Genomic DNA, 72,089 nt, shown 5'->3' with positions numbered 1-72,089 from the left:
TCTATAATGCTCTTTAGAATAACTTGCTTCATATTACCAACTTAAGTTTAAGGAAAGAAGTACAGAGAAATAAAGTAACTTGTTCAAGGTCACACAGCCAGGAAGTTGTGGAAGTTGTAATGATTTAAATCTAGACTTTCTGAAGCCGGAGACCATGATTTTCATTCATTCATTCATTCATTCATTCATTCATTCAGCCATCCATACATTCACTTATGTATTTATGCATGTATATAGGTCTTTACATTGCATTATAATTTATATGCAGTGAAACACATGAATATTAAGTATACAGTTGAGTATTAAAAACTGTGTACACCGGCAACCACCTGCTCAATCAAGATAAGGAATATTTCCATCATGCCAGAAAGTTCCTTTGTATCCATTTTTAATAATTTCCATACCACCACCTTACCGGCAAAGGCAATTACTATTCTAACTTCAAACACCTCAGATTAGTCTTGCATGTCTGTCATCTTCATGTAAACAGAATATTATAGTATGTACTATTTGTTTCTGGCTTCTGTCATTCAACATAAAGTCTGTCAGATCCATCCAGTAATAGTTCCTTATTCTTTGTATTGCTGAGTAGTATTCCATTGTATGGTTATATTTCAATTCATTTACCCATTTGCTTGTTTCTTCTTATTGTGAAGCAGCAGGCTATTGTATAGTCACACCTCAGTTTGCTTGGTGATGGAGATTTGAGTTGCTTTCAGGTACTGGATGTTATAAATGAAGTGGCTATTAACATTCTTGCACAATTCTTTTCTTAGACATATTTTCTTGTGTATTGAATAAATTCTTGTATGTGAAGTTGAATTGCTGGGTAGTATATGTTTAACTTTGTAAGAAACTATCAAGCTGTTGTCCAAAGTAGCAGTATCATTTTATACTCCCTGTAGCAGTGTTCATGAGTTCCAGTTGCTTCATATCCTCATAACATTTGGTACACCAGAGACTGTGCTCTTGCAGAATGAGTCTTCTGAAAACATGGAATGAGACTATACATGAACATAAAAAATTATGTCGAGAAATAATTAGCTAGTGAAAATAGCTGTGGCCACCTAAAGCTTTCCTAAAAACTCATTCCCAATCTTTGTTTGACATCTATTAGTCATCCATAAATTAGTATCTTATCCCAATCTATCAAACATTTCTAGACTGGGGCGCCTGAATGGCTCAGTCCTTTAAGCATCCAACTCTTGATTTGGGCCTATCTCATGATCTCAGGGTCATGAGACAGAGCCCCAAGTCAGGCTCCATATTGGGTGTGGAGTCTGCCTGAGATATGCTCTCTCCATCTCCCTCTGTCCCTCCCCCTGCTCATGTGCATGCTTACTCTCTCTCTCTCAAGAAACAAAAAACAAATTAAAAAAGTTCTAGACAAAGAATAGAAAAAGAAGAAAAAATTTGATTAAGTTATGGAGCACAATTTAGGAGTTATTTCAAAACTACTGACTTGAAGCAGCATTTCAAAGGCAGCATTTCTACCTCAACACTTTCTGCATAATGATAAAATAAAGCTCAAATCAACTGAAGATTAGAAAATTCATTCTATTAGGTATGAGCAGAGATAATCAACCAATACAGCATAAAGATATAGGGGGTAAAATACACATTTGAAAACTTTTGCCTCAGTGGGAGACCTGGTATGAACACTGATTATAACAAGCAGTTTGGCTAATCACGCGTTTGACATAAGACAAAACGGTGGGTGTTCAGATGTCTCTAAGGCTGTTGGCCATAGGTAATAAATGTAATCATCTTAAACTAGTGTTTGCTTTGAATATACCTAAATAAATGTGGCTAAAACATACACTTTTAGAATTCTATAAAGGAAATGACTAATAAGTGAATTTTTTCCTAAGGTCAACCAATTTTACCCTGTAAGAATGACACATAGATTGATATAAATGGTTTTTTAATTACATCAAAAAACCTTTAGAAAACCACTATGATTTTTCTTTCCAAGTCTCAAAAGAACATAATTCAATCTGGCAGCTAAAATTTTGAAATCAATTTGCAAAAGGCATTTAACTAGCAGTTAATAATCAGTGACAGGCTCTTTGAATTTTTCTAATAACAGTAATAAAAGTTTTTTCTCTTAATTGACCATATTATAACATCTTCCTTTTTATAGAAAATAGTTAACACTTTAGTGATCTTGTTAAAAATGTTTCTATGTTGCACACACCAAAACCTCCATAAGAGATTAATGTTTTAATGTATTATATATACTTTTCCTGTCATTTACTGAAAATTCTCAAGAGCACCAAGGGAATAAATATCATAGACAGTTTTCTATAACTTCTGATTTTCTAGCATATGCAATTCATATGGGTTATGCAAATAACTTTAAGTATTTACTAATGGTGTTTTAAGAATCGACAGTTTAATTAGCAAAATGGTTTTCTGACCAACCAAAGAAGTAAGCTTATTTTAAATATCTGACTTGCCTTTTAAATTAGAAAACCTTATTATATTTTCAGTATCCTGGGGCATTCACTGCACCAGCCTCGCCCTATGGACCTTGCTAATTAGCCCCCAAAGGTTACAACGATTGAATCTACAACTGCTTACTCAGATGGAACTCCCATTCATCATCTTTCTCATTTTTCTCTCAACTGTTTATGTTCTCCTGTGGCCTCATTGACATTTATGGTTTCTATGCAGCCCATAGTTAGCATATATCATGGCAGATGAATTCAGGAAACTTCTTTTCAGAATAATCACTATCTCTATCCCATATATGTTTGTGTGAATTAAATACTATGAAGAAATGATGGCACAGACATTAACCTACTTTCGTATTACCTTTCAGTTAGGTTAGCCATCCTTATAGAGAGAAGTGTTTCAGTGTTGTAGTATATTTTTATTTAACTGATGAAAGGTCCTCCAGGATAGCCCATGCTGAGCAATAATGGAGAATTTAAAAAATACAAGACCTCCACAATTTTTATCCATCTTTCCCATAATAAAAATTCTATTTTCTTTTTTTTAAATACACTGAAATAGGTGGGAATTTCATTGTTTGCTTGCTTGCTTTCCTAGAGACAAAGAAATAAGGCTTGCAGGGACTGAATGAGCCTAGTGCCCTGTTTATACAGGATGTAACTAGTTCATTCTTCAAATTAACCACATGGGTGTCTTCTCTAAAAACATGCTTTTTGCAGTCCATCCTTAATGATTCTGGTTCTGAATAACTGAAGTAAGACTCAAAAATCTGCATTCTTAGAAGTCCCCCAGATGATCTTCACCAGGATGGATCACAACCATATTTGAAAACCCTGGTTTTGGGTGCCTGGGTGGCTCAGTGGGTTAAGGCCTCTGTCTTCGGCTCAGGTCATGATCCGAGGGTCCTGGGATCGAGGCCCGCATCGGGCTCTCTGCTCAGCGGGGAGCCTGCTTCCTCCTCTCTCTCTGCCTGTCTCTCTGCCTCCTTGTGATCTCTGTCTGTCAAATAAATAAATAATTAATTATTTAAAAAAAAAAAAAGAAAACCCCGGTTTTATCTGGGGTACTGTCCTCTTTAACAACATGGAGTATCCACATGAGGTAACCGGATATAGATAGACAGATGTGCTTGGCTTTGAGAGGTTACTATGATGCCCAGGACATCATTCTGGATTCTTCCAAACCTCTCTCTATTTCTGACTCACTTTCCTTTTACCATGCCAAAAATTCATCCTCATTTGTACCTTAAAGAGGGAGAGTTAAGTGGGAAATTTTTCAGGGTGTGTGCTAAGTGATGATGGGTAGGAAACAAAAAGAAGCACCCATTTTGTAATAAAGGAGTGGTTATGACAACTGGTGGATACAAAGATATACAGCATGCTTGGGGTAGAGGCAATGAAGATGAAAGAAAGCAGCAAACACCCCCACCGGGACTGGTCTGAATAGAACAGACAGGGGGTATGGCCAAGGGAAGTCCAGTCGTGGGGAGTCCTCAAACTGTGTTGCTGCTCTGCACAGGTAGAAAAATACCATACAAAAGGAGTGAGCTTATTATTACGCTTAGCGTTTGACCACAATTTGCTTTCTCCCAGACCTCACTTGATTTTCAGATCTCATGACTGCAAAACCATATAAATACCGTACCTCATAAAAAATAGAGTGGTAAATTCTTAAAATGACCCTTTGGCCTCCTAGCTGAGTCTGTCACCACCATTCCCTCGATTTTCTTACTCCCAAGTTAATGCACCTGCCATCCAATTAACACCTCATTTAACTATACACCTGAGGCCTTTGCCTCAGCACTCTATTTTGAAACAATTAGCTGAATAGGGTAGTGTGATTATAATTAGGTGAGAGACACAAAGAACAGTGTGATTAAGACTTTGCGAAAACCCTTAGTGGAAGAGGGGTCACAGTAAGAGAAACAAATGAAGTTAGGATAAAGACAACTTTCTTTTAAACTGTGAGATGTTTTGGTACATAGTATTTCTTACATTACTTATGTCACATACACAAATAGTTGTAACTCTGAATTTCAATTCTATCTAGAGACAATTGGGATTATTTCTAATGAAAATACTGTGATATTTTATAAATCTGAATGGTTTTTATATACAAATATGAATTTAATTTTCCTTGTAAATTTGTAAAATCTCCTAATAAAAAACACGTATTTATATTTTCACACCTACGTGGATTTTTTTTAATTCTAGATTTTTATCATATTAAGACTTTCTAGAGCAGTGCTTATCAAACTTGAATGTGCATGAAAATTGCCTGGGGCATGTCTGTAAGAAGCAGAATCTGATTAACTAGACAAGGAATGAAGACTTTAATTTTGAATTCTAGCAAGCTTCTAAGCAATGCTCATGTTGTTGTTTCAAGGGCCGACTCTGTAGCAAGGTTCTGTCTAGAATATATCTCCCAAGTAGCCAAAATGGGTTTTCACTGAAGAGGAATATTCTTTCTATTTCAAATGTTATGTTTATGAATTATCACTGGAACACAACGGAGACTACATTTCATGGCAGAAACCAATACATTTTAGTCCTCTGAAAGTTCCTCACTTTAAGAAAACATATGGTATTTTCAATGGACTTCAATTTTTTCTGGTACTCTATATAAAAAGGCTTAAAACTCTTGCTATTTTAGATGAGAGGTTTAATTAGTATTCATTAAGAAAATACAAATAACCTGACCACTCATCCTCTTACTCCCAATCTGGGATCATCTAAACAATAAAAATCCATAAAATATTTATTTGATCATTGAGGTGTAGAAATGAGTGAGGATAGGTCCTTTTTATGCCCTTAAATCTGCTAATAGTCAGCACACCAATATGTCTTTTCTAGAGAAAAAGCAGCTCAAATTAGCTAATTTGTAAAGGGTAAGACACTTGACTTTGTTAACTGGCCGATATAAAAAATGAATAGCAAGAGAGAGAAAAGAGAAAAACAACCCTCACGGAGTCATAAAAAAGCAGGGAGGGGAAAAGAGGAAGAGTCAACAATAGAAGCCAAAAGTGAAATACAAAGGGTTTCTGACCCCATGGGGGCCCATGTACATGTGCATGTAGGAGGCAGAGGAATGAAAGAATTTATTCCACTTTCTGCATCCTGAGAAATAAAAACCCAAAGGGGAAAAACTGTTTTCTTCAGTGATCAGGAGAGTTTAGGAACAAAGCTTAAATTTGGTTTGGAAGTGAAACAGACAGCATTGAGGAAGACACAGTTCAAAGGAAACCCAAAAAACACAGGCTTCAGTTGGGGAGAGGCAAGGACTTCAGGGAACAGCAGAGGCTTCCCACCTGGAGATAATAAGCAGGAACGACCTGGGCCATGTCCACTCTGGATCATATGCCATCACTTCATTCATTCCTAGAAATGCATATCACCAATAAGGTGCAGACTTTGGGTGCAGAAAGACACATTCGTTATCATCTAATCCTGCTCCTCCAGTTTGTAATGCAGTGGACTAATTCCTCCCAAAGCCTAGGTGACTGGCCCAAGGTCAGATTTTAGGCCAAGCTGATTCTGAAACCCAGTTCTCCAGACTCTTAGTCCCTGCTTGTGTCATAACAACAAAACCCACTGAATGCCCACTAGGGCATAAGATGAACGTAGAGGAAGGATTAAGAAGAGAGAAGGAAATCCCTCAAACTCCGCCCCACCCACACTCATGAGTCTTAGTAAGGGACAAGACAGGATGGCCCGGCACAGCACGTCACCTCAGTGTGGACTTCAGGGCTAACAAAGAAATTGTGATTTAAAAAATGGAAATACAGGGGTGCCTGGGTAGCTCAGTCGGTTAAGCCTCTGCCTTCCGCTCAGGTCATGATCCCAGGGTCCTGGGATCAAGCCCCGCATCAGGCTCTCTGCTCAGCAGGGAGCCTGCTTCCCTCCCTGCCTCTCTGCCTACTTGTGATCTCTGTCAAATAAATAAATAAAATATTTTTAAAAAATGGAAATACAGGGCGCCTGGGTGGCTCAGTGGGTTAAGCCGCTGCCTTCGGCTCAGGTCATGATCTCGGAGTCCTGGGATCGAGTCCCGCATCGGGCTCTCTGCTCAGCGGGGAGCCTGCTTCCTCCTCTCTCTCTGCCTGCCTCTCTGCCTACTTGTGATCTCTCTCTCTCTCTGTCAAATAAATAAATAAATAAATCTTTAAAAAAAAAAAAATGGAAATACAACAATTAATTGTCAATTAATGACAATTCTATTGTCATCTATCAACCTTTTTTTTCCCAGTTCTCAGTCAGACTTTAAACCATTTTACATTCTAGCAAGAGTTAAGATGTGAATTTATATATATAAATGAGCTTTGCAATTATCGAGGGTCAAATTTTCCTTTACAGACAAAGACTTCCTTAAAGTATGATAACATTCTTGATAATAAAGATGTTTCATTTCACAAAACATTGTTACTTTCAGAATGCTGTAAATGCAACTTAATACATGTGCAACTTAAGAGAGTTCTCATCAATAATTCAAAAAGCAAAGCCTTGTTTCAATACGCTGTAGGACATCATGTATTAATGAGGGGCATATTTGTTGGTTCCAATATTTGCTTCCCCAAAACAATAAAAAGCTGTATTTATTTGTAACATAATTATAATAGAAAAGCTAAATTAGATGAGGAAAATTTGAGGCAAAATTTTTCCCCAAAAGACAAAAGTTATTATTCTATCAATACCAATTTATTAAAGGCATATAAATTCAGATATTAAACTCCAAAGTACACCATAGGCAGCATTTTTTATTCAACTTATGAGTTTACTGACAAAGCTTAAGGAAACTGTAAACTTTAGAGCTCCTGTTGTTTAACCTATCAGGGTTGGAGAGTCAAGTTATAGTTAGGCTATCTTTCCATATAGGAATTAAGCATGAGCACTCCTATTTTCATATATTATCATATACTTTTCCCTCTACTAAATCCTCTGAACAACTAGACTCTCTGAGGCAAAAATTTTTAATTGACCTTGAGTCTCAGGGAGTTAAAGGGGCCTTCGGTGACAGAAATATCCTGGACATTTCCTCACTGTACTCATTTGTGAATACTAATAAATACACTGGGATATTCGGTTTATGTACTAGGACCAACTGATTCTCACAAATGCCAAATTTTCTTTCCTGTACTAACCAGCAGAAATTGACCATTTAGGTTTTTCCATGAACTAGGCCAGCTTTGGGGAAAGGTCAAACAAAGACACTAATGTTGACAGCTAGAAGAGCATTTATAAAAACAACAAAAAAATAAACCACAAGTTTAAAATGAGCCAGGCACATTGAGCTTTACCTATAAGCACATAGAAGGGTTATTTATTAATTAGATTAACCATTTTCTGATGGAGAGTTCAACAGAGCAGTGCCATTAAAAAAGAAATACTTATACATTGTATAATCTAGTAAAAATCTAGTAACTGGGAGATGCAGGGCAGTTTAGGGGTTAAAGATGTGATCCTTGGAGTAAAATTTCTGGTTTAAATCCAGTGCTGTCACTAATCTATGTGACCATGAACAAGTTACTAGGTAGAAAATCACAGTACATACCTTATACTATTAATAACCAGACTAATCTTCCCTCAGAAAATGCCCTATCCTAATCACTGACACTTGTGACTATATTACTTTACACAACAAAAGGACTTTACAGGTGGGATTAAATCAAGGATATTGAGATGGGAAGATTATCCTGGATTATGTAATCACAAAACCCTTTAAAAAGGGAAGCAGGAGGGCTGGGAGAAGGAGATGGGAAGCCCATGGCAGCAGTCAGAGTGATGCGGGTTCATAAGCCAAGGAATGTGGCAACTTCTAGAAGGAGAAATAGGCAAGGAAACGGACGCTCCCAGAGCCTCTAGAAAGAGCCCAGCCCTGCTGACACCTTGAATCTAGCCCAGTGAAACTGATTTCTGATCTCCAGATCCATAAAATAATAAACTATGTTGTTTTAAGCCACTAAGTGTATGGTAATTTGTTGCAGCAGCAATATGCTACCTTGTAGGGTAACAGATGTAGTAAATATATGTAAAGCATTTAGAATGGTAGCCCAGAACATGGTAAGTGCTATGCACGTCAGGTATTATTACCATAAATCAGATTATTTCACTTCTGTGCTTAAAAACCTGTTGTCTTCCCTAAATGCTGTGAATGAAATTCATTTGCTGAATTCTATCTTCTAAAGTTTGTGTTCTTCATTTTCTGCTGACTTCTTGAAACCTTTCAAGCCATACCTGTCCAGCCACAGTGACTTCTTTCAGTCCTTTTAAAAATGCCTTTGAACCTCAGGACCTTTGTAATGGTTGTTCTCGTAAAATGGGGATCTTTTCCTTCATGTTTATCCCAGCTATATTCTACCTACATTTCAAATCTGTTAAAATAGTTTGCTTCAAAAAGGCCTTTCCTGAATATAGAAACTCCCTCAGAATATCGTATTCTTAACTGCCAATAAGCACACGAAAGATGTTCAGTATTACTCGCCATCAGGGAAATGCAAACTAAGAACTGCAATGAAACACCACTAGATAACAACTGGGAGGGTTAAAATAGAAAAGACAGATAACAGCAAATGTCATGCAAGGATGGAGAAGAATTGGAACCTTCATATACTGTTGGTGGGATTATAAAATAGTGCAGCCACTTTGGAAAACAGTTGGGCAGTTTTTTAAAGTGCTAAACATAGAGTTACATCTCGTAATGTATATAATTGTCAAATCACTATGTTGTATGCCTCCAAATAATATGCTATTGTTTGTCAACTATCCAATTAAAAAAAGTAGTATGACCAGTGGTCCAGCAATTCCACTCCTAGGTAAATACACAAGAGAAATAAAAACATATGGGCACGCAAAAACCTATCCATGAGTGTTTCACAGCAGCATTATTTGTAACAGAGAAAAAGCATTAACAACGCAAATGTCCATCAACTGATAAATGGAAAAACAAATATTGTCTATTCATACAATGGAATATTACTCAGCAATAAAAATAAGGTACTGATATATACTACAACATAAATGAACCTTGAAAACATGATACTGAGAGAAGCCAGTAACAGAGACAGCAGGTAGTATAGTTCATTTACATGAACTACCCAGAATAGACAAACCCATCGAAGTACAAATTTGCTTAGTAGATGCCAGGAGATGAGGGAGTAGGGAATAAGGAGTGATGGATTATGGGTACTGGAGTTTCTTTTTGGGGTGCCAAAATGTTCTCAAATCTGGTGATGGTTGTAAAACTCTGTGACTACACTAAAAAATATTGCATTGTATATTTTAAAAGGACAAAACTCATCGTATGGGAATTATATCTCCAAAAAGCTGTTTTGGGTTTTGGGGGTTTTTTTTTAGATTTAAAGAATACTGCATTCAGTATCATGGTAGCAATTACCATAATTTGAAATCACTGTAAGTTCTAAAAAGCCAGACACATATCTGTTTTTTTTTCTTCATTGCTGTGTTGTACGCCCTCCACCTCCTATCATGACAAGTATGTGGTAAATGTTCAATATTTGCTAGAGAAGTGAAAAGGATTCTGACTGGTATGTGTAAATGACAACAGTAGTGATGATGACATATGGAAAGCAGCCATCAGTTTGAGCCTAAACAAGGCAACTAAAGCTAACCTTGAAAACCAGCTCTGCTTCTACTTTTTTTTTAAATTAAATTCACTTGCTGTTGTTACCTGACTCCTTTAGCAACCAAGCTTATCCACAATGTTCATTTCTAAACTAGCTTCAGAGAAGCACAAAATGTCATTTTTAGTCAGAGAACAATTTGGGGCATCAACATCCTCATGACACCATTGTTGAGCGCATTAGAGCCTCAATCTTCTGGGATGTTTCCTGTCTTCCAGAACACAGACATGGCTCTGTCTTTGCTGTTCATCCAGATATCCTTTGTCTTTTCTCATATTTACTCATTCAACATGTGTTTCATGCACCCTTTCTCCAGGTGATAAAAATATAAAAATTAGGGCTCCTGGGTGGCTCAGTGGGTTAAAGCCTCTGCCTTCAGCTCAGGTCATGATCCCAGGGTCTTGGGATCGAGCCCCACATCAGGCTCTCTGCTCAGCAGGGAGCCTGCTTCCTTTCTCTCTCTCTCTGCCTGCCTCTCTCTGCCTCATTGTGATCTCTGTCAAATAAATAAATAAAATCTCAAATATATATATATATATTAAAACCACCAGATACGCCCTCAAGAAACCAAAAGAATGTCATAGGAGACAGAGGATTGAGATGAGTTTTGTAACAGTATCCTACTGGAATGTGGAGGGAAACACCTTAATGGAAACTGCCTTGGTAGTTTCGCCACATCTGCCATGTAATTCCAGTCAAGCACAGCATCCAGTACCATCCATTTATGATTTAATACATTTTATTGAAGTCCTACCATTTGCCAGGCACTGTTCTGCTGGGGATATGGCAACAAAGAAAAATAACAAAAAGTCCTGCCCCCATTGAGTTTACACCGCAGTAGTGAAAGGTGAGTCAAAAAGTTAAGTAAAATAAATAGTATTTCAGATGATAATAAATGCTGAGGAAGAAACTCAGCAGGAGCAGGAGGTAGAAAGGGTAGGCATACAAGTTTGAATGGATTGTCAGGAAAGACTTCAATGAGAAGGAGATATTCAGTGGGCAAAGACCTGAAGAAAGTGACCTGGGGGAGCACTCCAGGGAGAAAACAAACAAAAAAAAAAAACAACCACCAGACCAAAGTCCTGAGGTGGAAGTGTTCTGAAGTCTTGAAGAAACACCAAAGAGGCCTAGGTGACAAGTGTAAAGTGAGCAAGAGGGATCTAAGTAGGGAACAGGGTGCAAAAGTAAAGGAGGGGATTCAATCCCATAGGACATTCACTCTCCCTTTGAAGAAGATAGGAAGCACTGGAACATTTCAAAGAGTGAGGAGATCTGTTACCTTTCTGTTACTTTGTAACAGATCATATTGTTGTGCTAAAAATAGGTATATGGAGGAGGGAACATAATGAGGGTTGAAGTAGGGAGACAATGTTGGGAGGCTGTTGCAATGACCTGGGTGGGCTATGATCCAGGTGACTTGTACCAGGGTGATAGCAATAGAAGTGATATAAAGTGATGAGGTTTGGGATGTAATGTGGAGATGGATCCAAGGGGCTTTGCTGATTGAGTGGCTGGGGAGGTTACTGGTCATTTTAACAAGACAAATTTCAGGGGCACAGAAGGAACAACTGCCTGTTTATGGCAGGTTTAAGAGAGATGGGGAGGAAAGGAGATGGACACAGATTATAGACAACACTTCTGAATCATTCTGTTTTCAAATGACAGTAGATGGAGAGGAAGTGAGGTCAAAAGAAGGTTATTTGTTTTTTAACAAGGAGAAATAATAGCATCTTTTTTAATTGATAGGAGTGATATAACAGACAGGGAAAACTAATATGAGAAAAGGGGATAGCCAACACAAAGAGTAGATCAGAGAGGATGGGAGATAGTGTACAGCAGAAATTCTTGTTCCATTAGGAGCATCAACAGTGAATCCATAGTCATGAAGACTGAGGGTACAGGCTGTGATGATATAGGTGAGAAGAAAAGGGTCTTATAGTCTTGGAAAGCTGCCCTTTTTTCCCCTGTTAACTCATGAGATAAAAAGCAAGGTTTTCAGTAGAGAGTGAGGGTGGTAGAAACAGACTTGGCGGGGAAAAAGGTGAGGGTAAAAAGAGTCAGTCTCCTGGAGAGAAAGAGAACTTAAATATCCGGGTGTAAGTGTGCAAGTGATGGAAGTGTGTGAAGGACATTACTGATGGACAGGAAGTCCAGGAATAAAAAGCCAGAATATTATAGCTAGCGAGCTCTAGAAATAGTTATATAGATATGCTGAAATCAGTCAACAAGAATCATAATAAGGAAAGTATCACGGGAGAGTAAGCTGAGCTGAAATCTTCAAGTTTTACTAAACTCTTTGACTTAAGTTTGAGCCTCTGTTTTCATTTTTATTGAACACTAAGTCACAGTTTCAAAAATGTTTATCTTTTACCAATTATTTCCTTTCTTTCTTTTACCTTCCTTTAAACAATTAAGAATGGGAATTTACAGGTTAGCCTGTGACTAGTATGTCTACATAAATTTTTAAAATTATAAAGCACACAATGAATATAAGCATATACCTACAATGAATCCAAACCTGAAATAGTCACTCAATGATTTATACTTAGAAAAGAAAATTTTCCATTGGGTAGAAGAGAAAAAAAATACCAGTTTTATTTCTTTGATACATAGTTTTAAAGAAAAGAAAGCTTTAAAAAGATGTTGTTAGTAAATGTGCGCAAATTTAAAATGTTGCAATGATTGAGTTCAATGACTCTAGCTGGTGAATGTCTAGCCAGAATAATGTTAAGCGAAACAGTCAAAAAACAATCATAAGTGAAATCCATCACAGACCCATCACTTCACATTCATCCACTAATCTTCAGCAAGATGCCAACTGTGAATCACATGGATTTCTGGATGTGAAAGGGTATCATCTATAATACCCAGTGTTAATAGAAACCGTCAGATCCATGCTCAGTTGCCTACTGGTGATGGTCATTGATCTGTTCTTACAGAAAGACAAAGACTTATGAATTTTGGACACCATTTTGAAGCAGGTTTCTACATGCTACCCCATCAATCACCTGTAGAATATTAATCAAACTCTAACTACTTTAAGTTTCAGATCGTTCAGTCCTTTCCAGACCGGATACTGGGGAAGTGATGTATAAGATTAATGAGGGACCTAAGTTGATATTGGACGGTTAACAGCTCAACAGCAGAACAGGGATTCAATTAGTTTGGGCTACCTCTCAAGTTTTAAGCCTAATCCCTCACATGAGAAACACAAAACGAATACAGTAATATTTATTAACATTTGAGAGCCCCAGTAATCAAAACTCCAAATGTCTTCTTTGTAAGTGATGTCAAATTAAAGCATGGAAAATTGTACACACCTTGAAATTTTCAGCACTCATTTTTAGTTCATACATAGCAATCACTTTAAATTTGTTTAAAGGTAAGTGCTTTCGTTTGTTATTTTTAGAAAAAGAAATTTAATGTGAAAGAATGTGAGGGCCATTTTAGGATATGGATACGAAAAGAATCAAGTAAAAATTCAACTTAAGGAAAAACAAGAGATTTGAGGAAAAGGAAGACTGATGAACTGAATAGATACATGTGAATGGGTGAGGACAGTCATAAAGCGGTTTACAAAATTTAGGACAACATGACCTACCACCAATCATTTCCATCTACACTACAGAAAAAAACTCCGTAAAGAAAATCACCCGACGTTCCAACAAAATCTCAGTAAAATTGATGCAGTAAATTAAGTGACCATCATGAATAACCCATTTCTCCAGTTATGTGTGAGAAGGCTGAAGCTATCTCATGGGTGCTATATGATGTTATACATTTGTGGTTAAGCAACCTGTCTTTGTCAGTTTGAGCAGCTATAACAAATTACCATAGACTGGGTTGCCTAAACCACATTATTTCTCACGGTTCTGGAGGATGCAAGTCTGATCACGGTGCCAGTGTGATCACGTTATGGTAAGGACTCTCAGTTGGGTTGCGGATGACTGACTTCCCATTGTATCCTAATATGGTGGAAAGATGAGTGAGCTAGCTCTTTGACTTCCTCTTATCAGGGCATTCATCCATTCATGAGGTCTCTTCCTTTATCACTTAATTATCTCTCAGAAGCCCTACTTCCAAACACCATCACAGTGGGGATTAGATTTCAATATATGGACACAAACCTTTAGTCAATAGCACAGTTGTTGATTCATGAGAAAAACAGGGACAAAGCTATATTGGAACCAAAGAGAAAACCAGAATAAAAGTGTGAATTAAAACAAAGCCACTGGAGCAAGAATGCTGATATTATGCATCCATATCATGGATGAAGAGGAACTGAGTGAATCAAGAAGGAACTGCTATAAGACCTGTTTTTGGAATTCGACCCTGGGTTGAAGGATAAGAAAAGAAATGATTATGTTCCTCTTCATGTAGAATCCAGGGTGAGGAGCAACTAGTTCAGTTTTGTTTTGGTTTGGTTTTTATTGAAGCTGAGCTGATAGGTGCAGAGGTAACAGTATTATTTTAAATTAGCTGTTATACTGAAAACCCAGTGGAAGGGGTCTTAATTTTCCATCACACACTGGTAGTTAAGAAAAAAGGACAAGTCGAACAGAGAAAGAAACATATAATAATCAGTAACTCGGAAATCTAGTTGATCTTTGCAACAGTGCTATCAGTCTATATGCTTGCCTGCCTGTATCCACTTTGAATACTAACATTTTTCCCACTGATTCTCTCCTACTCATGAAAGACTAAATATATGACCCTCTCAAGACACTCCTGGGTGGTTGGTGAGAGGAGCTGAGGTGGAGTATGAAAAACTACTATTGAGCCAACCTATTGTCCAAATGCCCTGTGCTGACCCTCAAAATTTCCTAGTATCATCATTCTGGATACATGGCACAATTAATTATAGCTTCTTATCTCCTTGAGGTTAGGAATGGCTATATTACTTTTTTTTTTTTTTTTTTAAATAGAATGCAGGTGGAGGTGATATGTGTCACTTCTGGGCAGGAGCATTTAATTGCCACTGAAAATTTTTCAGAATTCTCTTCCTTGGCTCTTGCAATCATGGAAGCATATGTTGCTACTGAGATGCAAAGCTGAGCTATCATATGGAGGACAGGTGCCTAAAGTACAGTGCCCTCTATCTGAACAAGACTTAAACCTTTGTTTTTAGGCCTCTGATATTTGGGTTTGGTTTTTTTTTTTGGGGGGGGGGGGTGTTTATTACTGAAAAATATCCTAGCCTATCCAGACTAATACAAGCCCAAACTTCCCCCAAAAAGACTCAGAATAAACCAAAGAAACACCTTAACTCTTCGGTATCGAAGCTGGCAGATAATTATGTTGGCAGGTAGCTTTATGTTAGAAGACTCATTTGCATCTCTATCACTGAAGTTTACAGGACTGCCTCTTCATATTCTTTATTAAAACACAACCCTTAGTGCAGCTATATACTGAAAACCATGTACCAAAGAAAGTTATGAAAACAACTCATTTACTGACTGCATTCCATATATCCACTAACCTCTACTTGCTAGACTTCCTCTGAATTGCAAGTCCTTTAAAAGAATGCTGATTTAGCCTAAGACCCTAAGATTTCTTCCACATCTTTTAATTTAGTTGTAAAATAGGACTGTATTTTATTTTCAGCCTTTTATTCATTTCATAGGACTTCTAAGAACTTTTGCTATAAATCTGGGTCAGAAAGATAAATGAGCAAGGTAGTAAACATTTTCAATTTTGTGGGCTCTCTGATCTCTGTTGCAACTTCTCAATTTTGTCATTGCAGCAGGAAAGCTTCCACAGACAAAACAACAAATGAATGTGCCTATTCACAAAAATTCACAACAGGCTGGTTTGGGCCCACAGATAAGATTTTCTCATATCTTGCTTTAGGTGTTATTTCCATTTAAGTCACATCCCTATAATTCTGTATCATCAGCTACCATTATAGCTTATTTTGGGACCATATTAATTAAATTGCCATGCCATCTAACAATTTATCTGATAGTCTACACAGTCATGAAATAAAATACATATCCTATTTATGCTCTAGGCTTAATATCCTTTTTCAAAAAATAATTTTTTATAATACTAGTTCCGAAGGTCTAGATGCAAAAAACAAACTAAATGTTCTATCTTTGTAGAATATTCATAATCCCATTTTTGCCCAATAATATAGTTTAAATGGACCTCTTTTACAGAAACATTTATTTTTTGCTTCAAACAAATACCAAGAGATAAAAATCTTGGTGAGATAAAGGAAAAAAAGAGATGACAGTAGCCACTGCAGAAGAGAATAGATGTGTAAAATTGTTTTCAGAAAATGAAATCATGACTGACATGATCTAACATCTCTCCCTCAGGAAAACACTAGCCCATACCAATTTAGGTCTGTGTTTATTAGTTATAAAACATCTCTAAAACAGCCACATATACAGGAGACTATTGGAAAGAAGAGGAAAGGAAGAGAAAGAAAAAAAAATGCCTATATACATGAATCTCTTAGAAGGAAAACAAAATAGTTTCACTCTTTTCAATTTCAATCTCATGTTAATTTCTTTTAATGCAATATATATATATAAACACATATATGTATGTATGTATATATATATGTGTGTGTGTGTGTGTATATATATATATAAAGTTTTTATTTAAATTCCAGTTAACATACACTGTAATCTTAGTTTCAGGTGTACAATATAGTGATGCAACACTTTCACAATAGGGCTGGGCTCCTCACAGCAAGTGCCCTCCTTAATCCCCATCTGATGTTTCCCCCATCCCCCCACCCATCTCCCTTCTGGTAACTGTCAGTTTGTTTCCTATAGTTAAGTCTGTTTCTTGGTTTGGCTCCCTTTCTCTTTTTTTGCCCCCTTTTAATGCAATGTATCTTTAATTACTGGAGCAAAGAAGCAAACAAGGAAGCCAGCTACAGCAAATGAATTCAGCACAGTTATTTAAAGAGATGAATTATGATAAGACCCAAGGCTATTTTTGTTTCCTGCTTCAAACAGCATGTGTATGGGGGGAAAAGATATATGTATAACACAGTAGTGCAGTGTCTCAATGAGCATACCAGAACACTAATTAAAATCAATTTTATTGGCTTCTAAAAGATATATGAAAGAACTTTGTCTTTTAATGTACTTGGTTCATTTGTTCCTATATAAACCCCTGAATATACCCATCAGTTGATTTCTAAAGAAACTGGGATAAGTTCTCCACTTGACTGCTTCATTGCTCACTTAGGATATAACCAAGGACAAGCCCTTCTTCAAAGGGAGGAAAATAGATTGATGCAGACTGAAATGGTTCAAGCATGAAATGGCTTGTAATGTGCCCCTGTGTCTCAAGCAAAAGTGGAAGCGCTTCTCTGTTCAGGGTGCTTTCCTGCAGTGGAAGTGCCACAGAACTGGAGATGTCACCGAGCCTGAGCAGCACGGAATACTAAAAACAGACCAGCCAAGAGATTTGTACACACACAGACTCTGGATGAAAGCTGGCTCACCTACTACAAACTAGAGGAGGTTGTGCAAAATACTTAATCATTAAATGTTTTGGTTCTCTCAACTATTAGGCTGAGCTATATTAGCTGCCAATTTTTGGCTATTTTTAATCTACAAAATTGGCAATTTCTTGATTCATCATCTGCATCTACATCATTCTATGGCTGTGATTGAATTTTTAGATGTAAGTTTATAAGTCTAGAAACTTATAGGTACAGTATGAATGCATTTATGATTTTTGTACTTCCTCTAAGAAAAATGATTGATTAGCAGGTTATTAACTATATTTAATAACAGCTGCAATTCATTTTACTTAGTTGGTTTATATATGCAAATTAATAATTGATAAGTTCATATTTGTCACTTGTATATACAACTTGTATTCTAGAATAACTGATTTGTGTATATCTCTGTAGTCCTGGGACCCTAAAGTTTACTTCATCATTGGTAGAGCCTTTGCCAACAGTCATGTCATCAAGTTAGACATGTCCCGCGCAATAACATGCTCTCCTGATAGAGTCTTAAGACATCTGGTTGCCACCTTTCTTATTCCAGGTTAGTATGCATTTGTAAAGTTTTTTTATTGATACTGTCAAGCTCTGTCAAGATGTTGCAGCAGTGATTTCACTTGTGACCGCCATCTGCATGAATAAACCTCCAGGTATAGAGCAGAACTCATTATTATTTGAAATGGGATCTGTTCCTTACACATACATTCATTCAGCTCTAGCCACACCCAGGTATACAACACTGAAATGCTTAGATGTTTGCTTTCAAAAAAAAAATACACATTCATAAAGTTATTTAACTCTTTAGCTGAGGGCATATTTGCACAGTACTGTAAAACCTGGGAATTCTGGTCCAATATCCATTTGATATATCTTAAGTTTGAATTAATCCAAGGTAAAGGGTTGAGTATGGGGAGAAGACTGAAGCAGGACAGTAGAATGCGGTCACTAAGTCTCTAGGGTAATTAAGGAATCTCTAATGAGTAGTTTTAGAACTGAAGAAACAAACGACAATGCATAATTAATAATGAGATATGACAAATTTGCTGATAACGTTTATCATTACAATTAAACCATGAAAGGCACTTGACTCCCATTGGAATGTAGCAAGTGTTTTGTGGTTGCAATGCATCTCCTACTCAAATTTCTCAAAATGGTTTTTAGATACTCAATTAGGTTGAAAACCCTCAAGAAAACCATTTACAGTCAGAAGAACACGTCACCCATCTCCTCCTTTATATCTGGAGTTTACTGATGGTGACATCAATGAAAGAGGCTATACACCTCCACAGTTTCAATCATACTCTGGAAACTAGAGAATGCTAAATATTTTATTACTCTTTCATTCTCAGCTATTTCACAGGTTGCAGACTGTTCTGGAAATAACTGGAGATAAAACCTGAACATTGGTGAATTTTCTGAAGAGTCAAGATCCACTGGAAACTAGGCTGAGACCAATAGTCTTGGCCAAATTTTAGAAGGTGGCAAATGTTTGGGTGCCTGGGTAGCTCAGTGGGTTAAGTGTCTGCCTTCAGCGCAGGTCATGATCCCAAGGTCCTAGGATCAAGTTCCGCACTGGGCTGCTTGGCAATGAGTCAATTTCTACCTCTTGCTCTCCCTCTGTGCTCTCTATTTCTTCCTCTCTCAAATAAATAAAACCTTTAAAAAAGTAGTTTATATAGAAGAAGACAATTGAAAAAAAAAGAAGACAATTGTTCACTGACAAAGTTTTCCATCAGAGAGCCTCTTCTTGTGTCCTTGTGAGCTTTGCCCACTTCATACAGTCCCATGGCCCTTCTCATGCCTTAAGCAGCCATGGTCCAGAATACAGAATAGGTTACTTTCATATCCATTTTTAATTTTACAGATTAGTTTACAATTATTTTACAGCTCACAATAATGGTAGCTAATAGAATAACACTCACTATCAGTAATAACTGCATTTTTATCTTCAGGAAAAAGTCCAAAAGAGTAACTAATGATGTAAGTTTTAAGTATCCTAATACCGAGAGAAGATATTTACTGGTAGATATCTTCAGAAATTTTCAAAGCATCCTGGTGACATGGTCCTGTATTCCTACCTTACAAAACATCACTCCTGTTACAAATCAATCAAGAAACACTTATTGTGTGCCCCGTATTACATCATGAGATAAAGTTCTTCTGAAAAAAATCTGATTTTTTTTTTTTAATTTTAGCCTTCTAGATATTGCAGTGTCATTTGAGAATGCCCAGCTGCCAAGCAAAATTGCTCAGAGGTGAAAAACTGCAACTTGCAAAAATCTAACCAGAGTACTATGGGAGCCTTTGGTGCTAACCACTGAATAAAAATCCAGCAGAGATCTTATTCAGATAGCAGAAGCTCCCCCCCAGAATAGCTTTGCATAGTGAAGCACAACAAAAAAAGGAACAAGCAAGTGTCACAGGAGAAAAACCTGAACTTTACAACAATGTGTCTTTTACCAAATATTTTGTGGAGTAAGCGTCTGTGGAGATTCAGGTCGGCGTGGGGGGGATTGTTTTCCTCCTTCTTCCAAGAACCATGTGTGGACGGACACCCTGTTCAGCCTGCATCTCTGAAGGTAGTTTAGCTAGATAGTCTAAGGTCTATCCTTAGACTAAGGACAGCAATGCAAGTCCTTCATTACCTGAGAAAATCTCTCCCAATGCCCCCTTCTCCCTCACACCTCCCATCTATAACTAATTTTGTGCTCAAAGGGCCAGCAACGAATGGCTGCATAGGTGGGAAAATAATGTAGAAACTGAAGCAACCCGTGGAATATGCAACTGTAAGTAAACTGAATTTATTTTCTGGCAATGAGGTCATGGGCTGATGGCCTTTGAAGCACTGATGACAAACAGACCGCCCATGGGACAAATTTAACTGACAAATGGGTTTTAAATGGGTTTATTTTCTCAGACATGTAATTAAAAGCAGACATAGTCTTCTAAGAGAAAATAAAAACTGTATCTTTCCAGACAGCAGATTTAAGGCTTCAATGTCTGCCTTTGCAATCATTACTTTCATAATATTCATTTTTAAACCACCATATCCTTAACTTACTTCTAAAAGGGAAAAACATGAATGTTAAAATATTAAGTGTTAATGACTAGTTTATCTCTAAGCATTACGTGACCTGGATCCTTGAAAACTTAAAATTATATGGAAAGAATACTGTCAATAAAACTTTGGATAACTTTCTTTTCATCTTCCTCAGCTAGCTTGGAAAGAAAGAAAGCGAAACAACATTGTACTATACTGTAAGTAGTAAAAACAGTTTAAAGTTAAGCTTAAAATCATGGTCCACAGAAAGTCACTGGCAGGGGGTGGGTGTTGTTAGAGAAGAAACCATCTGAATGGGGAAACAAAAACTACAGACACTAATGAGGTCTTGTTTTGTTTTGTTTTGCAACATTTTACTAGTATGTCTTCTGAAATACATTGGAGGTAATTATACACTTTTATTACGGAAGATTTTAAAAATACCTGCACTTCTTCTCTTTTCAAAATATGATTATAGTTTGATTTTCTAGCATGATTAAAACAGTTGAAAACCAGTAATCTCTGATGTTAATAATAATCCCTTTTACCCCTATGTTTTCTTCTCATTATTTTCTCACCCTGCCTTGTTAATTATCACTTTTTACAGTTTAAAAGTTCTTCCCTAGGGAAAATAAAACAAGGAGGAGGAAGAATTTAGCTTGAAAGTATAATTCTTTATTTTTCTTCTTCCAAACAATGTTGACCTAATTTTATGACACCCACTTTGCAAATTTGCAAATAACAGAACTTCGTTCCTTAGTTACCTGAAATACCAGATGAAAGTATACTAATGCTATTCAGTCTCTAGTACTACAGTCTTCATATATTATATCCATATCCTCAACTTATTTGATTGCTTTAGTTAAATTGAATTTATTAAAAGTAGCTATATGAAAATAAATTTTTAAAAAATAGCTATATGGAAAGAACTATAATTGCCATTCTTAGAAAACATCTATGTCAGCAGCTTTCATTAGGTGTCCATTCCTTTCTCCTTTGAACTTTAGTGATGTGTTCTCCCTGAGGTGCTTCATATTTTCTCATGCTAGGAGTCTCCTTCCACCTCTGAGGTTGTATAATATGGCAAACACACCCTGTTCTACAGTAAGGCAGAATAGCCTCATTGGACTAGAATTTTTCTGCATCCTGTTGTTAGCAAAACTTTTAAGAGTAGGATGAATAGTAAGCTTGTGCAATACTCTAAGCTCAAGTGACCTGACTTCCATTTATCAGCCTAAAGGGAATATCTGATTGGGTCCAGGTTGCCTTACTCAGTTCTGGGGAGTCCCTCCTGGGAAAGTCCATTCAGTGGTGATATACTTCTGTTATATCAGTACTGTACTATTTTAAGTTTACCTTCATGACAATCTTTAGTTTGTTGCTAGATAGCTAAACTAATTTATTCCTTACAGGTTTTAGAAATCATGGTATAACATACCAAAATTACCATTTGGAATATACATGTGTGTCTGTGTATAATATTATATATGTTAGGATTCTTTAGGTGAAAATAATAAAATATCCACCACCTTGGTCTTAACCCAGTGAGATAAGAATCTTTCAGGCCTACAGACCTGTAACAGAATAAATTCATTGTTAAGCTTATGGTGATGCTACAAGAGACACAGAATACTAATGCACTGAATTAGGACACATGGACTGGACAAATTTATACCCACTGCTCAAAATGGCGCAGTAGCAAGGGAAATGCTATGAGCTGGTTGACTGAGGCAAAAATTAAGTAACCAAACAAATTATTCTGGAGAAAAAGATGGGGTAAGAATCAATGAGCTTACCTTTGAAGCTGGGAAAAGCAACCCACATGATTTGTGTCTATCTCACAATAAAGACTAATGTGGATAGGAAGTCTAAAATATGTTCCTTAGTACACTTACCTCAGAAGGCATGCGAAACTGGCAGGTACCTTTAAGATTTGATGGTCTGTTCAGCCAAAGGTCATTCTCAAAAGTGGTTTCTTCTTTTCTTTCTAAGAGGGGTATGGATTAATTTTTCTTCCATGTCTTACAACTTCTCTTGATCAATGTATTTTTAATGTCTGAGGAGGCTGTAATTTGTCACAGAGTCTGTCTGAAATGAGGTGAATGATGTTTCATGCTTGGAGACGGCTTGCTCGATGCCTAATGGAGGAAAGAATGATTCAGTGGAAGAAAAATGAGGCTAAGATACAAGTATGACCAAGTGTTTATGGGGTACAATGTTTTTATTACTTTGAACAATATAAGATCACAAATGCATAAAAAAATATTACAGCAACCTGTTTAAATTTATTATATAATTCTTGTTCACTGAGGTATTTTGAGAATTCTTTAAATGTGTATTAACAAAGACCTATTCTCTAACTTTTTATGCTTATTTCCATTTCTGGCGTAAAGTAAATGCTCTATAAATATTTGCTGTCATCAATACTATTTTATCTATATAATGAGTATCTACAGTGTATGAGATGACTCATTTCTTCCTGAGTCATCAGGAAGAACTCTGAGCTATGAAGAAGACTATTCCCCTCTGAAGGTAAAATTAATGTCAACCCCAAACAGGAAGCAATAGATCATTTCCTAGACATGTGGGAACAGTAAATTGGGCTAGAAACAGGACTCAATTTAATCAGTGATGTTAACACTGAGGTATACAAGTAAAATCTTGTAACTTTCTACCGCTCTCCAAAGAAGAGGGAATCAAAATTGTGAGGGACATGAGCACTCAATCACGAAAGGATATTTGCTCAGGCATCTTCATGGCCTAGAGGACCTAGCCTTCTGGACCTGTCATTTCCCCTCAATCACCATGTGACCACGTGGTTACTGAAATCCTCAGTTTCATTGATCTTAGGACATAGCATCATAGAGAGAGGATATGAGAATATGCTTATATGGCTCCAAATATAAAATTAATTGATATGCTTATCACATCTGAGCCAGTGAGCTTGTCAAGCTAGTCAAATTGTCCTAGATAAAACTGAAAGAGTTCAAGGCCCAAAAAAATAATTTAAACTTGGGCAAATTCAACTCTATAGGGTCTCTTACCTCAAGGCAACTCCAAATCTCAACAAGCCTTTGGCCTTACTATTCAAAAAACTCTACAGTTCATTAAATAAATTAAAAACATGTAAACCGTTTTTGGAATATTGTAAAAGGCAGGAACTGTCTACATATATTCTATAGTTTTAGGGCTGAATGTTACTTTTTCATATTCTAATTTTTATAAAACATGGTAAACTATGGATAGTGGATATGCCTCTGTATTTTTCAAAATAGTTCACTGATCATACTACCTAACCATGGTTCTCAGTCAGGTACCACTCCACAGTTTCCCAGACACATTTGTAAATATGGGAGTGGGAATGAAAAGAGAGGAAGTTTCTCTTGTCAAAACTATTAGGTGACTGTGGTATCTAGGTCCCAAAGGGTCAGGTATAGTCAACTTGGTACAACACTGGGAAACTCACACATGAGAAAGGAAAAACAAAAAACAGTCTTGTCTCAAATGCCAACTCTATTTCTGTTGAGAAACATCGCTCTTAGTTTCTTAAGACATAAGGATTGATTGTGACTTTCTGAGGTTATGATTTAAAACAGAAAGACACTAAGTACATTTCTTGCTGCTAGATCATGAAATAGTACCACCAGTCTGACTTTTTATTCCCACATCATTGTATAAAGCAGTGGCAGAGGAGGCATTGGTGTCGGTGTGGGTACTGCTGGCTTTGCAGGAGTTTCTTTACTCTTTTAAAGGTTCTAACAATAAAAAAGATCAGTCAAAGCAGCCAAGTCAGAGAGCTCACCTTGGGGGTTGGGTGGAGACATTGGAGAACTGAAAACAAAGTCCCAATCCTCACTCAGCTTGGCATGGATCAGTCATTCACTTAATTATTCAGTAACACTTGTTTCTACTAGACTTAATCATCCAAAGGTGACAGTAGAGTGGGAACGTCTGATCACCCAAGCATTTTCTCAAGCAGATGACAAAGACCAGCATTATATGCACGCTTTGCTGATGTAGAAATAGGTTGAGATACAAACAGGGGCTGATCAAATATCAGTGCAGGGCAGACCATTTACACAAAGGCATTCATTCCAGAGACAGATGCAGCTGGGGCTCACAGGCCTGCCCTAGACAAAGACTCTTCAGCTAAAAATCCTTTATGAGGGAGGTTTAAACAATCATACAATCAATTGGCATTACAGCATCCAATCTTTTTAAACTTGGTGACCAAAGATCAGTCCCAACCAGTGTACTTTCTAATTGTTGCAAATGTCGTATAAATGCCTGGCTTGTCCTACCCCAAGGTTTTCAGGAGATAAAAGTTAATTCAGAAACAAAGTTCTATCTATGGAAGTCAAGGAAGCCTTTTAAGGAAACACTATTGAGATTTTCTAATCTCTTGCCAAAATGTAGAAAAGAAAAAGTTAGATTTCAGTCCAACAATCTCAGAATCAGCAAGACAAAGACAAATAATCCAACCCCCAAAGGCAACAAAAGGCCCATTTACTATCTGACACCCTGGGTGGACTTTGAAGCCACACTTCTCCAACAATCACTGTATTATGTCCATAGAATAATGCCAACCTATTAATGTGTGGTTTGTTCAATCAATTTGGAATTCAAATCAGAGTAAATCAGGATAGAAGGCTGCCCTAACATCAAGTCACTAAGGCTAATCACATACAGAGACACAAAAAACAAACAAATAAAAAAGGTCTTCATTCCAGGAGCAGTGAAGGCAAGCTTAAAACTTAACAGAACTCTGCTCACACTGACCTAACTATATGGTACAAAAGCATATTTTCAAAAAAAAGAAAACCTGACCTTCATGACTTTCAGGGACTCAAATGTAATTTGTGGTGTCCCTCTTGTCCTCACACCAATTCACAAAAGAACATATTCATCTTTACAAACTATTCTTAAAATTTTTAGACTTTAAACTTGAAGTGCCAATGTGATAGAAACAAGCTCCAGAGAGATTTTAAATATCTGTATGTTTAAAACTTGTTTTTAAACAGAAACATGGAACGTGTTTTTAGAATGACTAAAGCACATCCCAGCATAATATCTCCATTACCAAAATGCCTCATGACTTAGGTCACTGTGCCATGCCTTGGAAACACTAGTAATCAGATCCCACTTAATTGGTAAACAGAATTAGAACAATAAGATATTCAGGAATAAAAGTCATTAGTGGAAGAAGCAGATAGAAGAAAAATAAGATTATGTCATTTTTATAAACGTCTTTGAAATCACAAGCTCTTCTAGACACTTCAAATGTTTTTTCTTTCTCAGAGACACTATTCCCTTAAACTTCCAAATTCTGTCTGAGACAAACTTTCAAATTTTTATTAGGAGCAAAATGATTAGGGAAAAGAAATCCTCATTGACCTAGATTTCTTAATACCTTATCAAAACAAATACAAATAAAATAAATTTTATTTTAAATTTTATTTTAAAATTACAGGAGACCATTTTTCTTAAAATGCAGGAAAATAAATTATGATTAAATATTAAAATTTTAATGTGTATGATTATACTTACATTCGGTATATATAAAATTACATGTCTGACTGTATAGTAAGGCATTCAGTGCAGAAGGTTTCTATGGAACTGAAACAATTGGACTAGCAGGAAATGGAAATGTCATTTGATAGCTATATGACTAATTAAGGTATTATTAGTTCAAGAGGACGCTAACTTTGAAACTGATTAAGGTATACTATTTTTTTACAGTCAGTCTTTAAGCTCTGAGCATTTCCGCCACAAGACCGCTAATCCTCTACAAAGGTACAGAATGCAGCGGAAAACTGATTTGGTACTAAAGTTCTAGAAACCAAAGATCCCATAACTATGATAGTAAATAATAACAGTCTTCTCCTGATACCCCTACAATCTCTTCAATCAAGGAATTCTTATCCTATTTTAGATGGCAATATTTGGGGTGCAAATGTGGAAACACAATTCAGCCAAATGAAATGAAAAGTCAAGACTGGGAACTGCTGAGGCTGCTCTTACATTCAAATATGTAGGAGTCCGTTTTCCAGTAACCATGATAGGTGACCTGCTGTGAGCCGTACAAGGGCGGTCTGACACTGATGAAGGGAAGTGCTTCTACCTACATAGAACAGAAACCATTGTAGATGAACAGCAATTTGTTTCTTACAAATTCTACCCCCATGCTCCTTTACGCTTGCCTTGGCTTTGGGCATGCCAGCCTTCCTCGGCCATTCTTAGCCCTTGAACTGGTCTGTTCTGTCTCCACAACGAACCTTAACAAAGTACAGCAGTCTCGCCTCGTTCACGGGAGATACGGTTCAAGACTCCCAGCAGTCGCTTGAAATCACAGCACACATCTCTATACCACATACCGAACCCTATACATACTGCTTTTCCTTAGGCGTACACACCTATAATAAAGTTTAACTTCTAAATGAGGCCCAGTAAGAGAGTAGCAACAATAATGAAACGGAACAGTTACCACAATTTACGATAATAAAACTTGGCTGAACGTGCTGTTGCATACACGCGCAAAACATCTCACCGCGCTTTCCTCACCCTTCTTCCCAGGCGGTGTGAAAAGAGCAAAGGCCTGCGTGAGGAGAGAAGCGCGGCGAATGACGTGAGCGCTCTGACGCAGCGTTAGGCTACCATTGACCTTCCGCTGATTCGTCAAAAACGAAGAGGCCCTGCTTCCAGGAGGGCAGTTGACCCGGAACCGAAACTCGGAAACTCCAGAACGCCAAGCAAGCAGCGGATCAGCGAAACTGCTAAAGCGAAACTGCCCTCTGCCTGGGCTCGTGCCCCTCCAATCCTTTTCTAGCGCTTCCCCCCGAGGAAATCTTCGGGGTCATGAGCCCTAGGTCAGTTTCTCCTATGATATACTCTCAGAGCACTTTTCTTTCCGAACTTTTCTTTCTGAGTATTATTCACGCTTTCAGTAAATATTTGATTGAGGACACCATGTTTAATGTCCGAAGGGGCTGCCATAGTGTAAACTCCACAAGGGTCTGAATTGTATCTCCTTCCTCTACTGTTAGTCTCTAGGATTTAGCACGATGTTGGGCAGCAGGGAGGTGTTTAACCGAATGCATGGAGTGAATGAGGGAAGGAATGAAATGGGAAGAATATGAAAGGGACTCTTTGGATACTTGGACTCAATAACTTCTGGATGGAGAATTTGGAAGATTCGCTTATAGCACCCAGAGGTTATAATTTGTCTAGAACTTATACCATGTACATGGCCGTAACTATGTATCTGATATCACTTGATTAACGCTGGACTGCTGATTCTACAGTTTGAACACTCTTACCAAAAACCTGTAATTTCTTCCTTTTTCTTTTGCTGCGGCTCCGTAACTCACAGTCCTCTGGTTTTCCATCCAATTTTCCTGAACTGTTTTCTGCATGTTCTTTCAGTTTAAAGATTTATTTTTTCTTGCATTAAGGGTTGATTGAATGCCTACTTTGTGTTATCCAAATTAACACAAATGAAATAATATTTCATTGATTGTTTTAAGTGTATCAGTTAAGTAGAAAATAATTATTTTTTATAATTCCTGGAAGAAGATCTCCTAATTCTTAGAATTCCAGTGCTAAGTCAATATTTAACTAGGATCAAATTACATAACTTGCTGTGTCAGTTAACTTCTCAGAGAATCCATTCTGTATACATAAAGAAAGAGCTAGATAATACCGGAAGTTTTAGATCATCTTGAGCTCTAAAATAATGTACTTCCAGTTTATTACCTAGGCCCTATGTTGGGTAATTTCAAATTTAAAAACGGACAATATAAGTAGCAGAGCCAAACAAGGACTCAGAAAATACTCCTTAGTTGCATTCTCTAGAAGAACCAGGCCAAAGAAAATATAGAATATATTTTTCTACTCTCAGAAAAAGGCCATTCAAATACTTTTTTATATCTTTTGAATAATAATTGTATATTTTATCAAGCATATACAGAAAAATAATTTGTATTTAAGGGCTGATATAAAAGCAGATATAGAAATAAAACAAAATATCTAAATTGTGGGGGAGAAATGGAGGAGGGGAATACTCATAAAACATGATAGTTAAATTGTAGAAACTTTAATGTGTTTTTTTCCCCTCTTTATGAAAAAGATTAGCCGTAATCAGATATGCTGGAAACATACTTCCTAGAAAGAGAACATAGAAAACCAAACTAACAGAATATAATTAAAGAGTATTTTAAAATTCGAGATGAATTCAAATGATCAGGAAGACGCTTTAACGTCTTACTTTGGAGAATCCCTGAAGAGTAGAAGAGCCCATCTATTTTTAAAATGAGGGGCAAAATTTGGAGAAGAAAATTTCATGAATAGGAGTATCTTTTATGTTTCTTAGAGGAACCAAGCTCCCTGCCAAACATTTTCCAGTTCAGCACCAGGTGTGGTTATAGGGGAGAAGTTGCTACACCTGCTGCTAATTAACACAGTATTTGAATGTGGAGTGGAGGGAGCACAGGGCCTCTCCTATGAACACAGGACATGTGTGGCATGCCAAAGACATAAGGGTTCAATACTGCTTGCTCACTGCTGTAAGCTTTAGGAATGTGGACTAGTCTGCAGGAGTGTAAGTTTGTGTTTTGAGTATCTGATGGTAATAACATCTTCTGTAGTGTCAGGCCAGCTCTAAATCTAGGTAGTCCTAAAATGGGACATTTGGGTTGAGACAGTGTGAGTATTGCTAAGTAAGTATGGAGGTGAGGAAAAATGAAGTTTGTGTGCGTTATTTTTTGTGTTTCTTTGTTGTTGTTGTTGTTTTTGTTTTTGTTTGTTTGTTTTAAGTTCATAGTGCTGCTAGGAACTGTGGCACATAATAATATTGATATGTAACAATGCTGATATAGTGATAGTGAGTAATGTTCGGTGAGTGCTAGCTCTATGAAAGACGCTGTTCCAAATATGTATTAATTCATCTACTCAATACAATGGGTCCTTAGTTCTATCAAACATGAGAGAATATTCATATACTTATAAATTAGTCACAAGCTCTTAGAAGTTCTAAGGAATTGTAAAAGGCTAAAATGAACAAAAGAGGTGTCAGCCCAGTTATTTAGAACATCTAAGCAATTTTTGTCCAAGTGAGGTCCCTAAGAGAAGCCTCATAGACTTAACCAGATTTTGATCCCATGGCTCAGAATTAACTTGGAAAAGGGATGGTGTCCCATGTCATAAATAACGGACCCAAGACTTTCCACAGAATCAGGGAACTTTTTGAGTATGAAATATACTTAGTGTATGAAATAGAAATCCCTATATGAGTAAAGTCTGTAAGACTCAGAGAGGTAAAGGATTTGAATATAATCACTGCCATATATATCATGAAAATGAATTAGTGATTTAAATTCTTCCCACAATTAAAAGCCTCAACCAAGATGGCCTTGCTCATGAATTGCATTGAATATTTAAGAAGAAATAATAGCAACTCCTCAAAAGTTCTTTCAGAAAATTATGGGGCACCTGGGTGGCTCAGTGGGTTAAGCCTCTGCCTTCAGCTCAGGTCATGATCTCAGGGTCCTGGGATCGAGTCTCGCATCGGGCTCTCTGCTCAGCAGGGAGCCTGCTTCCTCCTCTCTCTCTCTCTCTCTGCCTGCCTCTCTGTCTACTTGTGATCTCTGTCAAATAAATAAATAAAATCTTTAAAAAAAAATTAGAACATTTCCCAGCTCACTTTCTGAAGCCAGTATTACTCAGATAATAAAATCAGATGTCATAAGGGAAAACATACAAACTATAGACCAATATTCCTCAAAAACAGGAAAAAAGGACCAAATAAGTCACTGGCACTTAAATCCTCCTCTGGTTTTGCTTTCAGGAACCCCATCTAAGATGATAACAATGCTCCAAATTCAAAAATAACCAACAAACAGGGGGAGGGGTTAGGAATGAAATTCTACAGGCAAGAGAAACTCTTATAAAGGACATTACTGGGGATAATTGGGAAATTTGAAAATGTACTGAATATCAGGAAATATGACTGTTTCGGTATTTAATTTCTCGGTTCTGATAATGATGATGGGTCCAGATACAGATGCTGTGTATCTCCTGAGGACAAGAATGTTCTTGTCCTCAGGAGATACACTGTGAAGTGTTTACAGGTGAGGGATCACTAATATCTGTAACTTATTTTCCAAACCATAAGAATAAAGCAGAAAAAAAAGTGCAGAAACTGTTAATAATTTGTGATTCCAGGTGAATAGTGAACTTGTGTTCACTATTGTTGTCTTTTATAAAAATGAAATTCATTAGAGAAGTGCAAAACCCTCGGATACTGCTATGCACCTATTAGAATGGCTACAACTTTTAAAAATTAAAGACTAGCAAGTACTTCTGACAATATGGAGAAAGTGGAGTTCTCATGCATTGCTGATAAAAGAGCAAAATGGTATAGCAACTTTGGCAAACATTTGGCTGTTTCTCATAGTTAAAAAATGGATTTACCAAGAGACCCAAAATTTCTTCTAGCTATTTACCAGAGACACAGAAACTTATGTTCACATAAAAACCTATATACATCAATGTTAATAATGACTTTATTCATAATCACCAAAAACTGGAAACAATGCAATGTCCCTCAACTGGGAAAGAGAAGGATACACGGTGATCCATCCATACAATGGAATATTACTTAGCAATAAAAAAGAAACAAACTATGGATACACACAACAACATGTGAATATCCAATATCCAACAACAGGTGAATATCCAATATATTATGCTAAGTTAAAAAAGCTAGAGTCAAAGGCTATGTATGGTAGAATTCCATTTATGGGACTGTCTGCAAAAGGTAAAGTGCAAGGACAAAAAACAGATTAATAGGTAGAGTGGGGATGAAATAAGGAGTTGGCAACAAAGACACATGGAGGAACTTTCTAGAAGGATAGAACTGTTCAGTACTTTTTGGTGGTGGTTACATAAAGATATATGCTCAGGACTATAGGCTAACGGTGGTGAATTTACTGTGTATTTTAATAAAAATTTTATATTAACTTTAAAATACTTAAGTAAATAAACATTATTGAAAAGGTCATTTCTCGGGGTGCCTGGGTGGCTCAGTGGGTTAAGCCGCTGCCTTCGGCTCAGGTCATGATCTCAGGGTCCTGGGATCGAGTCCCGCATCGGGCTCTCTGCTCAGCAGGGAGCCTGCTTCCTCCTCTCTCTCTCTCTCTCTCTGCCTGCCTCTCTGCCTACTTGTGATCTCTCTCTCTGTCAAGTGAATAAATAAAATCTTTAAAAAAAAAAAAGAAAAGAAAAAGAAAGAAAAGGTCATTTCTCGGGGCGCCTGGGTGGCTCAGTGGGTTGAGCCGCTGCCTTCGGCTCGGGTCGTGATCTCGGAGTCCTGGGATTGAGTCCCACGTCAGGCTCTCTGCTCGGCGGGGAGCCTGCTTCCCTTCCTCTCTCTCTCTCTGCCTGCCTCTCTGTCTACTTGTGATTTCTCTCTGTCAAATAAATAAATAAAAATCTAAAAAAAAAAAAAAAAAAGAGTCATTTCTCTCCTCGCTCCAGAACCATCAAATGGAGACTTACCCGGCATAAACAGCAAAGTCATTGCAATATTCCCAGGCCCTACATCATCTGGCATCCTTTTAGCTCTCTGATCTCATCTGGTACTTCTCTTCTCCTCCCTCCAATTGTTCCAGCCACACTGGCCACTTTACATTCCTCAAACCTATCTAGCATGCTCCTGCCTAAGAGTGTTTGTACCATGTATTCCCTCTGCCCTTCCCCCAGAAAGCTCACTAACTTACTTGTTTACTCCAATGTCACCCTTACAGTAAAGTCTTCTTCATAACCCCACCTTATACTGTTTCTCCATGTTACTTTTCACTATCAAACATACTGTATATTATACTTTTAAATTTATTTTGTCCAGTTTCTACAGCACATGAACCCACAAGAGTGTTGAACATATAGTAGTACTCACTATTGGTTGAGTAAGTGAGATGAGATATAATGAAAGAGCCATTACTTAACCAATGCTCTGCACTCAATATCACTTGCATACTTTTTATAACACACTAAAATCAATCTTACCATAACTATTCAAGAAGTGGACCTTTGTTCTAATTCTACTTTTATGAGAAAAAAGCAAATAATGAGGAAAAAGAGTTATTAAGAATGTGTTTGTAGGGGCGCCTGGGTGGCTCAGTGGATTAAAGCCTCTGCCTTCGGCTCAGGTCATGATCCCAGAGTCCTGGGATCGAGCCCCGCATCGGGCTCTCTGCTCGGCGGAGAGCCTGCTTCCTCCTCTCTCTCTGCCTGCCTCTCTGCCTACTTGTGATCTCTGTCTGTCAAATAAATAAACAAAATCTTTAAAAAAAAAAAAAAGAATGTGTTTGTAAACACAAGTATCAGGATTTCCTTAGAATAAACACAGATTCATCATTCATTCAATAAACATAAATCACTTAGATCTAATATGAAACAATAAGCATTTGATCTTTCTCTCTGTGAAGCATTTGTTTTACCTTCTTCCAACCACTGAGCCCTCAGATCAGTTCACCTTCAGCTTCCCACCAACCACTCCATGTTTCATGCACACTCCCATTTTATTTGCTTGCAAATAAGCCCCTTGCAGCAAGTAAACTACTTGATGGCAGGAATCTTAAGGTTGAGGTCAGTTATGTGTTCTAACTGCCTTGCCTAGCACCAGGCACAAAGAAGTTTAATGAAGATTCATTGAGTTAAATATAAATGAGTTGATTTTGAAGTCATAGATTGGAAGGCTTCAGAATTGTGAATCATTAAAGAAATGTTATATTGATTATACTATCCAGTTGTAGATCCAGGTATAGATATAGACATAAGCATAGATGTAGATACTTTGAAAAGAGTTTCTCTGACTATCCTGAAACCACAGAATTGATTTTTTTCAGTAACTCAAACACCATCTGTAGAAATCTCTGATCTATCAAAATATTAGCAGACTTAATCTTAGGTGTGAGTTTCTCTTTTTAAGGAAACTGAGGAGGGAAAAACATGGGTCAGAATCTCGATCAGAGAAAAGTAGAGCATGAACAGGTAACAGCAAATATATATAAATTTTTTACTGTTTATATATGTGTGTGTGTGTGTGTGTATACACACACACACACACACACACACATATATATATATATACTGCAGGAATTCTTACGAGAAAGCAATGGCAAGGCTATGAAGAAAACTTCCAAACCACTTTACACTTGGGACGACTTCACTAGAGTTATCAAAGTTTCTACTTCGACAGAGATAGGATTCAATAAGAAGATACATGTTTCAACTATTGAAAAGTCAAAAGTCAAGGATAAAAGAAAAAAAGAAATTTGAATCCCAACTGCCTTCATTGTGGTTCAACCTTTATAATGACTTCCTGAATAGTTTTTCACTTCCACGCTCTTCCCAATAGCCTATTTAAACTGTTTTCAAATTGATCTTCCTTCTGCAGACTTGTGGTGATGTTTCTCTAATGCTCAAAAACCATAAAAACCAAGTCACATTTCCTGAGGACTCCATCTGAACATCTTTCGAGACATAACCCTTTTATAATATGGTCTCAATGCGTATTTTCTTCAACATATTGCATGAGGCTTCTGTGCCTACATAGCACAGGAACCAAACTAGACTATTAATTTATTCTTCAATCACACCCTGTAAGTCCTTCCTCTATTCCTTTTCTCAATTGACTCCCTCCTCCTGGAGTGTCCACTCCTCACACTACCTTTTATCAACCTTTTTCTTAAAAAAATTTTATTTATTTTTTAAAATTTCTTTTCAGTGTTCCAGGATTCATTGTTTATGCACCACACCCAGTGCTCCATGCAATACGTGCCCTCTTTAATAACCACCACCAGGCTCACCCAACCTCCCACCCCCAGCCTCTCCAAAACCCTCAGATTGTTGTGAGTCCACAGTCTCTCATGGTTTCTCTCCCCCTCCAATTTCCCCCAACTCCCTTCTCTCCATCTCCCAATGTCCTCCGTGTTATTTCTTATGCCCCACAAATAGGCGAAACCATATGATAATTGACTCTCTCTGCTTGGCTTATTTCACTCAGCATAATCTCTTCCAGTCCTGTCCATGTTGATAAAAAAGTTGGGTATTCATCCTTTCTGATGGAGGCATAATACTCCATAGTGTATATGAACCACATCTCCCTTATCCATTTGTCCATTCAAGGGTATCTTGGTTTTATCAACCTTTTGATGGACTAACCATCCAGTTCTCTTACACAGCCTTTCACAATCTCCTTTGATCTGGTGGGCTCTCTCTCTCTTCTCTGATCCATCAGGGCACATTCCACCTCCATAACAGGTCCCAGATTATACCATTGTTTTTTACATATTTTATCTTATTCCTGCCTTTTCCTCCTCCTCTTGCCTGGTTTTGTAAAGTCTGACACTAAGCTTTGGTTACTTTTATTTACTACAGGTAATAGCAGAGAGCGTTTTCTATATTATGTGCTCAATCTTTCCTGATTTATAAAGTTGACTAAATATCATGAGAGACACTGTGGAATCACAATTGTTGATATGTTCAGAAGCTCAAACCAATCCTTGAGAAGTTTTCCAGAGATGTATTACAGGGATCTGTAAGAAGACAATGGTGCCTTGTTTTCATTCCCAAATCCCTAGAGGCAGGCATCCTACACAACCACTGGAACTTAAACTGAGGGGAATCAAAGAATTCAAAAGGAGAGGGTTAGTTTTTTTGTTGGAAGCTTATGGAATATCAGTTTAAAAGTAGTATTTAAATATTCAAGTGTTCTAATCAAGATACATATTTTATTATCCTACTACTGTACTTTCATTCTCTTAAAGAAATTAAGTCACACAGACTTAACCAAGTTTGTTTTTTAAAAGGAGAAAAGCTAGAATTCAGAGTTCTTCAAAGGTCAATGTTCAGAGGAAATTAGATGACAAGTGCATGGTGTTTTTGTCCTTGATTCTGCTTATAATTCATAATTACTATGGAGCTCTACATGCTAGTTCAGAGATAAATAATAATAACTCTGCTGTCTATTTATTCATATTTTATAAATATTTGGAAGGAATTTTTACATCTGTATCTGAATATTAAAAATACAATTTTGTCTGAACATACAATATAGTTTTATATGAATCATGCATATAAAATAGTACTATTAGGAAAGCTGTTTCTGTAACATGGTGATTACCTCCTTAAAGGAAAATAGAATTTTAAAACAATAAGGCTGTTTTTAAATTGTGCGTAGAACCAGTAATTGTGTATTTAAGGCAATTAAGATATTTATTGAATCTTGGTTAAAAGTAGATTCACAATGACATTAAAGAATAAAGCATAATTTATTTGGTGCTACTTTGTGAATGCTTCTTAACTACAAATCATCTCACGACACCATATACAATATACTTTCAATCACAACTCAAAATAACCTACAAAATCACATGGCTATAATCAATATACACTGATTATATTTTTAAAAGAAAAAAAGTTAGCAATTAATTAAGTTAAGGTGCAGTAACTTTTTTCAAATAAAATATTAGCACCATACCAGATAAAATGACCTAAAACTATTGGCCTCCTCATATTTCTTAAATAACTAAATATAAACATTTTTTTCAAAGCACAAATATTAATTTGCAGAATCAGTTCTACAGTAGTTAATATTTCTCTCTTTTGATGCATTTTTTTCCCCAGGAGGGAAAAATACAAAGTAAAAACTTTCACAGGATATGAAAATCAAATAAATCTAACCGAACAAAACGTTGTCCTTCAGCAATGAGTTCCAACAGAAGCAAAAGTGGACATTTCCCTGCGTATGGTACTAAAAGGTGAGAGTTCAAGTTCTGTGGTATATTCGTTGTCATTGTCATCGCTGGTTACTGTTGAAGACTTCTGAATGCACTCTTCACAGCAACAGCAACAGCATTCCATAAAGGCCCGACTGAAGGGTTTGCAAAGACAGAAAAGGAGGACAGGGGTGACACAGGACTTAAAGAACAAAAGGAACTGGCTGATGATATAGAGCAAGTCCATTGTCTGCTGAGAAACCCCTGTGGCCATGTAGGCAGTAACAATGTTGCAGATATTTTCAGGAATAATGCAAAATCCATATAAAATGGTCAGAGCCACTACTGTACAGTTCATCTGGCTTTCCAGCTGAATCTGTCGTTTATTCCCTCGGGTACAGGCTTTCTCTGCTTTGCGGATCTTCCTTGCAGTCACCAAAGAGCAGGTGATGGTGAAAAGTGTGGGCAAACAGAAGTAGCAGCCAAAGTACCACCAGAGTCTTGCACTATCATAGGTAAGGGCTAGAACGTAGATGGTGTCTGGTAAATCTGCAGAGACCTTGATAACACAGCGTTCTGCCGGAGCTCGGCCACTAAACCCCAAATCCTCCTTGCTCAGCTGGCGGAGAACAACTTCTGGAAGCGCTAACAGTAGGGCACCAACCCATATAACAGCAAGCTTGGCTGTTGTCGAAGAACAGTTCTCGATCATTTCATAGTACATCTGCACGTTGGTGGCTGCCCGGAACCGGTCTATACACAGAGCACATAAGGTGAAGGTAGTGACTCCAAGGGAAGCAACCTGTGGGAGGAACACGGAACACATTTATTCTGGGTGATCTCTGAAAGATCATAACATGAGGCAGTAAATACAGATCAGCAAAACAGAAAAAAAAAAAAAAAAGTACAATTTCCTGGAATGAAGCATCGGTAATTGGGTTGGTGACTCTAGCTGAATTATTATGAAGATAAAAATAGGAGGGAGGGAAAAAAAGAAATGTAGTGGTCCAAGGGTCACGGAGTCAAAAAATTTTACAGTTGGGAGGACCCATAAGGATCAGCTAGTCCAATACCATTTTATTTTATTTTTATTTTATTTTATTTTATTTTATTTTTTAAGATTTTATTTATTTATTTGACAGAGATCACACGTAGGCAGAGAGGCAGGCAGAGAGAGAGGAAGGGAAGCAGGCTTCCCACTGAACAGAGAGCCCGATGTGGGACTCAATCCCAGGACCCTGGGATCATGACCTGAGCTGAAGGCAGAGGCTTTAACCCACTGAGCCACCCAGACGCCACCCCCCCATTTTATTTTAGAAAAGAGCACAGACACTCCAATAATTTCAGTCACCACGAAAATGCCTGCCACCAGAAGGTCCAGATAAGGAGTAAGGACAGTTGAGTGTATCCCATTTTCATTACTGAAAAGGCTGGTCATGTCTTCCAGTGTGTGGGTCAATAGCATGCCCCCCACACAGGAAACCTTCAAAACCTTATTATTTCCAACAAATCAGATGAGTAAAGATCTCCAATTTCTCCTAAATGCAAAATAAAATGTTTTGGTATTATTTTCAAATGCATGCACTTATGGAAAGCAAAAAAAAGAAATTCTCCAGGAGTCAAAATCAATGAAAAAACAAATGCCAAACAGGTCCTGGACCCCCCCCCCCCCCCCATGTTGCATGCTTGCCCTAGGGACATCTGCCAACCCTGATGAGAGTTTCAAGTTGGTTTTAGTTAGATGATGGGGCAGGTGCCCAAGTACACATAGGTAGGAAAATAAATCTAGAGCCAGTGTACATGAGGATTTAGTCAAAGATTCCTTTATGAATTGGGAACTTCCTGAATAGTGACATCTTCATGGGTATAAAGAGAAAAAATAGAGGGACATAGTAGAGAAACTTGTCTGCATTATATGATTTGGATCTAGGTGAACTGGAGATAAAAAAAGAAGAGCAAATTCTAACCAGGAGGCCAAATTTACACTGGCCTAAGGCCAAAATTCACACCATCTATGTGGCTAAAAAAATAAAATAAAATAAAATAAATTATAATTTTAAATTGTCCAGGCACCTGGTAGAAGAAAACACAAAACCTCTCTGGAAGAATGCACTTTAAAACCAGGTCTCAGAAATCCACAGACAAAATTTGAGGGAGCATGGATTCACAATTAAAAATCACAATATGCAAGAGACAATCCATCACTATGAACTTATGTTGCCAAAAGAAGCAAGTTACAGGATCAGGCAGGTATAAAATAAGTACATTTATCATGAAGTAAATACACTAATCAAATTTAAGGTTATATGAGATACCTAAAGAATGTCAAAAGATAGGAGATATAAAAAATAACCATGAAAATATGCAAAAAGGAGTCAGATACAAGGTCTAGATGTACCAGCCATAGGAAAATTTCAGATCAGGAAACTCTTTGATGCTGACCACATAGAGCACTGTATCCAAACTCTTATATGCATATGGCCCAGACAGCTAAATAAATCAACAACTAAAAGTTAAGAGCCAAAAATATGTACATATTTTTTCACAGAGAATATAATTGCATATTCCTAATGTAAATATACTATCATTCAGTAGCCCATAAAATATTTACAAACATTCTACGTACGCTCTAATGGATACACAGACTTGTATTCAACACAAACATACATTTAATGTTATGGCCTCTGGCCCAAGCGCTCTGCTAGATACTGGGGATACAGAACAAGAAACAATTATTTCCCTCAAGGAGGTCATAGTCAACCAAAAGGGGGAAGGTAGTTCTCAAAGTCACAAGATAAACACAGTAATCATCTGGAAGCATCAAATTTACTCAGCTATTTACAGGAAATTGAAGTAATTTAATGTTTAATAAATGTAGTCATTATATATCTAAATAAAGACAATGAGGGTAGACTGTAAAATGTTCATGAGGTTTAAGATGAAACAGGAGACTAAAACTGTAGATGGAAAGGATGTTTTGGGGTGTACCCTAGGCTCTTGGGTATGTGCATCTACTCTCCTCTGTCTGCTAGTGGGAATGTTTAAGAAGCACAGCTACAGGTCATGCCTTGGCAAAGGGGCAAGGAAACATATATATAATGCTCTTGTCTTGTTTTTTAGGACTCAAAGGGATCATGCTGAAAAAAGGAAAACCATTTGTCATAACAATTTTGACACTCAACACATTAGTTGTTTATCTCCTACACTCAAGCTGTCACTCTTCCCAGAATGATGGCAACTTGCCTCGCGAATTCTATGAGAGTTCCAATGTCAAATGTTCTCCCCTTTTTTAAAAACACGCTAAACATTAGTCAGTGTCTACGGGTTCCACCACAGAAAATAAGAACATTGCACCCATGCCCTGACTATACTCATAACTCTTAGTGGAGACGGTCTGAAAATGAGATATAATGAGGGCTTAAGTGAATGAAAAGCAAAACTGAAGAAGAAGCATGACTCACAATCTAGATCAGGGCAGATCAAGACAACATGGTTGAGCTTATAACCATGATTCTTGTTCAAAATCTTGAGGAAAGTTTCCCATAAATACCAGTGTAAGAAATATCCATCCAGTATGACTGCCATAAAAAGTCACCTCTCCATACATCTCTTTATTTTTTTAAGATTTTTATTTATTTATTTGACAGAGAGAGACAGCATGAGTGAGGAGGAGCGGCAGAGGGAGAAGGAGAAGCAGACTCCGCACTGAGCAGGGAGCCCTATAGAGGGCTCAATCCCAGGACCCTGGAATCATGACCTGAACTGAAGGCAGACGCTTACCTGACTGAACCTCCCAAGCAACCTCCATACGACTTTTTCAAATTAGCTTTGAAATTAATGAATTGTTCGCCTTGATAGAAATTTATTTTGCCTCTATGCCAGAGATTCAAAATAATTCTAAAATTGAGGTCCACACTATGCAGCTGTCTTAAGATCAGATTATTACTTTCTTAATGTCAGTAATTGCCACACTTTGCATGGAAATCTGAGGACTGGCTGTTTTCTAAAGGTCTGCATCAAAAGTATTATTTAGAAATTGCAGTATTTTATGTTTTTGAAACTTCACATTTATATACTTTTCAAATATTTTGATTCATTCCTCTATAAAAATGTAAAACAAAACCAAAAAATCCTCAAACTATCAAATGTACACAAATCCTCAGCAAGGTTTTCTGTGCCATCTTCACTAACGCAAATCTTCATGCACATTTCTCTGTCAACCACATATCCAGAGTCAGTCCACAAATAACAAAGCTATAGAGCTTTATGCTGTGCATTCGCTCTTAAAATTATGAATAACATTTCTACTGAAACAATAGCTTGGTAAGACAAAAATACCAGCGAGTCTGATGAGAGACAATCTCTTAGAGGCTTGGTACATCCATTTCTTGGTAGTTTTCGATCATTATTTACAAAGAACACGCAACACTCAAGAGATAGCATTTTCTTCCTGATTACGCTCCTTATTTTTTTTTTTAAAGATTTTATTTATTTATTTGTCAGAGAGAGAGAGAGTGAGAGCGAGCACAGGCAGACAGAGTGGAAGGCAGAGGCAGAGGGAGAAGCAGGCTCCCTGCGGAGCAAGGAGCCCGATGTGGGACTCGATCCCAGGACGCTGGGATCATGACCTGAGCCGAAGGCAGCTGCTTAACCAACTGAGCCACCCAGGCGTCCCTACGCTCCTTATTTTTAAACACAGAGTTTTAAAATATGGACCAGGGGCATCCAGGTGGTTCAGTTGGTTAAGTGTCTACCTTTGGCTCAGGTCATGATCCTGGGGTCCTAGGATCTAGCCCACATTGGGCTCTCTGCTAAGGGGGGATTCTGCTTCTCTCTCTGCCCCTCCTCCTGCTCTCTTTCTCTCAAATAAATAATAATCATAAATAAAATAAAATCTTAGAAAAAAAAATCTGGACCAATTATCATAAGAGCTAGCATTTATACACCTAACTCCCAGTCTGTTACAAAGCATTTCATGAGAAGGAATAACCAATGAATGTGGGTGGACATGTATTAAGACGCGTGTGTTACATTGCCTCTCCTTAGATATTTATAAACTGTGCTGCATATCCACTTTCAATTAGAAGATGTTTGCTGCTTCAAAAAGCAAAAAATGTTTTCTAGGTTCAATATATATTTCATTGCACATGACAACAAAAGCCAGGGCAAATTTTAAGCAACATTTACAGGTGCTCCAACTTTCACTTAGGAATTCTACCCTGTACTTTATATGAAGAGGCTTAGTTCTTCAGCCATATTCCCAAAAGCTTTTGGACTGAGCGCCAAATGTGTTTGAAAGAACATGTTTGATCTGTCGTCCTCTTGACGCATCATCGATTGAGGGAAGCTTCCCAGGTTTCATACACACATTGCAGGAGGCTCCTGGACCCAGCTTCCTGCTGTCAAATCATACATCTCTCTGGTGGTGTTCTCCTCAGCGAGGAACCGGCTGATGCAGGAAGGTCACAAGAGCTAGGGCCTCTGAGGAAAAATGCTGCCCCCAATGCAGATAACGCTTACTACATTGTTGCCAACAGCAACCGCAGCCCAAAGGCCAGTCCTAGATATCTCCTCCCTCCTGCTGCCACCGCCTGCAGTGCTATTACTTCAGATAGTTTTCTGCAAATTCACTTCTGCACATGATTTTATGATGTGAAAGAGCAAGAAAGGTACAAAGCTCCTGCTCAGTACTTTCCCAAATTATTTATAGAAGGCTTTAAACCTTTATAAAGAATCAACCTCAGAAATTAATTGATAAAACTCATCTGGATCTTGGGTATGGGCTAATTTCTGCTTTTTCTGACATAAAATCTACCCATGCAATTAAAATTGCTCAATGTTGGGGTAACATGAGAAGCTTTCAATCACAATTTTTAACTCTATTTGTTTACTTACAGCTCATTGGAAATTCTACCCAGATGAATGGGGCAATTATATGCAATTATAAAACTATGTCATAAATGCTGGATCTTCTGCATTTAATGACCATATCTAATTGCTAAAATTCAATGTCACGAAGAAATTTGCTCTTGGGAGTAAATCTAGTAAGGGGTAGTTTTTTGGAAGCAACATCCGGAGACATGGAATGAGTAAGATGCAGTCTCCTATTAATTAAACTGCAGTGGGAGAAGTAATTAACGTCCACAAAAACAGAACTATAAACACTTCTCTAACAGACAAGACTATTAATTTTGAGAATCAAGATCAAAGGAAAGCTGGAAGCAGAACTTCTTAACTATTTGGGGAAGAGAGATATAGAGCATTTTGAGGGTGTTGGCATCAAAATACACAAGCCAAGAGAATAAAAATAAACAACTCTAAAATCCTTCTTTAATACCCCAATGTCCTGCGTATCTCTGTATCCCAGAGGAACAATGCTGCGGCGCCTTCAGCTCCGACCCAGTCAACATCCAGAGCGGTGAGGCTGCTGGCCGCTGCAGCCACCTGTAGCATGGTGTCCAGGCATGGGACAGACACAGAGTCCCGACCTGAGTACTCAGATGGGAAAGCAGCAGCTGCGGTGCCAAAGTATTCTTCCCACTGTCCAAATTCTACTTCAATACAAAATCAGGCCATGAGAAAACCTGGGCCACCATATTCACTTTGTACTACATTAAATTCCTGTTCACTCAAAATGATAGGAGGAAAGCACACACTGAACGCTTTATGAAAAACCGTAAGTAAGGATCTTGGCAGGAAGACCCTGAGCTATGTTTTAGTTGTTGCTCCATTTCTCAGAAGCTTACTGAAGACAGATAAACAAGAAATTTTTTTTTTAAGCTTTATATTTTTTTGTTTTTTAGAGAGAGACGGAAAGAGAGAGAAAGATAGAGATAGTGGGAGAGGGGCAGAGGGAAAAGGAGAGGGACAATCTCAAGCAGGCTCCATGCCCTTCGTGGAGCCCAGGGCAGGGCTGGATCTCATGACCCTGAGATCACGACCTGAGCCAAAATCAAGAGTTGGACGCTTAGCTGACTGAGCCCCCTAGGTGCCCCATAAGAAACCACTTTCAATAAGAGCAAGCTATGAAGGTACAACTCTTACCAAACAAATAGTATCTTTTGCTAAATTTTTGATATAAATCAGTGGTAACAATGATGGGGGGAAAAAGACCAATGTACTTCCAAGCAAAATTTCTTTCATATGAAATTGAGTCAACATGCTTCAATACAGCGATGGGACTAGAATATACTTTATAAAATAGGGAAATTTCTAACCAAAGTCATGACAACTATACTACAGCTTAACTTATATTTTACCTCAAAAAAGATGTTTAAGCACATCTATTTCTGTGCTGTCCTTTGTATACAAGTAACTCACAAAACAAGGGCATTATTGTTAAGAAAACCCATTCATTTGGACCATGAATGATAATCTATTGTAAGTCTGTGGTTACAGGCCTAACAATCAGTCAGGAAAAAAAGCAGGAGGAGCACAGGGTAGAGTTTCCTTTGAAACTCTAAATGGCTTGAGTTTGCATGCCTTTGGCTTCCTCTTGCATTTTCCATAATCCTTATCCTTACAGCACTGCAGGGCAACTTCTCCAGCAAAGACACTTCTTTGATCACCAGTGGGGAGAGCGTGTTTATCAGAGCCTCTGCTGTGAATAAGATTGTCTCTATCAAAAGGTCTTCATTTCAGAATGCATGATACTAGGGTAGGAATACACTTCCATTAGTGTTTCCAAACCCAAACAGAGCAAGTAGAAGAGATCTGCCTCACCCCTTACAAACATGCATGGATGTTTAAAATGAAATAAAGCTATTTAGAGCTACTCTTCCACAGTCAAAGAGAAGGCTTCTTCCCTTTTTCAAAATTAGATTTAATATGACACACCCACATATCATATATATCCATTTATTTCAATGATGCCCAACATATTTTATCTATACTTGACACTCAATGTCATGGAAAAACAAAATATTTGAAGGCATCAGCTGTCCTTATAGTCTCATTCTCCACCTTCCACCCTCTTGCTTAAGCTTGGTAACATGCTCTTCCTTATTTTAAAAACAAGTGAGACTATTTAAAAGCTAACATACCATCTCCAAACTTGTACTGATTTTATAAATCTTTCTTTACTTTTTTTTTTTTTAAAGATTTTATTTATTTATTTGTCAGAGAGAGAGCGAGCGAGAGCCAGCACAGGCAGACAGAGTGGAAGGCAGAGTCAGAGGGAGAAACAGGCTCCCTGCGGAGCAAGGAGCCTGATGTGGGACTGGATCCCAGGACGCTAGGATCATGATCTGAGCTGAAGGCAGCGGCTTAACCAACTGAGCCACCCAGGCGTCCCTCTTTCTTTACTTTTATAGTCCCACCTTGACATAAAGTTTCCTACCAATTGTGACATCTGAACTGCAGCACAATATATTTCTTTTGGAGAAAAAAAAATTACAACTTGTCCAAAACATTATAATTTGGTTGCAAATATGTCAATGCTCATTAGTATAAAAAGTACCAATGAAGCAAGATTAACATCATTTGACCTAAGAGGGAAGCATTCTATTGAAATCAACAGATCTTAAGGAATCTATTCTCAATAACAATATTTATCCCACGCCCACTGTCCTTGGTATTACTGTGATGTTTCTAATCAATCTTAAAGTGACCTGCAATTTCTGCTATTCACCTAGAGGTTCTGATGAGTTTCCAAAGAAGAGTGATAAATTTTCACCAGTTTTCCTTTGTTCTTAATGACTTTAGTCTGCACGACAGTAAACCTAAACTAAAAGCACATTCTTCATCCATCTGTGGTTGGGTAATTATAATTTGAATGACACCAAGAAATAATATTTTAAGACAAAATTTCTCTGCTCTTAATCAAAATTCCACCCTTCGTAGTCTATTAAGGAAGTAATAATAAAATTAATTCTTATTCTTAATTATTCTTATTATGAAAAATAAAATTCTTCCTTCAACCCTCCTATAAAAGGCACGTATCTCTAAATCTCAAAGCTTTGCTGTGAGTTAACAGAGGCTTTTCTCAAAAAGGAGAGATTTGAACCCAGGCGAAGACAATGAAGGAGGAGAAAAGGCGCTGGAGGTGGGGGATGCTGAACAGAAACTAAAAAATGGCCTGGAAGACAGTCATGGACCTAATGAAAATGACTCATTCCAGTCCTGGATCAAATCACTGACCTTGGCCTCGTTAATGCTATACCCACTCAAGCGTGCTGACAAATAACATTAAAAACTATCATAAATTCACAAACCAAAAGTATTCTGTCTCAGGAACAAGCCTGGCAGTGTGATTATATCCTGTGTTTTATAGAAGTTTTATGGAAAGTATGTATACCTACTTTTCAAATAGACCTATATCTGAGATTGCAGCAACCCCATTCTCCATTCTACCTTGAAATTTTAGATGAGATCATCTCCTCTGGCACGAAGAATATCATTCTAATTAGGATACTTAAGAGTTAGTCTTGGCAACAAGGTTGAGTTAATTACTGGACTTAGGCAGGTCAATTCTTGGGAAGTAAGAGGACCAGAGAGCCCCCAGAGGGAGGGAGCAGGAGTGCAACACCAGAGACAAATCTCACCAGAGAGCAACCTGCCCCTCACTTTCTGCACATAGTCCACACCCCAGACACAGATCCCTGGGCTTCCAATGTGACATTGTTAAATCTAGTAAAGAGCTAGTAAAGGTGGAAACATTCTGTCAAGATCCATGTAGTGTAAGGGTAAAAGGCAAGGTAGATAGACCTTCACCTACTCAGCCTGGAAATCATAAACCCAGATCTATTTTGCTTTCCCAGACATACTTGCATCCTTTTTGCTGTTGAAGGATGCTTTGTTGATATAACCAGATACCTTGGCAGTTCTTGGGAACTCAGGATAAGTCCTCACTCAGATTTTGTGCTTGAAATATTAATCCAATTTTGAGAAAGTCCATTGTTTATGCTTCCCTTTCTATAACAGGGTTAAGATATCCATAATAGGATTTAACTTATCTCCCATTTCAGCCTTTCTTCCTAGGTTCTCTAAGATCAAATTAATTTTTTTAAAGATCTTATTTATTTATTTGAGAGAGAAAGAGAGAGAGCGAGAGCGAGAGAGCGTGTGTGCAAAAGCAGGGGGAGGGGCAGACGGAGAGGGAGAAGCTGGCTTCCCACTTATTAGAGAGCCCAATGGGGGACTCAATCCCAGGACTCAAGGCAAAGGCAGACACCTGACTGACTGAGTTACCCAGGCACCCCTCTAAGGTCAAATTAAATAATAGGTACATTTTTGAGATTTTCAGAAGAATAGGACTCAAATGTACTATTATAACACTGTTAGATGAACCATTCATTTAAGTAATATTTTAAAATTTGACTTATGTAATTCTTTATGGCTAATAAGGACTAATAATTCCAAAGTAGAGACGGTCATCATAGGCATTGTATTCTAAATAATAATTCAGAATTTTGTGTTCCAAATGAAATTTCTAGGGCTATCCCATCTGCCAATTTATCTTGCCAATGATTTTTTTTAAGATTTTATTTATTTATTTGACAGAGAGAGATCACAAGTAGGCAGAGAGGCAGGCAGAGAGAGAGAGGAGGAATCAGGCTCCCTGCTGAGCAGAGAGCTCCATGCGGGACTCGATCCCAGGACCCTGAGATCATGACCTGAGCTGAAGGCAGCGGCTTAACCCACTGAGCCACCGAGGCGCCCTTGCCAATGATTTTTATGGGCTTCCTATCCCACAAAAGATTGAGAAAACAAGAAAGCAAGAATCAAAAGATTTTTATATTTTTATCTTTTCACCATGGATCTAGGCTGAATAGAATTTATAAAGACTAATAATATGAATATGATAGAAAAAGAATTACGAGTGAGCACCATTTTCTCTTGAGGTAAGTACAGTTCCCTTGAAGTGGGCACAGTTTTCCCTAATAAGTACAACTGTGAGCTGACTCATTCCAGGACCCACTCCTGACCTTCCATAACACCTTGTTTTAACCTCTAGTACAGTACTTACTACCCTGTAGAACATTACTTGACTTCTCCATAACTTTAAAAGCAGTAATGCATCTATGTTACTCATCTCTGGAAACTTTCCCTCCTTCACTCCCACTCCTCCTACACCCATCCCTACCTATGATCATATCCAACAGAGTAGAAAAGCTCAATAAATGTTTGATGAATAAATGGATAGTAAATAAACGAATGAACAATGACATACATGGAAAAGGATTATAGAAAATAATGAATTATTCAAACTATTCTTTAACCAGTTATTGGGTGCTGGGGTTTTGCATATAATCCTTCCAAGCTGAATGCCAGCAAGTATCTTTAGAGGGGAAGTAAAAAAAAAAAATCCATTTCTGTGTGTACTTCACTGACAAGATTTAGAAAAGAATGACATTCTCAGTATAGTCACTAGTTAAGGAAATTATTTAAATTTTACATTTGAATATCATCAAACTTCTCTCTCTTATACAGAACCCAAATTCAGGAAACTTCACCATATACTGTTCAATAAATGGGATTATAAATAAGAACTCATTCTATAACTTTTTAAATCTTTTCTGTAAAAGTCATCGGCTAAATATTTTTGCTTGCATGGGAATGTAGGAAATGATTATAAAGGGATTAACAGTAAGTCACAAAATATTTGTTGAACCCCATTCGCATACATCGAGTTTATTTTCCCTGAGAATATTATTAGTGACTTTCAAATTGCTCATAAAACTGTAAGTTTCCACTTAAAAGTCCATCAGAATATGTAATGGCTAACCCACAACTCAAGTGAATTTACCATCTGTCATGATAAATGTGCTATTACTTGAGTGTAGGGGTTCTAGGGAACTCTGTGTGGCATCACATACCTGGATGGTAAAACATCTTCAGCTTCCAGAACCCTTCCTTTCTTACCTGTCAGTTCTAACTACAATCTAAGGCAATGAAAGAGCCATCTGTTTCACTCAGTTTAAAACCAGTATTTCTAATGCCATTGGAGAATCTGGCTCTTTTCTTCTCAAAACATCGTAGATCTTTCCCAAATGATCCGTGGTCCAGAAGCCCTGGTGAGATGCATTCCCTTTATCCATCCTCTACTCTGATGCAGGAATCTTGTATCCCAGTAAAATAAAAGTACAGTTAGGGCCCCCCCAGGTGGCTCAGTTGATTAAGAATAGGACTCTTGTTTTTGGCTCGGGTCATGATCTCTGGGTTGTGAGATTGAGCCCCACCTCGGGCTCTGTGCTGGGTGTGGAGCCTGCTTAAGATTCTCTCCCTCTCCTTCCCCCCCCTCCCTCATTCAAAACTTCCAATTAATGTCCAAATAGAAATAAATATTTAGTGGTGGATCTGAATCAGATGATACACTGACTGACTGGCTTTCATCAAGTAATGAGCAAAGATGTGTTCCAGTTGCCACATTTAGTGCCTGAATCATTTGGCTTTAATCATTTGTAAGATTCTTAAAGGAATGGTGTGATAGGGAACTCCTATGCAAGTTTCCTATTGCAGTCCACACCCAGACCTCCATATATATCCATCTCTTTCCCTCCCTCTCCCTTACCCCTCTCTTTTCACATATAACTATCACTTTGTGTATAGTTCTGTTTGTTTTTTGTTTCTTGTTTTCTTTCTGGTGACTATTTGATAAGCCAGTTGAAAATGATGTGTCTGTTAGGATGGCCACCATCCACTCAGATTCTCTTCTCTCCTATCCCCTTTTCCTTCCATTCCATCTGCCCTTGATCCTTAAAGGACTTACCACTAGGCTACAAAGGCATCAGAATTCTAGAATAGAAAGAGAGAAGTTATCAATTACAACATTTCCCAGTATGTTTCCATTCATAGCAACATTAAATATGATAAAACTACTTTCTAGCAACAGACCCTGGAAGCTGGCTACTCTCCCCAAGCCTTATGCCAACAAATTGAAATAAAATAAGAGTAATGAATGTAAATTGCAAAGACATGTAATTTCTGCTGAAGAAATGCCTCCTATTTTTCTACACAAACCCAACTCTGCCCAAAATGCCACTATCTCCTTAAGATTATGCTAATACTCAAGCTGTGTGGGGGAAAAAAAAAGGAACTATGGTAGAAGAAGAAAAGAAGGCAGAAGGGAAGACAGGAGAGAAAATTGAGAACATATCTGAAGATTAATAAAATTAACTGTGGTGCAGTTACTATGGAAAACAGAATGGAGATTACTAAAAAAAAATTTAAAGGGGTGCCTACATGGCTCAATTGGTTAAGCATCTGCTTTCTGCAACAGGTCATAATCCCAGGGTCCTGGAATTGACCCCCACATTGGACTGCCTGCTCAGTGGAGAGCCTGCTTCTCCTTTTCCTGCTGTTGCTCCCCCTGCTTATGCTCTCTATCTGTCAAATAAATAAATAAAATCGTAAAGCAAATTAAAAATAGAATTATCATATGATCTAGCAATTTCACTTTTGGATATTTATCTGAAGAACATGAAAACACTAACTTGAAAAGATATGCAACTCTATGTTCATTGCAGCATGATTTGCAATAGTCAAGATATGGAAACAACTTAAGTGTCCACTGATGGATGGACAAATGGGTGAAAAAAATGTAGTATATGTACATATGTATGTGTACATATACAGGCACACACACATATATACATGCACTGGAATATTATTCAGCCATTAAAAAGAATGAAATCTTGCCTTTGTAATAACATAGACAGACCTCAAGACAAAATTTTGCTAAATGAAATAAATCAGATGCAGAAAGACAAATACCATATGCTCTCACTTATATGTGGAATAAAAAAAAAATGACACACACAACAAAAACCTAAAACAAAAAAACTAAGCTTATAGATACAGAGAAGAGATTGGTATTGATAGAGGCTGGCAGTTCTTGAAGAGTATCAAGATACCAGCTTCAAGTTATAAAATAGGTCATGGGGATGTAATGTACAACATGGTGACTATCGTTGATAATACTGTATTACATATCTGGAAGTTGTTACAAAAGAAAGTAGATTTTAAAAGTTTTCATCAGGATGCCTGGGTGGCTCAGTGGGTTAAAGCCTCTGCCCTCAGCTCAGGTCATGGTCCCAGGGTCCTGGGATCAAGTCCCACATTGGGCTCTCTGCTCTGTGGGGAGCCTGCTTCTTCCTCTCTCTCTGCCTACCTCTCTGCCTACTTGTGATCTCGCTCTCAAATAAATAAATAAAATCTTAAAAAAATAAAAGAAATAAAAAAAACTTTTCGTCATAAGAAAAAATAATGTTGTAACTATGTAAGTTGACGGATACTAACTAGAGTTATTGTAGTGATCATTTCACAATTATACAAATATCAAATCATACTATGTCATACACCTAAAACTAATATAAAGTTATGTCAATTATACCTTAATAAAAAATAAAAATTAATTGTGAATAAAAGTTTAAAATAACTAAGAAGTATTAAAAATAAAAACTGGAAAAGATGAAACAGACTACTATCAGAAAGGTAAATCATACATTATACATCAGTAATAAGATGTGTGGTTATAAAAAAAAAGCCAACAAATAAATATAAGTAAAAAGTGAAGAGAAGGTAAAATCTAGATCATAAGAGGAGATAAAATGTCAAATAATTTTCAGAAGTCTTTGGTAAAGAAGAAAAAGATTGGGGGGGGAGATTTTTGAGAAAGTTTTTATTTGCAGTTTCTTTTACCAGTCTAAAACATTCTGTGATTTAAGAATATAAAAAATATAACCTACATAGCTTAATTTCATCACTAAAATAATCACCTTTGACACATTAAAAAGTGCAATTGGCTCAGATGATTGCAGTTTTTAAAAATTTAGTGAGTTACCAACTCTGGAACTTACTGTTGATTTATGAGAAGTAAGATGAAACTTAAGAATATAAAAAGTTATAAGTTTCATCATATAGCAAATGATGATAACTGGGCTTATTTCTTCTCTACCCATTGGATATAAAAATCTTTTTTAAAAGATGGCAAGGAGCAGACATAAAAAGAGAACACTCATTGGACATTCTTGCCACATAGATGTTTATCTAATAAGCAAACTTGAGTTGAGGGTCTGGCTGCCACTGACCAGGTGTAAGTGTTTAGGATGATCATTTCTCTTCTCTGGGCCTCATGTTTCATCTTTAAGATCAGGAGGTTGGATCAGAGTGCCATCTGGTTCTAATTTAACCTGAGAATTCAAAAGCCACTGGGGTGTAGCCCACGGCTCCTGACCCAGATTGCCCCCCCACAAATTCCTTCGGGTATAAAATGTTGACCCCCCCCCCCAAGTGGTAGGACTCTTGGTGGCCGGTGGCTCTCAGGTGCATCCCTCTCTAGGAATTGCCCTTCAGAGACATCCACCCAGATCAAGGTTATGGCCTCTTCCTGGAAGCAACTTCGATCCAGTGACTGATCCCCTCAGGAGACATAAAGGCTGTCTTGCCTCAGTTCAGGACATGCGACAAGGCTCTCCAGCCAGGGAGCTCCTATGGTGTCAGCGGAGGACTCTGGCATCTAGATCACAGTTCGACTTCTCCCTCTGCCCAGTCCTGCCTCCTTCATTCCCTACTAGGTGTTGAAGATGAGCACATGTCCCAGTAAAGTTCCTGCAAACCAAACGTCCACATTTGGGTCTGTTCTTTGGGGAACAGGATATGGAACAGTCACTAAATCTCTCTTCTGTGAAAATAACGTGCCTCCTAGAGGCAGAAATGTTTGACTTTGAAATTTGGATTGTATTTCCTGTTCTCATCATCAGGAATTACAGAACTGATACTACTATCCAATAATTATTTCCACAAAACATACTAATGCATTACAAAATTATTTCAGAAGAAGAGGACAGAAATGTAGAAACACTACATCTTAAGATTTTCATTCATTACTTTAACAGTAAAAATGCATATTACAGTCTAATTTTTAAAGAAAAAATTAGTAATTTTTTTTTTCTAACCTTTGCTTCTCTGAGCAAAATAAAGTGTAGTACTAATAACTAAAATAAAAAGCAGGGCTATAAGGAAGGGGGGAAACGCAGAGGGAAAAATAACAATAGTTGTTTTAATAATAAGAAAGGTAAAAAAAAAATCTTAAGGAGCAGAGAATTAAATTTAAAAATGAAATAAAAATGAAAACATACATTTTAAAAAATCCTCAGAGTTAGAGAGAAAGAAAATTAAAAGACATACATGATAAATACCATCACTCAAAACACTTAAGTCTCATAAACTAACCAAAGTTTTTATATTCTTTTCAGAATTTGGATGGATTCCTTTCTTTCAAAGTCTTTTTTTTTTTTTTTTCTTTAAGAAATGGGTAATCTTTTTTTTTCCTTTCCCCAGGCTTTTTTGTTTTTGTTTTTTCCTCTTTACATTGTTTTTTCCTCAACTGTATAAAGGCTTCATCATGCCCAGTACATTTTGGACAAGACACTACACTTCTCTGTTACTGGGGGTAACTCTCCTGTTCACCCTGTAGTTTACTTTTATCTCATTCTTGCATTTGTCAATTTCTTCTGCATTATTCCAGCAAACAATAAAGAAATCTTAAACCTTGACCTTGAAAAGGCAATTGATAGACATTTCTCCTACATAAATTCAGCTACCTCCCCTGCAATTCAAAAACAAATTGTCTACCCAATAAATTAGATATTTCAGAGCTACTTGGAGCCTGGCAACAAGAGAAACCCTAGGTCTTGGTAAAGTAGCAACAGCTGATTTAGTCAGCATGGAATGATTCTGCATCTGATCCCTGCCAGGATAACAGAGGGTCTTATTTACTGTCTCTTCCCTTGATTTTTCTAAGTAGGTACTGTTTTCTGTTTACTTATCCCCTAGCTTTAGGCCCTGGAACAATGTTGAACATAGTGTCACTGGCTCTGGTGCCAGACAGGATCAGGGGCTCTGGAATATTTACAGTTTCCCTTCTTCTGCTTCCATAAATGAAATGGGCAGTCTGAATGGAGGAAATCAAGGGCCAGCTGGCTACAAACACAACTGGCAACAAAGCACTTGGGATCCTTCCAAGAGCTGGTGTTTAAAGAGAGGCCATTTAAAGAGCAAATTCCAACTACCATAATAACGGTTCAGGACACTAGCTGTAAGATGAAACAATAAAATTTTACTCAGCAATATTTCTGTTTCCAAAGTTTAGAACCTATTATATGCTCCCTTCTTTTTAAGAAAATTTTCTAGTCTTAGTCAATCCTTAAAAGACCAATCCATTACATCTTAACAAATGACAAATATATATTATATACTTTGAGAATGTATATATATGAATTCTGTGCCACAATGGCCAAAGTGTTATTTTTGCTTAAGCTCATTCCTATAAAATCAATAAAACTGTTAAGAAATTGAGAAGCAAAAGGAGAGAAATAAGAAATGACACAAGAATTTAGATGGAATGGCATGGCTGACAGCCAAAGAACACTTAAACCAATTTGGGAGGTTATTAATATATCATGAAGCCAATTGACAAAGGCAGATTTCCTTTGTTAAATAAAAAAATATTTCCATTCTGGTATTTAAGAAAGATTCAATAATCTTCATGGGGAAAAAGCATGTTGGAGTACTACTCAATAAACAATACATGGTTTTTTGTTGTTGTTGCTGAGTCCTGGTAATGACAACCATAGACTGGCTATTTATTAACCCTAGAATCTCTGATAGGTGCCAAATCAGAAATATGTATGAATGCCATATTCAGCGAGAGAAATTTAAAATGTAAATAATTCTATACATGATGAGACCATAATCATTTCACAATCCAGGAGCAGATGAGTTTGAAGGTGAGCCAACCAAGCTGCCTCTCTTTTTCAAAGATTGAGAAGAGAAATGGAGTAGGGACCCAGAAAAAAAAGTAAAGGGGTTCATCAGCTAGGTATGTGCGAGGCATAGCTGTTCTGATGCTATAAATCCCAGAAACGGGTAAAGCCAGTAGATTGAGACCCTCTGGAGGGCATTACCTCGATATAGGGCACAATCTTGCAAGAGAAGTCCTCCAGCAGCCACTTCTTGGTCAGCTCGTGAAAGATGACGAGCGGAAGACAGAAGAAGATGATGAGAAAGTCCCAGAAGGCCAGGTTGGCCAGGAGGGAATTGGAGATGCTCCGCATGTAGTAGTTGTGACACACGATGCACATCACCGCCAGGTTGCCAATGATGCCAGTCCCGAAGATCACCACAGACAAACACATGACTGCATAGGCTCCGTATGACTCCTGGGTCAGCGGGTAGAAGGGGTTCTTGAGTCGCAAGCGCCGGTTGGTGCTGTTCCCCCGGCGAGAACCCCCGCGTTCGTGGACCTCTTCCCCTGAGGACCCATTCTGGGCCAGAGCCCTGCCAGGGGGTGCGATCGTCCGCCCTTCGTGCCCCGACGGTCCATTGACCATCTTGGGTGGGGTGTCGTGGTGGGAACCCTGGAGTTTCCCGCCTCTCCTTGGCCAGTAATAAAGGTCGCTGGCTCCGGGTTCTGTCCTCACACTCTGCTCTTGACTGTGCCCAGAAATTGCAGCGCCTCTGGGACCCTTCTCTTCCCCCTCTGAGGTCTGAAGGAAGAGTTGGAGAGCCGGAGGGTTCCCTCTCCCCAAAGTTCCAGGGGGCTCCTGACCCCAGGCACCTCTCCACCTCCAGGCTGCAGACGACCTGGCTGGAGGTCCCGAGGGTTCCGAGGCCCACGCCTCAGCCCCTCTTCCCGCACCTGGGTCACCGCTCCGGGAGGCCCTTAGGTTCCACAAGGGCGCCGCCCGCACAGCTGCCGCCTTCTCCTCCTCCCTGGGCGCACGGGTTAGCAGAAGGTCTTCTGCAGAATTTCCCAGTCCCCACGCGTCCCTGCTGCGACGCTGGCTCAGTGCAGGTGAACAGTTTTCCCCCGGGCAAGTTTCGTTCCTGGGCGATGGAGCGGACGGGAGGGCAGGCGAGGCAGAAACCTTGAGGAGTAGCAGAAGCAGCAGCCGCAAGGTGCGGACAAGAGGCGCGCCCGGGGCCCGCATGGCTCGGTGAGGGCGCACCCTGCAGCCGCCGTTCCTGGTTAGGACCGACACCTGCTGCCTAAGTTGCTGCTGAGAGTTAGACTCATGTCACAACTCACCCCCGCCCCTGCAGCGAGGGACGGGAGCTTACGGGGAGGCTGGGGGATGGGTCTTGGGTCACAAACCCTCCCCCTCTACAAGCCTTCCTCTTTTGGCTTTCCGTGCATTTCTCGGCCAAATCCAACCCGAGCGCTGCGTATCCCCAAGGTTCAGAGAGGGAATCGCTGCTCCCGGTGGCTGACCTTGGAAAGTTGCAACAACACCTGACTGTTGATTAATGTTGCGACTGGGAGAAGCCCGGACCAAGCCCCACGTTCCTCCCTGCCTTTGGGTGGTTGCCTTCTTGGTAACAGTTGCTCTGCCTATTTACATCCTTCCCATAGCGCTTTATCCAGTTGGTAACAGTTGCTCTGCCTTTTTACACCCTTTCAATACCGCTTTATCCAGTTGCAAGCCGAGGTCGCTAAAGGGAGAGAAAAACAAGTTGCCCTTCTTCAGATGACTGGCAGCCACAATCCCGCTCCCTGCTCGCTGGAAACAGGTAGCCAACAGCCGACGCCGCGCAGATGCGCCGCGGAAACTCTTGCCCCACCTAACCCCAGAGACTTGAGAGGGTACCGCTGCCGAGGAGAAGCGGGATTCCAAACCCGCGGCCACTGTCAAAGTTGCTTCTCCTCCTGCTCAAAGTTGACCAGGGGGCGGCGCGGGCTGCAGGGCGGCGCGTCCTCGCAGACAAGGGAATCGGCGGTGGTGGGGGTGGGGAGGGCGGGCGCTGCTCCTCGGTGGACGGTGCCGGCGGCCGAAGGAGCTGGTTGCGGCGACAGCAGGCGCAACCCGGGCGGAGAGTGTGGTGCCTGGAACCGCCGCGGGCGAGGCGGTGCATGGCCGGAAAGGGGGAGGTGGCCCGGCCTCTCCCCGCCGCTCCAGTCGCTGCGCGCGCGGGCGAGACCCAGCGCTCCGCTCCTTGCTTCCTCCTCCTCCTCTGCCTCCTCCGAGAGAGGCTGGTTTGTGGGGAGACTGGATTCCCTGGTGGTTTACGACTCACTAAACCCACACACGTTTCATTCAAGCCCTTTGTAGCGGCTTGCACTCGTAGGAGCTCGAAGCCGAGAGGGAACAAGGGCGGAGGCGCGGAGCTAGAGATGGGCGGGACCCGTTAATTCCCTAGATGTCGGAACCAGCTTGACAGGTCCCGGAGACCCGTGCTCTCGCGTCCAATCCGCCGCGGCCGGTGCGCATGCCCAGGCCTCGGCCCCGAGGGAGTAGTAAGGTGAACCGCTCACCTCCTTGTATTCCCAAGAGCTGAGACGCGAGAGAAAGGAAGCTCAGAGGTTTCAACCGTGGAGAAAGAGCAGTTCCGACAGTGGGACGCTGAGCGAAAATGTTCAGGATGCACCATTCCCTTTAACACTGAGTTAGGAGGAATGCGAACAAGGGTTACTTAGAACGCCCGGAGTACAAAGGAAGTAGTTTTGTTTTGTTTGATGAACTAGTGGGAAATGACAGGTGGGCGGAAATTAACTTGAAACAACTGCCAGTAGGGCTGACCATGCTTTTCAACCTTTACAATAAACCCTCCACCTCTGCCACAGTTGTTCAGGGTATACTTAATAAGACAGACAAATATAATACAAAATAGATAAACCGATTCAAAGAGAAAGTGATACAAGAGGGAATAAATGCAGTTTGAAGTGAAAAAAGGCAACATCTAGAAAAACAGGAAAAAATACAATGAAAAATACGATGCCAGTTGTGGCGAGTATATAGACTAATGGCCCTCCAAAAGATGTCCACATCCTAATTCCTAATACCTGTGAAGATTTTAGCCTTATTTGGCAAAAGGGACTTTGCAGATGTGATTCAGTTAAAGATCTTGAGATGGGAAGAGTATCATGAATTATCATTCAGGTGGGTCCACTGAAATCACAAGGGTCCTTACAAGAAGGAGGTAGGAGGGTCAGAGAGACCTCGGGCAGTGAGCCAAGTAATGCTGGCAATCTCTGGGAACTGGAAAAGTCCCTGACTGCTAATTTTAGACTTCTGACCTCCAGAACTATAAAATAATGAATTTGTGTTAAGCCACTAAGTTTGTAATAATTTGTTGCAGCATCAATAATAAACTAATATACCAATTAATCTGAAAATGTAGACAGCAGCAACAATTTTTTTTTGGTATGTTACATTGAAAATTATATATATATATTGTGGCTTTTTTTTCCCCAGCATAACAGTATTCATTGTTTTTGCACCACACCCAGTGCGCCATGCAATCTGTGCCCTCTCTAATACCCACCACCTGGTTCCCCCAACCTCCCACCCCCCGCCCCTTCAAACCCCTCAGATTGTTTTTCAGAGTCCATAGCCTCTCATGGTTCACCTTCCCTTCAAATTTCCCCCAACTCCCTTCTCCTAACTCCCCTTGTCCTCCATGCTATTTGTTATGCTCTACAAATAAGTGAAACCATATGATAATTGACTCTCTCTGCTTGACTTATTTCACTCAGCATAATCTCTTCCAGTCCTGTCCATGTTGCTACAAAAGTTGGATATTCATCCTTTCTGATGGAGGCATAATACTCCCTAGTGTATATGGACCACATACATCTTCCTTATCCATTCATCCGTTGAAGGGCATCTTGGTTCTTTCCACAATTTGGCGACTGTGGCCATTGAGCAGCAACAATTTTATTGAAAAAATATTAACTACCAAAAATAGCTCAAGAATAATTTTTTAGTAACCTAAAGATAACCGTAACATTAAAGAAATCAAGTCATTCATTCATCATGTTCTACCTATCCAAAAGCACTACACATTATCAAATCCTAAGGAGTAATTATACTTTATATGAAATGTTTCATAACTGCCCAATTAATTTTATGAAGTCGTAATAACCTTAATATCAAAATTAGACGATTACAGAAAAAAGAAAAAAAGGGCTAATAGCACTCATTTATACATTAACTAATTCATTGACATACAATAATTAATTATCTCAAGTGCCTTAGTCCATGAAACAAATATTCTGCTCATGTTATACAGAAGAACAGTGAACAAATGAAAGGTCTGCTCCCTCTGAATTTATATTCTCTTGGGGGAGACAGATAATAAACAAGTACATATACAATATGTCAGGTGATGATTACTATGGAGAGAAGAATGGAGAGTACGGAAATAGAGGAATGGATGGGGAAAATCTGTTCTTTTTAAGGATAGCCAGTGAAAACCTTTCTAATAAGGTGATTTTTGAATACTTATAAACATATAATCCAATAATCCCAAATAAAAGCCTTACAAAGCCTGTTTCTTTTTTTTTTTTAATATGGCATAAAATAGGGTTTATCGCAGAAATGTCAGGATAGCTTAACATTTAGAATACTTTTTAATGATTTACAAAAGCAAGCAATTTATGAAGTTAAGGAAAAAACATATTAATCTCAACATGCAGGAGAAGCATTTGGTTAAATGCAATCATCAATCATTATTAGAACTATTAGCAAACTAGAAGTAGAAAAGAAGTCTTCTTTAATATAACAAATGTTAATTTAAAAATAAAGCAAACATTTATGTCAAAATAGCAGAAACATTCCCTTTAAAATGAAAACAAGACATGGATCACCTCTTCTATAATCAGCACTGTACTGAAAATACTTACCAATGAAATAAGACAAGAAAAATAAATAGTTGTAGTGAAGAAGTACAATTGGTGTTTTTTGTAGATTAGATAAGCCTACATACAAAATTTAAAGTGAATTAACATTTACATAGGTACTAGTTGTAACTTACCAGATATCAAGACTTACTTAACAATGGTCACAAAAAGAGCATGATATTGGTGCAGGGAGGACCAAAGGCACAAATGAAGTAGAACAGAAGACAGGGGGGACGCCTGGGTGGCTCAGTTGGTTAAGCAGCTGCCTTCGGCTCAGGTCATGATCCCAGCGTCCTGGGATCGAGTCCCACATCGGGCTCCTTGCTCCGCAGGGAGCCTGCTTCTCCCTCTGACTCTTCCTTCCACTCTGTCTGCCTGTGCTCGCTCTCACTCACTCTCTCTCTGACAAATAAATAAATAAAATCTTTAAAAAAAAAGAAAAGAACAGAAGACAGGGAAGCATGCATAAACTTATGTGAGAATTTGATATAGCAAGAAAACTGCCATTACAAAAATGATAGTTGAACTAGTCAATAAATGGTACTGAAATAAATTGACAATCCATAGAGGAAAAATAGTTATATTTCTTTCATCATATTATATATAAAATATATTTCAGAATAAAGATCTCAATATGGAAACCAAGTATTTAAAACATTGAGAAGAAAATATAGGAAAATGTCATTATGAAATAAAAGTGGAATGGTTTTACAGAAGAAAAAGTACAAAAGATAAAATGATAAATATGATTTACTTAAAGTTTACATTTCTAAACCAACAAGGAAACTGTCAACAAAGTTAAAATCAAGCCACAGAATGGGTGCTGGGTGTGGTATAGAAGAAGTAGTGAGATCTAGTGCTGAGAGAAAAGTCTAGCTCCAGTGGGTCTTTTAAAGACCCAAAACATGCTATGATACAGGTTTATAACTGCCCACTTGAAATATTTTATAGTGTGACATTGAGTACACTCACTCAAAGCTGAATTATTATTACACAAGTGATCATAACAAAATGATATAATTTCTATGAATTTGCAAGCACATTGGTAAAACTCCTGAGAGGACTTTCCAAGGTGGCCCCCCTAGCAGTATCCCTGTTTTGGAACATACTTATAAAGGCTTGCTCTGGGGCTAACAGGAACAAATATGGAAGCACTCACACGTGTTGTGGACTTGAGGTTCTTCACTATCATTTTATCATTTTCTCTCAAGTAATCCACATTCTACAGAGCTCTTTGGAATTTACTTTTTGGTCTGCAATGGGACAAAAGGACTAGCTTCCAATATCTACAAAAACACATGCAAATATAAGAAAAAAAGATTACCTTTAAAAAGATAGACAAATGAAATCAGGAATTTCACAGAGGAGGAAACCTAAAGGAGCATTAAAAGTGTGGAAATATGTTCAACCTAATAATTAGAGAACTTCAAATTATTATAACATTTTACCTTTATTAGACTATAAAAGAGAATGTCAATATCCACCTGTTTGAGAGGACAGGAAAAAAAATGAGACCTGTCATAATCTGCTCTCAGAAGAGAGTAATTTGTCAATACCTTAGAAAGTTGATGATGTTTATACCTTGTGAATATGAAATACTACCCATGACAATAAGCCCTAGAGGAGCTCTTGATGTGGGCATAAGGATATATTTATACTTGTTTTTAAGAATAAAAAGAATGGCAACATTGCAAATGTCAATCAATATAGGAATGGAAAAATTAATTGTAGTATATTTATAAAAAGGTCAAACTAGATTTACACATATCAACAAGGCTGAATCTTAGAAATATAAATGTCGGGGGGCAGAAGCAAGATTCAATGTCAGCTATACTATGCTGCCATTTATGTAACTCTCAAAGAGAACACAAAATACTATGTTAAAACCATATATGATATATCATAAAAGTATCAAATATATAGAAGGAAAAAATACACATCAACTTCAGAATATTAGTTACCTCTCAGGATAGAGGGATGGGAATGGAATGAGAGAGTCTCTACTCTAACTATAATTTTTGTATTTTGTTTCTTTAAAAAAAATTCAGGAGGAGGTAATTTGAGTTAATTATGGAACAAGAAAAAAGTAGTTGCTAAAATAAAATCAGAGATATTGCCTCCCCTCTTACCTCATTAGTTTGAAGTTTGGGTTTACAGAAGTAAGCTGGTTTTCTATCCTTTTACTCTAGATCACAATAATGTGTCACTAATTTTCACCTTTATCCAGAAAGGAATCCAAACTCAATAGGGAAAAATCCCTTTGCACCCCTCCCAGAAACCCACTGTAAGAAACACATGCTTGCCCAGAGAAGGGCATCATTTTCCGAGTGGAAGCTACAGAAGAACTAAGGTATCCAGCTTGGGGAGTTGCTTAGGAAAAACCTAGAGGAGGGGCTGCCTTTGCCTGTCTGAGATGATACCTCCTAATTCATAAGAAGCCCACCTGAACAATAGTGCCTTTCTATTAGGAGGGTGGCCAAACCCTGGCTCCTTTAGTAAAGGTTTTCTGTGGCCATAAATAAGACTACAGAGAGCTTCAGCCATCCTGCTGGAGTCTGGAACGATGTAATCATTTATCCTCTTGGAAACCACTTTCTGATCTGTAAAACAATGATAGTGATACCTGCTTTCAGCTCTGCCCACCCAAGTCAATATGATGATGAGGCAAACATAAAAAGACTTCATAAATTGTACAATATTTTCTTTGTTCCTTTCACTATTCAACTATTTGTTGCTACTAGCAAAATTTAAATGACTACAAGAACATGTAAGCCATGAAGGAGATCATGCTTGTTAAGTGAAATTCTGAAGTAACAGAATTATTTGATAAGAAAATTGCAGAAGGGGGAGCCTGGGTGGCTCAGTTGGTTAAGAACTGCCTTCAGCTCAGGTCATGATCCCAGAATCCCAGGATCAAGTCCCGCATCAGGCTCCCTGCTCAGCGGGGAGTCTGCTTCTCCCTCGGACCTTCTCCCCTCATGCTCTCTCTCACTGTCTCTCTGTCAAATAGGTAAATAAAATCTTAAAAAAAAAAAAAAGAAATAAAAAGAAAATTGTGGAAGTGGCATGTGGGTAACATCCTCAGTTAAGCAGCCAACTCCTGGTTTTGGCTCAGGTTGTGATCTCAGGGTCCTGAAACTGAGCCCCCCGCTGGGCTCTGTGTTCAGTGTAGAGTCTGCTTAGGACTGTCTCTCCCTCTGCTCCTCCTCCCTCCCTCTCTCTCTCTAAATATAAAAAATTTAAAAAAAATAAAGAAAGAAAATTGAGAAGGCATTCACTTCAAAAAGAAAAACAAATGTCATTGAAATCTTTTCCCAAAGCTTATCTCACCTGTAAATAGTTTTTGAAACAGAAATAGTTATAATTCATCTATTTCTGTAGTTTCTACTACAGAAATATAGATCATAAAATATGTTGGCAAATTATTGTCTGGTTTACATCAGAGATCATTTTTCTGGACAAGAACTGATTTGAACATGGATTTTTCCGAGTCAGCATTCTACTGGGTTTAAGCTATATAATATTAATTTTTTAAATATACAAAACAGAACATCTAAATTATTACCTAGCTTGGCATTTCTGTACAATCTATTACACTATGTTTAGTGTTTGGTGTGCTAAAGTTAAGACACATCACAAAAATCAGAGAAATGACTACTTCATCTTTTAAGATACATCACTGAACATAGAAGTTTTACTCAGCATCCAATTCACTTCTCAAGTAATATTTTTTCCTTTTGGCTTCACAGAATTCAGAAGGACCATTTCTGTAAAAGAAATTATAACATGCAAACAATAGATTATTATTTTCTGAGATTCAAAATATGTCTTCTTTTACAGTTTGTTGCTGCAAACTCTCACTAAATTACTAAATGTTAGTTTGGTAGTTTTTCCTGACTACTTACTCTATCCCTTCCCTTTGCTACAAACGAGAGCCTAAGCCTAATTAGAATTAACAGAAAAAAGGTACTGTTTGGGATAAAACACTAACATGATTATATCTATCTTAAAAATAAAACATCAATATTAAAAATACTTAAAATTTTAAGTGAAATAACAATAATTAAAACGGTCCTTTATTTATGCCAGAAAAAAAATATGTAGCTGTTGGGCTGTATAAAACCTGTTTAAACCACTACATTACATTGTGTAGCTAAATCTTTTTTTTTTTTTTTAAACTGGAAAGAAACTTGAATGCAGAAAGGGATAAAATTAAGGATTAATTAATGCATATATAATCAAACATTCTAACCTTTCACAGCTCTTTACCAAGGTAAATGTTTTATCAAATACAAACCACCTTTGATAAAAATCCATGAGAAGCAATGATACTTAGTTGGCAATGAGCCAATGATTCCCAGGAGACCAGAGAGAACCTCAGACTTTAGTCCCTCATAACTTCTCAAATAATGTATTTTCCCTAACAATTATATTACTTTGGTTTTATTCCTCTAAATAATCATAGGAGGCAGAACTTTTCAACAGTCACCCAAAGAAAACATAATATTATCAAGATACATATTCTACTTCCTTCTTCTGTTGTTTGGATCCAAGCTGGATATTATATCAGCAAGATTCCTTCTAAGACTCTCCAGAACAAATCGCCCTATTCTCCTATTGCTCCCTCTATGACCAAGCATCACTCTTCAAATCAGCTTTCTGTGTAATGTTGATACTGAATAATACTCAAGTATAAAAGCAAGTCAAGTCAAGCTTTTAATGTTACAGTATAAAAGCAAGTCCAGTCAAGCTTTTAATGCGCTGTCTTTGTTTAAGACTAAAAAATACTAGTAAATTTGACCAGAATGCAATTTTTCCATACAGAGTTAGTAAGGAAGATCATGTATTTCTATATGCAAAGTAAAAGACTGAGATAGATAGAAGGATTTTAAAAGAGCATACACCATTGAGTTGGCTATCTCTCAGCAACCTTTTAAATTTCAGCCCCGGCAAAGAGATCAATTCAATGCCTACATCTAAGCCTTGAGTCTTGGCACTTGTAGCAATTATTTTCTTGATTAGTAGTTGAAATATAAATGGTTCTAAAACAAGGTTTGCTTTGTGAGAGTTATAAAACTCTACCCTAAATATTGGTCAACAAAAGGGAAACAATAAACCTTTCCAGTATAATTTTTCTTCTCTTGTATTAGAGAGAGGACATAAGTAATATGACTGAGGCCCCCTGCAGTGCTCCACCTTCTAAGGAAGGTGCCCCCTGGTGATTGCAAGGTGTCCACAAGGGTGGCCCTTTTCAGGCAGTGTAGAGAGGGGTAGTTTCCATGATTTCAAGATTTTTTTTTAGCTTATAAGAGAAAAGATGATACATTCATCCTCTGACAAGACTTTCATTAATGTATATATTGAACTTCATGAAAGAACTTTACTTACAAAATGAGAGATTTGACTGCTAAAAAGAAATTAAACACCAATAATTTAGTACAATGCCTTTCATTTTAGAAATAAGGAAAGTGAAGGGCGCCTGGGTGGCTCAGTTGGTTAGGCGGCTCAGGTCCTTATCTCAGAGCCCTGGGATCAAGCCCTGCGTCTAGTTCCACACTCACTGGGGTGTCGGTTCCTTATCTCTCTGCCTCTCTCTTCTCTCTCTCTCTCTTTCTCTCTCAAATAAAGAAATCTTTTTAAAAAAGTATTAAGGAAACTGAGATCAAAATGAGTGAGGTAATTTCCTCTAGGTCATGCAGTGCAGTAGAACAGAACTTGATATAAAAATCAAGTTCTTTGACAGTGAAGAGAAAGGGCCACCAGTCAGTGGTTCAGAGAGGCTTCCTGAAGGAGGTGGATAGCAAAAAGGCAGGTGGGTAGGATTGATTATTGAAGTGGGTGGAGGAAAACTCCATGGTGCAAGCAGAGGGATCGATTCCAGAAAAGATGGGACATGAGACAAATGATGAAGTGTATGGAATAACATATAGTTTGGTGTTGCTAGGAGTAATGTATGAGAATTAGTGCTCTTAAAGAAAAAAGCTCATTGTCAATTTTATTTTTTGAGGAGGGCTTAATTAGTACAATACTTAGATGATGTTTGAATTAGAGCTCTACTTATTCTGAGCCTAGTAATATTAAAAGACATATTAATATTTTATTTATTCAAAAATACAATTGCTTACTTCCTCTATACCAGAAACTATGCCATGTGTGCTAGATATCTAATGGCTAAGTGAAATCACAGAAAAATTGCAGGGGCATTTCCCAATGGAGAAGGGGTTCCAAGTGGGAAAAGTCATGGGTCTTCATTTCATAGACTGGTAAAGTTATTGTAATAATGGAAAAGGTAATGCATATATAATCAGAGCGTACTGTGACACACACCCACAGTCAGTAAGTAACTGCTATTTATCTGATTTATTTTAGTTGCTTGAATATCAATGAAGAGATTGAAGTTTTTACAAGAACAATTTGTTTTGTCTTACCACCAGCCACACGCACTCTTCTGGGAAGGAGGCCCATGCAGTTTATTGTCCTAGTACTGGCTCGGTCAAATTAACTGAAGTTTAGCCAATTAATCCCAAGCCTGCAACTTTGCCAATGAAGAAAGAGAAAGAAGGTAGAGAGGGTAGCTCCACTTTAGTTAGAACTTTAGACAGGAGCTTTTGGCAGTCATGTTTCCAATGAGAATGAGGGCTCAGAGAAAAGCAATCCATAGTTAGGAAGACCAATGAAGGAGATTCAGAAATAAATTTACAGAAACAGTAAATGTATGTTTTAGATTAAAATATTTAAGACATGCATGAATCACTTTATAATGACCCCTCACATTCACTGGTTTTCAATGATATAACCAACTACAGGTTCTACTTGAATCAGATAAGAAAATTCCTATTATAACTATTTCTTTAGATACAGTAGGATAAATAATCCTTCTGTGGTTCCTTTCCTACTAGTCTCACAAATGAATTTCAAACCCTTCCTTCCTTTTGGAATCCTTCTTAATTATCAACAAAGCATAGATCCCTCTTGAACTATAACAACCTGGAAAAAAAAAACAGCCTTAAGACAATTATCTTGGAAGTACCATTAATAATATGCTTTTAATCCTGGCTATTATTCTAACTACTGCTATTTTTTTTTAAAGAAAATTCATTCTTTGTCAAATCAATCCATTCATCCAACTTTGTTGGCCCATGCAGAACCAGGAATTAGTACTCCAAAGTTTTGAAAACTAAAAAATAAACATTATATCTTGACTAAATAAAGAATTACTATCTCCCAGAATGGTTTGTGAGAGGAGAAATATTAATTTGACAAATACTCACTGGTTATCTCTTATGCACAAGACAATGCAGTGTGCTTGCATGTACATTAAAAAAAGAAAAAGAAAAAAAAAGATCTTATATAAGGAAATTTGACATGTCTATGGTTCTAGCTTTAGGGAAGGTTTCTTTTGATAATTTTAAGCCAGAAGTATGAAATAGACTATGTGAAAAGTGTAGGGAAATCCAATAGTATAGCTAACATATTCTCTTATGAAAGCACATTTCCTTGAAAAATATAAGGGCAAATGTATTAATTTAAAAGATGGGCAACAAAAATAAAAAATAAAAATGATAAGGGAAAGTCTCAAGATTTAGGTTAGAAGTCATTGTGGCTCTAATCTGTATTCAATATCCTGAAATTCTTCATAGTTTTCTACTAAAACCTATACACCGAAACAATGCCTGACATATTTTCGCACTGCATGTCTTCAGCAATGCATGGTTGCTAATGACAGCATTTGCTCATGAGCCTTCCCTGCAGGAGAGCCTTTAGGTGGGGAATTTTCTATAACAGCAGACCTGCCATAGCTGATCTGTCAGGGTGAGTCAGACAGGCATTCTGCTCCCTCAGGATGACAAGAAAACAAATAAAAATTAAACCAAATGCAAACAGTTTCATCAAAAGCATTGGACAAATTAGCAGGTGCCCTGAGGAATCAAAACCCAGGGCAGAAACAAGTAGCACTTCATTCATTAAAATCTTTTGATTTCAAAAGTCCAAACAAATAAATTAAACCATTTATTTCTTCTGATATCTTCTGATATTCCATTGCACAAAGAGATGAACTTGAAATTTGGACAACATGATATGCTTTCATGTACTACTCATACTCATTTTTCAATCTTTCTACAAAGTCTTCACCAAGCTTCTACTATTCCAAGGCACAGTGCTGGGCACCCCGGGGAATGTAATGGTGTGCAGAAACTGACAAGAATTCTCCCTCACAGAGAACACAGCTTAATGGGGATTGAGAGGCAAACATAGCAATGAAATGTTCACACAAGTAAGTGTAAAATTTCACTAGAAACAAAATATGACAAAGGAGCGCTATGTGATGCTTAGAATCTGTGATTGGAGTATTTTACCCAATTCAGAAGGTCTAAGATGGGTTCTATAAAGAAGTTCTGACGGATTCTTAGAGGTTAGCTACTCAACATGGGGAGGGAAGGATACGCCAGCCAGAGTAAACATCCATATCCTAAGGCATGGTGGCAGAAAGAGAACTGTGATCAGTTGAGACTGAAAGGAGGTCCCTGTGGCTAAAGCAGATTGCCAAGATGCTGTGGCTGGCAACAGGGCTGAAGAGAGACAGAGGAGCCAAATCATGAAGAACCTCATTGGCATGATAAAGGGCTTGCTTCTATCCTGAGTCATCTACAAAGTCAATGGAATGTTCAGGGGTGTGTGTGTGTGTGTGTGTGTGTGTGTGTGTGTCTGCTTGGGGGGGTTCTCAGGTGTCAGGGTATTTGAGAGGCATATTCAGGTTTGCTTTCATACTCTTATTGAATCACTTCTGAATTTTACCAACAGACAACTGTCCTTGCTAATAGTTTCTTATATAGTAAGACTAATTGAAGTTGAACATAAAGTGGCTTATATTTACATTGTGGAAAACACAAATATAACATCATATATAAAGAAAATATTAAATCAGGAGACATCACAAGTTTTGCATGTTCTTCACTTATAATATAACACAGCTAAATGCCTTTTAAATGTGTAATTTGTATTCAAAAGTAGTATAATTTGCTATTCTTAACATGAAAGGAATCAAGAAAAAGCTCGTTCTGACAAAGACCAATTAAATGTTTGAATAATCACCTTTAAACATAGATACTGCTGTTCCTGAGCCAAATAATGAATACAGTATCTGGTTACACTCAAAAATGAATAGTGTCGCTCCTTTAGAGGATTTGCAGTATAGTAAATGTGCAGAGGTTGGGAATAAGAAAAATCTGAATACAGTCGAAGCACGGTATACTGAATGATAATATACAGAATAATACATTAATAACAATACAATAACTTATGGTTATAGTTGACTTTAGCAAGAATGCAGCTCTTGGAATATCATCTTTTCAATTTAATTTAATAATTCAGTAATATACCCACAGAATTATGGACAATGTTACACATGTCACAGAATTCCAGTTTTTAATAGATTGCCTGTTATACGTTAGGTGCTTTAAACATTTCCACATTGAGTCTTTGGGAGCTCGCTGAGTGCAGGAAGGATCCTGAGCTTGAAGCTCAGGCCTGCTGAAGCCTGATCATGGGTAATAGAACCTCACTTCATCCCACCTCCATATAAACACTCGGGAAGGTGCTAATCTTATTTTACTCTAGTTATTTGCACCTAGTGAAGAGGCAGGAGTGTAGCCAGAGTCTCCACAACAGCCTGGTTGATACCAATAAAAGGGTCTTTAAAAAAGCCCTTGAAAATGGCAAAGGCAGCTTCTCCCACCGAATGGGATCCTTACTCTGTTCAGGCAGGGTCACCGGAAACTGCACCATTCCACTGGAATCCCGGGGGAATATGAGAAGCCATACCTGCACCTCTGAAACCTGTGTTAACCCCAGCTTTATGTAACTGCTCTCTGTTCTTGGTGTCTTGGTAAGTTTCCTAACCATTTGCCACGAAAACCTTTTATCTTTATGTTAATCACATTACCATCCTATTGTGATGACATGGGAATTATGACGCTCACTTTAGAAATGAAGAGACGAGGCTCTGGGCATGAGAGAAACTCATCCAAATCAACAAGCAATAGTGTTGAGGTCTTGATCAACATAAGTGAGGCCTTTGTGGAGCAACTTTTAGAAAAGGAGTTACAGGGTGAGCATTACGAAGAGAACAAAAAGCACCATAGATGTATAATTGTGACCCTAAGGAGAGATAATTTGTTTTTTTTTTCATGTGCAACATGAAAATCACAATGTGATATTACTAATCTGTTTATCTTACCATCAAACTCTAAGCTCTATGACTATGGCGGGGGAAGTCTATTTCATTCACCTGTGTAAGGCCGGACCAAGCAAAGGGCCATGCGTGTAATAAACACATAATAAATACATAAATTTTAAACTTTCAAAATGCCTTTTGAGTTGAATTATTTCATTACTTAAGTCGAAAAGAATTCGTTTGGTGATTTGCGGGATATATTCTAAGTACTGTTTCTGTGAGGGTTTTTTTGGACAAGATTTGCATTGAAATTGGTGGACTTTCTGTAAAGGATCTCCACACTTTGGTGGGCCTCGTCCAATCAGCGAAAGGACTGAATAGAACAAAAGACTGACCTTCCCTAAGCAGGAGGGAATTCTGTGAGCCGGCTGCCTTCAGACTTCCAGGGCAACACTGGCTCTTCTCTGGGTCTCCAGTTTGTCAGCCCACCCTGCAAATTTTGAACTTCCCAACCTCTGTAATTGTGTGACCTAATTCATCACTAAATCTCTCTGTCTTTCTGGAGAAATTTAGCTAATACAGTTAGAATTAACATAACTTTTCAAGGATATAAATGTTTCAATAAATATACCCTTAATGGTGTACAGACTGTTAAGGCAGAGTATTATCCAATATTTTTCTATTGATTTATTCATTCATCAAATACTTCTTGAGCATCTATGATAACCTCAGGCACTTGTTCCAGGAGCTGAGGGTACAATGAAGAATGGGGCTGCTTAATAAAGTATATATATTAATTTCCAAAGAAACTTTTTGACTTAAATAATTAAGTCAAAGCAATTCACTCAATTTGAAAGCAAAACAAAACTTATTTCCATAGGATATAAATATTTTACATTTCTTTTCCTTTTAACTCAAGAAACCTGGAAACAACTTTGCTGTGAGAAAAAAAAAAAAAAAAACAGAAGAAAATTATTACCCACAAACTATTTTTCTCCAACCTTTTGTACCTTTTACTTCTTATTTCACCATATTGCCTTTTCTGGCCATGTTTTTGTGGACCCATAGCTATCTATCTATATCTACCATATAGTTATTATTTCTTTATGGCTGTGTGTATTTATATATTTTATAATTTATAAATTATAAATATAAAAACTAATATATAATATATAAAATATATAAATTATAAATTTATAAAATAATTTATAAATTATTATATAATATAATAATTTGCACACATAGATATATGCTTTCATTTCCTCTAATACCAGATAAAACACTTTTTTAAAAAGATTTTTTATTTATTTGACAGACAGAGATCACAAGTAGGCAGAGAGGCAGGCAGAGAGGGAGAGAGGAGGAAGCAGGCTTGCCACCAAGCAGAGAGCTCGATGCGGGGCTAGATCCCAGGACTCTGGGATCATGACCTGAGCCGAAGGCAGAAGCTTTAACCCACTGAGCCACCCAGGCGCCCCCTCTAATACCAGATAAATATGAATAATTTTAACTCCTCAAATGACTTTTCCACCTGCTATGCCTCATTCTGCACAGTTGACACCTCTGTAGCCTGAGACTCAGAGTAGAAAATAGACATTGCACTGATACAGCTAGTTAGTGGTAAACCCAGGATCAGATGTCTTCACTTTCCTGCTTTTTCCTTGATGGCCCCAATCGCCTCCCTAGCCAAAGATTTCAGTTGAAGAACAGCTAGATGTCAATTTGCTGTTAACATGCCATTTAGGCTCCATTTTTCTTACTTTTCCTTGAAAACATACATAAACCCTTTAACTAGTTTCTGAATATTAGAAACCTATTGAGGAGAGCCTGGGTGGCTCAGTCATTAAGTGTCTGTCTTCAACTCAGGTCACGATCCCAGGGTCCTGGGATCAAGCCCCGCATCGGGCTCCCTGCTCAGCAGGAGGCCTGCTTTTCCCTCTTCCACTCTCTCTGCTTGTGTTTCCTCTCTAGCTGTGTCTCTCTCTGTCAAATAAATAAAATCTTAAAAAAAAAGAAACCTATTGAAAAATGTCATCATTTCAGCATAATAACGTATGCTTACAGATTACATTTTTTATTTATTTCTGAGAACAAATTTAATGGGAACTATTCACCCTATGACATTTCACTATCAACTCTGCTTCAAAACTGGGCCTAGATGTTATCAGTATAGCCAATCTGTGGTTACTCAGTCTTAAGGATGGGGAGCATGCAATGTTCCCTCTCGTTGTTAATAAAAATAAGTGTTTCCAAGCTATCATGTTTTAAGTAAAGAAACGAGGTTCGTGACAATCATAGAGCAAATTAAAGCAGAATAAAAAGAACGCAGGAGGATTTTGTTAAGCTCCCAAAATATATAGCTAAAACCATTTTTTAGAGAGTGCAATGGCAGTTCAAAACTTCAGCCTTCCAAAGATCATGAACTTCTTCGTATTTCAGAACTCTTAAAGGACATGTGAAGAGAGGGATCCAGAAGCCACAATCCACTGCCTATATTAGAAGGCACTCGCCCACATATATAGCTTGGCTCCAGCACACTTCACACTGTAGGCTGCGAGTGAACTCAAATGAACCTCCTGAGTTGAAAGCCCTCCGTTTTTAGCTCTGAGTAGACACTGTAACTTCCATATTCCTCCAAAACCATTCAGAATCTCTGAAAACCTCAAGAGAATCAAAGAGAAATGGCCTCCCACTCCCAGCTGTGATGGGTCTAATTATGTTTTTCAAGGTCTCCAAACACAATACCACCACGATGCTGCCCAGACTCCTGGGGTGTTTCCTTCGACTGGGCTGGCTTCTCACACCTGAAAAATTTCCCCTGAGCATTAGGCCAGAATACTATGGGGAAGAGCTCCCTCGCCTGATTATAGAAGGTAATGCCACGGCGGGAGATTGCCAGGGTAGGTTCATT

The 72,089-nt window shown here is 38.0% G+C and overlaps 1 protein-coding gene across 1 annotated transcript; it reads right to left on the bottom strand.

The window, feature by feature from the left end:
- Positions 1 to 35,917: 35,917 nt before the first annotated feature.
- Positions 35,918 to 56,015, bottom strand: GPR37 (G protein-coupled receptor 37). The gene is made up of 2 exons (XM_059396481.1): positions 54,290 to 56,015; positions 35,918 to 37,185 (listed from the first exon to the last, which is right to left on the bottom strand). The coding sequence occupies exons 1-2, from the start codon at positions 55,313 to 55,315 to the stop codon at positions 36,367 to 36,369; spliced, it is 1,845 nt and encodes a 614-aa protein (XP_059252464.1). The 5' UTR covers positions 55,316 to 56,015; the 3' UTR covers positions 35,918 to 36,366.
- Positions 56,016 to 72,089: the final 16,074 nt, after the last annotated feature.

This window comes from Mustela nigripes, chromosome 4 (genome assembly GCF_022355385.1).
Source record: "Mustela nigripes isolate SB6536 chromosome 4, MUSNIG.SB6536, whole genome shotgun sequence".
Classification (NCBI taxonomy): Eukaryota; Metazoa; Chordata; class Mammalia; order Carnivora; family Mustelidae; genus Mustela; species Mustela nigripes.
The sequence above is the reverse complement of the archived record's forward strand: the minus strand, read 5'-3'. Positions and strand labels throughout refer to the sequence as shown.

Bases quoted from the DNA above. Each gene is read 5' to 3' on its own strand.
- GPR37 (XM_059396481.1), bottom strand. From the start codon at position 55,315: ATGCGGGCCCCGGGCGCGCCTCTTGTCCGCACCTTGCGGCTGCTGCTT. The intron at 37,186-54,289 runs GTAATGCCCTCC...TTCCTCCCACAG, and splicing joins AGATTGTGCCCTATATCGAG to GTTGCTTCCCTTGGAGTCAC.